The sequence below is a fragment of the Micropterus dolomieu genome, linkage group LG04, assembly GCF_021292245.1.
Source record: "Micropterus dolomieu isolate WLL.071019.BEF.003 ecotype Adirondacks linkage group LG04, ASM2129224v1, whole genome shotgun sequence".
NCBI lineage: Eukaryota > Metazoa > Chordata > Actinopteri > Centrarchiformes > Centrarchidae > Micropterus > Micropterus dolomieu.
The window spans coordinates 21446207-21504786 of record NC_060153.1 but is presented as its reverse complement, the minus strand read 5'-3'; the positions used below and the strand labels follow the sequence as shown (position 1 = coordinate 21504786).

The window sequence follows — 58580 nt, the reverse complement described above, 5'->3', positions numbered from 1 at the left end:
TTTTTTTTTGGGGGGGGGGGGGGGGGGGGACTTTTGTGTCTGTGTGATACCTGTGTTGTCTCCAGAGAGCTGGATGAGGCTGTCAGTGTAGAGCTGTCTCACAGTCAGGCTGAGTGTGCCTTGTCTTGCGGATACCTCTCCCACCACACAGCTCAGAGGGCTTTCTAGTGAACAGCTAGAGCTCTGGAGGGAAAACAGAAAGAAGGCGGTGCAAAAAATACATTTACCATTTATGCACGTTATCTGACATTTTATTTGGTCATGTTGGTTTTGTAATAGACTTCCTTTTCTGCACTGCTTGAAAGTTTGTTCCATTGTACATACTGTACATGTTGCTGTTTGAAAGTACATTATCAAGGTTAGATAAATAAGTACTTGTCAGTGGTCACTCTAATATTGTGTACATAAAATGTGTATATATAATTATATATATATATATAAATTGATAATTGAAGGAATAAATTGTTAATTGAGGGAATGTAAGAATTAAAGGGGTAAGAGTACATAAGTTTTACTTTTTCCTACTCCTTTTCGCACATGTGATAGATAGGTTTTTAGATACTTTTGTATCTATATTTTGGATCTGTTGTTGTTTTTTTCTCCTATTTTTTTAAACATTGTTTTAGTTTTTTATACTTTCTCTTGCATGTTTGAAATAAAGATTTCAATTCAAATTCAATTCAAAAAATTCAAAGGACTTGCAACTGAGTGCTTGAATGGGGCAAGTACAAATGTCCTTATAGCATCTTTAGGCATCATACATTAAGCGCCTTCAATACTTAAGTACTAGTGTTAGCCTACAAAACAATCAACTTTCGAAAGCAGGAAGAGAAGAAGTGCAGAAGTTAAAGACAGGACAGCCTGGTCTCACCACTGATGTCATGTTGAAGGGATTGAATGTGCCTCCCACACCGTCGCACTGCCTGTTGTTGGTGCCAACACGGTTGTTTTTGATGAACAAGGATGCCTGGAGGGGTGAAATACAAGCTCAACTGTGTGTGTGTGTCTTATTTTTCTGTGTCTTTATGTGAATTCTGTATGTTTATGTAGTAATGCCCTCAGATTACATGGATCTCATTACAGACATTGTTCTGAGTTTCAAGAAAACATCAAAAGGCAGCAAAAACGTTTCTTGCCACGTTCCCCATTTATCTGCATTTCACTCCTTGCCACTTCTGAGTATATCTGCATAATAATGCAATCTTGATGTCTATAAACCAACTCAATGTGGATCTGTGTTTGTGTTATGAGTGTTTCTTCCTTCTCAGACACTACGTGCTGGCATCTCTTATTTCCTGATCATCTTTCAAGTACATTTCCATTTTAATATTCTACTCTGTAGCCATTGTACCCTCAGCTGTGCAGGTATCTCACCTGTCACGGAACTTTTCTTTGAAGGTTTGCTTTCCAAGTTTTTCTTTGTGTGCTCAAAGGGTTTAAGGCTGTTGGTGCTACATGGAAATGCATTCAATATTATAGCTGATTGTTAATAACTGATACCTGATGTGGACTTTTGTTCCTCTTTTTTAACTGTGAAAAATGCATTTGTGGATATGTGTACTACAGCAAATGACTGTGTACTTACATTTTGAATGGTTGTTGATTGAAGGGTCACCTCCAGTGTGATTTCACTGCTACTCCCATCAGGAAACATCTGCTGGCGCTGAGGAGAGAAAAAAATCCAATATTAGTGGACAGTTACAGTAGAAAGAATTAAACATGCATATTTATCATACTTATAGAAAATAGTTACTTACTTACTTTGCAGAAATACAGCAGTTAAAATGTACTCCAGTGGGGATTTGTGGATATTGCATACAATTACAGTGTAACTACTTATTAAGGTATTCTCACACTCACTCTGTGACTCTCTGTTCAATCCACCTGAGCAAAACCAGCAGATTTAAGTTCCCCAGACTTCCCCCAGATTTTCTCCTTGATAATTCATATAACCTCTTTGGAGATATTTCAAGCTCTTATCCATAGATGTAGTGCAGAGCTCAGTATGGGGCCTCTGCAAAGCGGCTGACAGAGACAGCTGTTCCCTTGGTGAGCTTCCTAGTTCAGGGGGCCTGTAGGTTCCACTAGCCATAGTGGACGGATGTTAAGCTAAGGTAATGATCTCGTCCCTGCTTCCCATAGCCGCTTGATGCAACCCACCACAAGCTTAATGAATTCACTGTCTGTCCAGCGCAGCAGAAACGTGCTGTCATGTTTTTGTGGCAGCTTGGCTCTTAGTAAGTTAGCCAGAAAACCTTGCATGTGTTCTGTGGCAATCAAAGAAAACCTGATTCTTAAAATTTGCCACTGTGATGTGGAAATCTCGTAAATTCTTTCTGGTGATAGGCTGAGCTCGGTGACTGTCACTAGAATTAATTGCATGATCCTTTATAGAACAATGTCTGCCAGTTTGGATTGAGGAAACAAATTTGTTCATTCAATGTCAATGTCAAAATGTATTGTTGTCAAGTTACAGACAAAGGCAGAATTTCTCTTCGTAATTATGAAGGGTGATATTTTACATGACTGAATGGAATGGAACACTTACCACATGTCCACAAACTCACCGAAAAAGCAAATGAAACCAAGCCTTGTAAGCAGAGACACAAATGTTTTTTTTTTCTCACTTCTATAAAATATGCTTTGACCTTTTGCAATGTGGCAAAGTATTGCAACCTGACCTTGAGCAATTCAAATTGTGCAGCTGGGGGAAGATTACTATAATTGTCAGTGTGAGCAATCTTGAAAGTTGGTGTGGCAATAGCCATTGTTTTTCTTACTGTCAATTCAATTAACTTTATTTATCATACTAGGGGCAATTAGTTAAGAGCAGCATGTTTGCAACAGTATACAACAGTACATAACACAAAACACACACAACATTAACAACATACAAGCAGCCAGTATGTGCACATTTGAAACCCTAAATGACCCAACAGGGAGTTTAAAAGTCTGATCGCTGAAGGAATAAAGATTTGGAGTAGCGGTTCGTCTTGCATACAGGTAGTGCATGACAACGCCCAGAAGGCAACAGAGAGAATTCACCTGCCAGAGCATGTTCTGGTGAGGCTAAAATATATACATATTACTGCATATGTGAAAAAGTTGTATAAAAATATCATTAGTCTGATCAGATAGCCTAAACTCAAAAATAAAAATCTCTTGCAACATAGGAATGTATAATGGATTAATGATTGTTTTGTTTTGCGCTTCATTTGTTAGGAGTCTGGTTTTTGTGTTCATGTCTTTCCTGTTTAAGTCTGTTTTACGTTCTGTGTATTCTTGTTCAGTTAGTTCCTAGTCCTGTACATTAGTTAATATCGTTTGTGTTTGTTTACTCCTGGTCTTGTGTTCCCGGTTTTGTCTTGTGTATCCCCTTGGTCATTTACTGGTTCTGTTTAGCCCGTACTTGTGCATTCTTGGTTATTCACCCATGTCTGCTTGTCTAAGTGTTCTCTCTGTTACCCCCTGTTGTCTCTGCCTGCCTGCATCTCTGTTTTCCTGCTGTCTCTCTGCCTCCCTCGTTAGCCTCATGTCTGTCACCTGTGTTGCTCCCGCCCTGCTCGTTAGTCCCTGTGTATATTTACCTGGTGTTTCTGTCTTGTCCTTGTCGGATCATTGTATGTTGTCACCCTGAGTTGCAGTGTGTGTTTCTTGTGTAGTCAGCCTCACTCGTCGTGTCTCCCTGTTTCCCTGCTCATTTTGGATTTCTGTTGGATACCCTTTGTTTTTGGACTCTGTCATCAGCCACTCAGTTGTAAGTGTGCTCACCTTTTGTTTCAATTAAAACCCTTCACTGAACTGCACCTGCTAGCCTTCGTGTCCTGCGTTTGGGTCCTCCAACCTCCTCCAACCTGCTTCACCACACCACTTACCGTGACATCATTAAAAGTAACAAAACTTGAAGACTAAAGCTAATGATACACAGAGCAACTTTTAGAGCAATCGTGCAGGGCAAAATTGCCGTCAATGGTAATGAGTAAAGAATACTACCGTAATCCCCTTCACCCACCACTCCGCCACCCGCCCCGCCCCGCCGCTATAGTCGGAATTGCCACTAACAAGATTGCCCAGCAACATTGCTCAAAAAGTTGCCCCGTGTATCATCAGCTTTAGTGTGTTATAGTGAACATTCAGTCACTAGAATGGTGACTGAACATGATGTGTGTTGAACATTAGTTTAGATTAGCAAAACTACAATAGAGTACAATAATAATAACCAATAATAATTTAAACTATGTAAATGGATAATGTGTTGGGACTTGTGGAAAAAAACTTTAGCTGTTGTTGGTTTCTTACCAGTCTGATTTCCCCAGTCACTGTGCCATTGAAAACAGCTTTGGCAATAGTCCATTGTCCATCTGTATCTCTGTCAGCTGAGATGTCAGCACACCTCATTCTGAAACACAAATTCACAGAAAGACACAAAAGCACAAACAAGATGAGCAAGTTGTATCCAAATCCAGCAGGTTTAACCTTTAGAATTTTCTCCTTCACAATGTTTTGCTGAGTCATTCTCAATGAATGTAGTAGATTACGCTATCTGTGTGTTATAATACAACACATGAGAAGGCAATGACTCGATGTCTATGACATCCTATGCCTGTATTTGCCCTCAGTAGACTGGTCAGGTCTGTGCCAGAGGGCCATTCGGGGTACAACTTGTGTTCTCATGCTGCAGAGGCATCAGTGGGTACTCAGACTTTATAGCCACTGGAATCTATGCCATTTACAGTATGTTGAATCTGTATCATTTATTATGCATATAAAATGACAAATATGTCTCTTTTTTTGCAACAAACACCATAGCATTCATGTTCCAAGAAAAGAGTCAGTGGGTAGAGTATAGCAGTCACATTGCTCACTAGTTCTTCTTTAGTGATGGGAAACTGTGGTCAACCTATAGTTTGTGAAACGTGTCCACATATTTCCTTTTTCGCTTTCACTCACTCAATCACCCTCTGTTGGTTTCTTTATCTGTAATAAGCACAAACACAATAAACACACACAGGTTCTCACCTTGATCCGTTGGAGTAGTGGACCACCAGTGACCTTCCCACTATACTGTAGGGTCCAATTAATGGCATATCAGGGTCCAGGTATACAGCCTGAGACTGGTTGAGGCCATTCAGCATCCCAAACTTCCCGCTGATGTCCCCAATTTCATACTGGTCCACTGTTCCAGATCCAGGGGCAGGACTGTTTGATACATTCCAGGCTAATGGGTTGAAGTGGCCCAGGATGTTTGTGTTGGAGCAGGGCTCTACGCTGCCAGGGTTGATGGGCAGTATGTGAACGTGGTAACCCCCAGCTAAGGAGTTCAGGTTCATCAGGGACACGTTTATAGATGTGGGGCCTTGTGGGACAGCTTGGGAGAACCGTACCTGGCCGCTGGACATCTGGGGGCCAAACCATCTACCCACGCTAGCTTTGGGGACTCGAATCATTGTGACGTTGCCACAAGCAATCCTTGACCCTCCTCTTTCTGCTTGATGGATGACCACGGAACGACCGGTGATGCCTGAGGTGGGCAACCAGGAAGTGACATCAGTGAAAAAGTTTTTTGCTTCCACTCGGCCCACTCTGGTGTCGAGGTTGATAGTGCTGTGTTTGCTGGAGAGGTCTCCCACCTCGCAAGAAAAGGGCCTGGACGGGCCACAGTGGAGGGCATAGCTGCTGTCTCCTGTGCTAATATTAAAGGGGTTCCAGTGTCCTCCTGTTGTGCTGCAGTGGTTTTCATCATCATCCCTCTCTGAGCTGATGGGGTGAATGTGAACATGCCAGTTGTGGTTTTTAGTTGGTGTCATTGTGGGATTACCATATGACAAATCCATGAAGATGGAGATGTCAGAAAGAGGGTTGTTCTTCATCTGGGTGAACCAGATCTCACCAGCTACAGGGCTCTGAAATCTGGCTCTGGCTACAGTCACTTCACCAGGATAGCTGATACTGGCACAAATATACCTGGCACCATCTGTTTGGTGAATCACAACTGAGCGACCTATGATGCTGTTCTGTCCAAACAGAGGGAGGCTGAAGTCAGTGAACACCATGTCCACTTCGTTTTTACCTGCAAGGGACATATGCTTGGCGCTAAGGTCACCAACCTCATACCTGTCGTGTGTTGAACCTGGTACTTTCGGATATGCTGAGTCATTTGTGTTGACTTTGAATGGATTCCAATGACCACCCACATTATCATTTGAACACAGGCTTGATGGAGGTGACCTGACTGAGGGGACAGGAAAAAGGTGGACATGATAAGGGCCGACTCTGCTCTGTAAGTTAGTCAGGTTCACCCTCAACTCTGTCACATCAAACGGGGAAGCCTGACTGAAACTAAAGTACCCTTTTATCCCTCTCATATTCACAAGAGCGCTCACCTGTTTCTCTGGCACATTATAAATCTGAGCACACTTGTAACTTGACCCCATTGGGATGAGAAGAAAGCCATTGTTGATGTTGAAGCTGGTCAGGTCCAGACGGGATTTCTCAGGCTGGAAAGGAGTTCCAACGTTTACGACACCCAGATTGGTCAAAGTTGTGGGATCTAAGCTTCCTAGAAGAACGTTACAGCTATTGCCGTTGCTTGTAGATCCAAAGAGAGTGATATTGGTTTGTGAGGCATCGACTTGCCCGATTGTAACTAGGTCTGCAAGCAGCCTGGGGTTGGTCTGTCCAGTGTTAAGGCGAATGTAAACATTACCTGCAATTGGGTCGACGAACCTGGCCTGCAAAGTCAAGAGTGTTTGACCGCGACTAACAACCGCACATACTTTAGATCCATTACATGTCTGCAAAATCAACGAGAAATCATCCAGGTTTGAGCTTTGTTCAAAGAGGTGTGACACGTTGACGATAGGGTTTGAAGCTGGATCAGCTGTGAAAGTGAAGACACTGGGGCCAATATTTGCTTGAGAACATGGCTGAGCATAATGACCATACATGACGGGGAACTCGCTGAAGGAAAAGTTAAGTGAACCACAGGATCCAGTTCCAGATACGTTGACAGTGGCCATCTGGGAGGTGGAGTCAAAGTGCACCTGTCCAGTGACTCCTCCCATGTTCAGAGCTGCCAGAAACTGAACACAGGACATGGAATCTGAAAGAATGACAAGGTGGAGGTGATGATAGTAATCTGGACTGCTCCACCTCAAAAAACATAATGCTGATATTGGATGCCCCTGCTTAACACTGACTCCCATTTTTCAATGTTCATTTGCCAATGTTTAAGTAATGTTTCTATAATATCTGTCCATGTAACAATATGGTTTTCAGCAAGGTGCGAATTATACAATGAAAAGGGGGATGGGGGGGAGAATGAAATGCTGATTACGAAACTCTGAAGGCAGGGAAGTTAAAGTCTAATAAAGAAGTTAGATAGCTAACTACTGACATTACCCAACAGTGTCTCAGTTAACAGCTGCGAGTGATGCAGGCAGATAAGATGTTCGACTGACATCAAGGTTAGACAATGGTTCCATTATAGGGGTTTCTGAAAACGTGTTTCAAGGGATATGGGGGGAAAATATTGTAATATTTACAATTACAAGAAAGAACCCCCTGAACTGTTGTTTTTGCCTCTTTTGGGGTGTTCCAGCCTTAATTATATATGTATGTGTATGTATATATATGTGTGTGTGTGTGTATGTATATATATGAATATGACATGTCTTAAGATATAACTGCTTCCTAGTAAAAATGATTCATGTCTCTTATTTCACTGAGAAGTCCATTCTCAGTGTTTGTGAAATGTGAAAATCTAAGATTGTCTGAAATGAGCTTAGCCAACTGAAAAGGTTCTAAGATGGGCAGACGAGTTTGAACTTTTCACCCATTCATTAAATCTGGCAAAAAAAAGTTGGGAAAAGTTTTGACATTAATGTTTGAGGTTTCTGTATAAGGAAATTAGAGCCTTTCAGAAAAATGTTTTGAAGATGAAGCAGAAGAACAATAAAGATGATATTTAAGAGTGTGCATTGCTAAAGTGAGCCCACTAATATCCTGTTTCAACATGTATTTTTTTGCTGGTTCGTTTATGCATGCTTGGGTGCCACATTAGTGGAAGCACACTAATGGGTGAGAAATATCACACAATAAAAGGTAGATAATTTGAAAAACAGTTAACTTTCAAATTATGCCAATTTGCATGAGGCAAATGTGAACATGATGCGGATCTGATGAACATGCCTATGCATTATTCATGTTCAGGTCATCACCATTTAGAGACACATACACATAATCACTAGACTATAAAGTTCAGTTTCCTACAACCTATAATTACCAACTTTGATCAACTCTAGTAGTTTTTGTAAAAGCACTAAATCAGTTAGTTAGTCCATATAGATAAAGTACTGTTTAAATTAGGTTGTGTGTGCACCGGTTAGTTTCTGTTCTCAGTTAAACATTATTAATAGCGGCCACTTTCATTTCTTTAATGTTATTCAGCCTGTATGACATTTGAAGTGATAGTTAAAATAGCCAAAAAGCTTCTTTCACAATGTAACTAACAGTCCTGGTCTAAAATTTTTGTCATTAGCTATATTTTGATTGTCATTTACAATCTATTTAAATAGATTAACAAGAAAATACAATGTATGTCTGCAGTGTTTTGAAAAGCCAACAACTTTACCTTCATCCACGTGAAGGGTAAGCTTGTTGTAAATGTAATAAAACTTGTACATAGACTATGTCAACTTTTCATATTAAAAGAAGTGATTCATAAGCATTAACTGCTGTGTACTATATATACAATAATGTAATGAAGGACTCCTAAGGCAGGACTTTCAGAAGGTTTTACAACAGATCATTTCCCATTTTTAAGAGCAGAGCCTTAAAAACGTAAACCATTGTAATATCGTTAGTTTTTCCACAACACACTGGGATTCATAGAGGGAGGTACAACCTACAAAGCTTCCATCAATAAAACTGAGCTGCTTGTGTATCTATTGCACAGTTGGTTATAAATAAAATTATAAACCGTTTTAACCAAGTCCCTTTTTGGCCACTGAATAACGGAGAGTCTGCAGGTTTTCCTTCCAGCGGAGAAAAAGAGCAGCTAATAAACACGACATCAACCAGAGCAAAGAAACAAATCAGTTAAATGGCCATCTGTTGGACCAAACACTGCATCTGTTCTTCATGGCACACGGTTTAAAAACAATGGCATAAACATTACACGGCAGATACATAAATCATTCATGAAGTCCACGTGGCACTTCAGGCAAAAGTCATAGATTACACATACTCACCAAGTAAAGAAAACAACAGTGCAGCTGTCAGAAGGCACATGTTGGCAGATGTGTGCAAGACACACAGCAAAGAGAAAATGTGTATCAGGAATGACAAAATTAGGTACAATTAGGAAAATTAGGTGAATAAAAACTTCACTGAAGGCAAATCCTCATTGAAGGTAGCTATAGTTAAGTAAAAAAAATCTACTCAGGTACACCATAAGAGGTTCAACAACAGCAAAATGATGGAGTCTGTGTGTGTGTGTGTGTGTGTGTGTGTGTGTGTGTGTGTCTAGGTCTAAGTGTGTTGTGGGTTTTCCCAAATGTTCAGCCGCCTCTGTGCTTCTGTTTTTCAGCTGCAGTCTGTCTGTGTCAGCCTGTGATTGGCCAACAGGGCGACAGCCTGGATGGGTGGAGGTGGCCCGTCCCTGTGTTGACCATGCTCAGCTCGAAGAAAAATACAGGCAGAGGAAATTAGCTGTTGATCATAGTGTTGATATGTTTAAGTGTTCTGTTATTTGTCAGTTCAGAATGCAAAGGAAATATTTAGTGGTTGTTAATGTATATATGTACATGTTCATGAAGCTTTTTCAGGGAAACATTTTCAGGGGATTTAGATAAAATTAAAATTCCTCAGTTGATTGAAAGTGAACTGATCCTTAATGTTTGTTTGTAGGCTTTATGTTTTGTACTATAAGGTTACACTTCATACTTTATACTGTAATAGCAGGGCTTCAAACCCCAGGGCTTCAGATTACCTGCCTGCACCTGAACATTTCTAGTTTTACTTCATCAGCAAGCATTTCAATGATCTTTTTAAATGAACTGCTTCAACTTCAACTTTATTATAACAACAAAAATAAAATAAAATATAATTAAATTAAATTAAATTAAAGCTAGGTTTGGCAACATTTGAGGAGTAGCTAGTAGTAGTAGTAGACTAAGCTAGATTTTCAAAGTATCCTACTGAAGAAATCCCACACGCCCCAGTTCTCCCACTAAAGCCACTCCCCCAAAACACATTTTCATGTGCAGTGAGTGCACAGGCAGTTTGCACACAGGTAGTCAGGTGGCTGGTGGCTGGGTAGCTACGTAGACAGGCAGGTAGGTCCGAATGAAATGATTTGTCATGCTTCTTACAGTCCTGCGACAGCCACAAGTACCAGATTTTTGTGTCAGAGTTCTTGGCGGGAATAAAGCCAAAAAAAGTGCCTACTTGCTTCTGGGCACCTTAATTGTCGTTACGTTTTCTGCTTTTTTAGCTGGTGGCTGAGTGGTGGAATCAGGATCTATTCTATTCTTGCCCCCTTTTAAAACCCTTTCTGCTTCTTCCTCTTTCCTCTCACAGAATATGCCTCAGCTGTCCTTGTGACAGGGTTGAGAGAAAATAGTAACTTGTTCTAAAAATAGCAGCCCGATGGCCTGCCATTGTGGGCTGTAGGCCACACAGCTATTTACACATATTGGAGGGCCTGTGAAGTGGGACAGACCCTTCACTTGGCTTGTTTGGATCAGTGATTGCAGCAGGGGCATGTCTCTGTCCTTGCATGCACAGCACACGCAGGTTTACCATTTGCACACGGACACACACATGCAGAAAATAGGCACAGACAGCAAATGACTGGGGCAATGGAAACAGTGCAGAGACAATGCAGAATTAGAACACTTTTCTTAATTAGCATCACATACAGGATGAACCCATAGGGAAGGTGTGTCTCAACATTTATGGACTACCATTTAGTTTTCTAAAGTGTCTTTGAGAGTATAATGATCCATCAAGAGAACCTGAATTTCCAAAATATCCCCATACAATTGCTAAAATGAAGCTCTACAAGTCAAAGAAGCTGGCAAAGTTTTTTATGCATGAGGAAATGTGATCTTGTTCTGTAAATCACACTGACAAAACATGAAGTTAGTAAAGTAAAAATTAAAAAATATTTTCTTTTTTATATCACACCGAGATTACATTGCAAACAATGGGCTTTAAGAAGGCTTGGGAGCATGGGGGAAACCAATTGACCAAATAGTCTAGGTGTTGAAGGATAATTTTTGTCCTTCGTTGTTTTGTCTGTCCGCATGCTTCCAAGCCTAAAGTCTATTGTTTGTCATGTAATCTCAGTGTGATGTAACCGGAGATGGTGAGAGAAACCACCATCTCCGAGAAACAGATTAACATTAGATTAACAACACAGATTACCATTCTGACCATTCACAAGGTCACAATGCTTATGAATAGTCGGGTGTTAAGTCTCGTAAACACCAGAAATAATGTTAAACGCTGCACTGATTGCTGCGCACATCTGAAACATTCTTTCTTTCTTTTTTCACAGATGGCAGCATTACTGAATACATAATCAAAGAAAAACAGCATTTAACTGTCAAACTTATTACACAAAGACAATGTGCTTTATTATCTAAAAAATTTAAAAAGATTTTTCTGCCAGGGCTTATAAACATAAAAATAATATACATACATGTGCAGCCTTCTTTCTCAAACAACATTACACAGAAACAATGTTTTGTAACGCAGGGCAATTAATCTTGCTTGTAAAATGATCCATCCTTGCTTTATGCAACTCATTAGCCTAGGTGTTAATTTTTATCCTTATATCTCATGCCATTATGATTGGTCTAGTAACATGAGGAAATGAATACTGACAATTTCTATTTAATGGAAAATAAAGTAGAATAATAGAGGTTCTTAAAGTCCATGACCGATGAGACCAGTGGTAGAAGAAGTACAGAACTCAGATCTTTTGATAAAGTGAAAATATCTATTCCCCAATGTAAAAATACTGTATCTGTACTGTACAAATAAAAGTACTGCAATCCTCCCCCCAAAATCCTACTTCAGTAAAAGCACAGAAGTATTACAGGCAAAATGTACTTATGGCATCAAAAGTAAAAGTGGTCACAAGCCAAAAAGGTTGGGAAACACTGGTTTATGCATCGCATTTTACAAACTTATCTAGTCTTAATCTGAAAACAAACCAATAACTTCAGATGTGACATTAATGTAGTAAAAAAGTGATTGTGAAGTATAAATTAGCAAAAAAAATCAAAGTAGCTCTCCAAAGTGTAATGAAGTACAGTGCTTGAGTAAATGTACTTATTTACACACTGTAAATCTGTTGAGGTGCAGATAGTTTCCATAGATCCATCTGTACTTTTACATTTATTCATTGAGCTGACACTTTTATCCAAAGCAACGCAGGATGTGTCACATTGGGGGATTGAACATGGGTCTCTCACACCAAAGGTATGTGTCTTATCCACTGCCCCATCATCTTGGTGCATGGAAGTGCCATCTACAGGTTGTCCACCAGCAGCCTAAGGCCACTAGATGGAGGTACAGCTACATATTCATTTTATCTTTTTATCCACAGATTTTATACAGTCTGTGATACAATCTCATATTTGATATTTACTTGCATTCATTGCACAACGAAATGCATCATTACCCTAAATAATTGTATAGGCACCATTCATTTACAGATGAAAAGGACCTATTTGAGTTCACACTCATTAAGACAAGGTATATTTTCTGAAATACAATGTAGTATACATTGTCCAAAATATATACTTTATTACAGGTTTACACATGTTTAAAGCCTATGTTGTGAAAATGTTCCTAGGTAGTTCTGCTCAAGACATGATGCACATCAACAACAACCCGCCTGAGTCACGTGTGCTCCGTCTCAAGCAAGGGATTTGCGAAAACATGCCTCGTCCGTTTTCGGTGAATGACATTTCACTTCCTGCCATATTGTGAGCGCGTGGTTCCGCTTTAGCCATATAGCCGCCGGCATACTAGATCTACACCGTCATGTGTGCTGCCTGGACAGCCGGCAGGGAGCGGGTTAACACCATTGCATTGATTGCACGTCAGTGAAAGTGCTCGGATGCGTCGTGGTTGAAAGAACCATTGAATTCAAACCGTGAGACAAGGTCGCATGTGTTTCTGCAGGTCGACTGTCAGCTCCTAACCCGAGACCCTGGAGACCCTTTCTGGAGGTATTTGCATGATTTTATTCATATGTTTTGTCATTTAAACAACATTTCTTAAAGGTATGCGTTGCTTTGAAGGTGTATACCTTTGCTTTGCCTGCTTAAAGCTGTTTACTGGTGTTTGAGTGAAAACAAAGCAAGTGTATGAGTCATATGCTGACCAGGAGTACTCGGTGGCATTTAATTGTATTATAACACTGATTACTGTAATAGTATTATTTAATAATATTTTTTTTACTTAGTTATCTGGGACACCCAAACAGCTGCACTGTTGTTTACTTTGAGTAGACTTCCATAACATGCCACAAATAGTCTACTGTGTGAGTTGCTTTGCTCTTTTAATGATGAAAAAGATGAGTTATAAGATGAATTAAACGTGTAGACAGCGAGAGTGCCACTCATAGCTTTTGTTCATTTAGGTGTTGGTTTAAAGTTGGAGGGAAAACAAATCTCTTTCAAACATGCCAGGGTTTTGGCAGTGCTCTTTTTGGAAAAGGTCAAAGGTCAGGGTCAGTTACAGTATAGCACCTCCTGCAGCTGATAAGGAGATGATATATTGATACCACAAGTCATGTACTAATGGAGAAAAGGACAGTGTTTTAGCAGAATATACAGGAGTTCAGTGTGCTTTACTGTGCCGTTTTGCTTTTTTTGTAGTGTTCAAGTGACCAGAAGCAAGCATAGTAGCATACTGTAATTTGTCACATATTACAAAAGGATGTATACTGAAAGGATAAAAATAAGAAGCCTCTTTAAACCCTTTACATGTAGATTTATTTATCCTTGAATAGCACCTTTCACATTATTCCAATGGTATGGTTTTTGTCTTTTTAAAAATTCCTGATGGGGAATAGTGTGTGTTGTCGCTTTTAGCCCGTTCATTTTCCCTTGACTGTTTCCTTTGGTGGGTTGCTGTCAGTAACAGTAGGCTATACTACAAGTCGCCAAAGTAAGAGATCTTCGAGTCTTACGCAAACAGGCTTTAAAAACAAGTGCAATGTTGAACTGCTACAGGTTTTGACCCAAAGGCACTGTAAGTCTTCATGGTGTACATGATGGAGAGTTTTACATTACATTTAGGTTCAGCTACTTCATCTTCAGTCTAATTTACAGTTTCAGATCAGGATGCTGTTATTTTTTCATGGGCAGAACTAAGTCATTTTATGTATTTGTATTGCTGAGTTATTGGCAACTATTCATAAATCCAGAATTAGCCCCAGACTTGTAAGAGTTTTGCTATTCTCTCACAGCCAATATGTTAATGTGTTATTCACTTCTGGTTTATGTCACCAGTGCAAGTTGAGCCTACATATTGACAAAAAACAGTACAGCAAGCAGTGCTTAATATTATTACTCTGTGCGTGCATGCAGCTCCTTCTATCTTCTCGCTTTCTTTCAGTTTCACGCTAGTCATTCCATGTTTTTCTGCCCAGAGTCTTTTTTTTAACTCTTGTCATGCCCCCTGGTTCTGAACCCACACCCACCCCATCCCTCTCTCCCTTCTCTTCCCCCTCAAATCACATGTTCCACGCCAGCACCTCCTCAGCACCTCTGGCTCTTGGATATTGCTCAACCTGTAATGACTCTGAGTATATCCATTTCCACACCAAAGCCTGGCCGTCTGAACTTAAAAAGGGCCCAGACAAATATGATGATTGTCTCTGAAAGGCCTGTAGTCTCACATACTTTTCAGATTTTTTCAGTCCTCTTTTTTTACCCTTCCCTTTATTTTGTTCCACAGAGCTCTCTGAAAAGCAGTGAATGTTCACCATATGGACCTGAAATCTAAAACGGTATTCCCCTAATTCTCTGATGTACTCAGATAGAAGGGGGCCCTCATTCAAAATCCTCCAGGGACCTCCTATAAATGAGATGTTTAACCCAGAGCCAATGATGAAATACATAGAAAATGCAAACAATCTCCATATTTCTATTTCCTTCCCCTCTGCACATCCTCTTTGATGTAAACTCCATTTTCTCGCTTGTTTTGCTCCGAGTGTTTCATAAGGTCCTCATGAATATTGCAGTTGGTTGGGAATCTAGGGAGGCAAGATGGTGAGGTTTCTGTCTCTTGTAGCCAGTTTTAGTTGAGTAAAGAGGAGGAATATTATACTTTTTAAACTTGAAATTAAAGTTGTTTGCAGAGACAGCTGTAATTAGTTTTCAATCTGATCCTAGCCTTTTTTCCAAATGACTGGTGATAATAATGATATTCTTTGCACAGCTTCAACACATTAAAGGTCCATTAGATTACACTAAACAGTTTGTGCAGATTAGTCAAAGTGTCTTGTAGCCATTTAATTAAAGGCCCAAACTCTTCCTTTCTATCTCCACTTTCTCCATAAATGATGATCTAACACCATCCTTTGGCACACTTAATATCCTTTAAAGCCAGCCTCTCAGTCCATACTGACACCTAAATACCTAAATATTGGCAGTTTAGTTGCCCTGCCCACATGGGCTTACTGGACACTGAGTTCTACAAAAATGTGTCACAACTGTTTTTGATGAAGGGGGTGTGCCGAATCTCCAGACACGAACCACTAGCTTGCTGAAGAATGTGTTTGTGACACTAGTGATTAAAATTGACTGTGTTGTTATTTGGACATTTGTATGTATTTAGAACAGCTATGAGTACATCAGAGCCATGCAGCTTTTGCAAAATAATGTACTAGCCAATCAAAATGTAGTATTTTCCACAGCCGTATTGTATTTGTAATGTAATATTGACCTTTACATAGCTTGCAGAATAACATTTAGATAGCGCTAAGCAGAGGAGGGGACTCTTCTGTCTCAACACATCTGCAGCAGTCTCTTTGTCTAAACTGTTCTCTCTTGTTTATTTTCTCTCCCCTAATGAATGGTTTTATAATCACCCAAAGCACAATGAAGCTCAACTAAGATCTTGTGATCCATGCCGAGACACAGGAAGTACATTGAGCACTGTTGGGCGAATGGACTCAGCCTCATAGATTAATAACAGAGTGGCAGTGACCGGTTGAGTGGGTGCAGTCTGCAGGGACTGTTAATGAGGCGTGTCCATAGTAGGACTTGATTGCTTGGGAATGTTTTTGTGGAAACAGGAACTGAAGAGTGAGGATGGAGATATCGAGGGAGAAAATATTTGATTAATGTAGGGGTTTTTTTTTGTGCTTTAGAAGGGAGCTCATTGGGTGTGACAGGTGTGTTGAAGAAGATGATGTGCTCTGGTCTTGATACCTGCAAACTTAAATAAAACGTTTTTTGTTTTTTTTTACAAAAGAGAGCGTGTATCTGTGTTGGTGAGCCTGAAACCAGTGAATTTGAACCTGTCCAGAGGACTGAGATGACTTCATCATTACCTCACTGTGCTCTGCTAGATGACTTATCAAAAACATGTGGCTCCACTCTCCCTGCACGCTGCAGATTGACTGCGTCTTGGATTCCAATGTTTTTCCTTTGTTGGAGGACGTGTGTGTTTGCGCGCGAGTGGGCTTCATTTTATTATCTTGGATGTTCTTGTCTATCTCTGGGTTTTGACTTCATCTGTCGTTCATTTGGCTTGTTTCAGCATGTAGCTCTGGGTTTGGTCAGACCGGGCTGAGGCCTGCTGTGTTGGACAGCATTATACGTTGCTGATTCTGTGAGCCTGTGTGTACGTGTCTGTTACGCCCACTGAAAGCAGATGAAAAAATAACAGGGATAACATTTTATTAACCATATTATTACACAACCACACTAGACAGTGCTTTTAAAGGAATAGTTTAACCTTTATTTGCTTTTTTGCTGAGAGTTAGATGAGAAGATCAGTACGACGCTCATCTGTATAGTTAATCTGAAGCTACCACTAGCATTTTGATTTTGTTGCATTTGGACAGAGCCAGGCTTGCTGTTTCCCCCTGTTCCTCGTTGTTGTGCTAAGCTAAGCTAACCAGCTGCTGCATACAGTATTTACTGTACAGACTGGAGAGTGATACCGGCCTTCTCATCTAACTCTTGCCAAGAAAGTGAATTCTAGAAAAAAGCTTGACATTAAAGTAATTCGGCCGTGATATGGTGGCTATTTTTGTGTGGTTGTTTATTTAGTTGGTAATATATGATCTCTGGTTGGCTACTGATGCCTACTGATAGTAGGTGATCCTGATAACGTTGCATTGAGTAGCATTGCTGATCTGCAACTTTGGTGTTTTATTTTTTATGCTCTGATTCCTCTGAAGGAGTCAGGCGAAGCTGAACGGTTGTTTCATGCTATTGTGCATCCACGATCAGGGTGCTGTTTGATGTGATACATGTGTGGGCTGAGTGTTTAGATTCCAGAGTTGTTTGGTTGCCAGAGCCAGAGGTCCCAGTGGGGCGGGGTTAGAATAACCTTATTATACACTTGTGGGTGGATGAATTACTGAAAGCATCCGGCCGGACGTGGAGTACAGCTGACTTCTGTCCAGCATGGGGAAGTCTCTGCGTCCATATGTGCATACGCATGCTATCACTTTGGATGTGTGTGTGTGTGTTTGCATGTGTGTTAATATGTACATGTGCCTATGTTTTTTGCATTGGTTTCGTAACATGTTTGTGTGTACACAGGCCTTTCTCTGTCTGTGTGTGATGGGGCAGTCCCTGGCAGAGCGTCTGCCCCGGCCAGCAGTGGGTCTTCCCATGCAGTAAGAAGGCGTTTGCATAGATTTTAGAGTGGAGTAACCATGGCAACGGGGTCAGCCTCCGACCATGGGAGAAGGAGAGGTGCCAAGTTTTGGGCCAAATGAGCTTTTGAAGCAGACAGCGGCTCTTTTGATCCCTGCGCCCGTCACCTTATTAAAGTGTCCCTCTGGGGGTCAAACATCATGAGATCATGAAAGTTCTAAGCCGACAAGGATTGGATTTTGAATCATCTGGAGTGTTAATGAATGATGAGACTGAATATGTTGTATCTTATTTGAGAGTACACTTTTATTATCCAGTCATTGAATTTATGAACTTGAGATGTGAGCTGAAAATCAACAATTCTGTCAAGCGGAAATACCAATGATCTGGTCTTTTAACATCAGATTGTTATGATGATATAACCAGAACAATTTATCAATTCTGGCCTTGCAAGGTTAGGTACATGAATCCTTATTCAGTTATCTGTCTTAAAGGTTGATTTTACTGTTGATGACCAATAAAATGCTTCCATTGTGAGCAGGGAATGACACTGACTCGGTATGCTGTTTAGCCTGGGTTGCTTGCCAGTCATGAGGCGGGGGGGGGGTTCCTCCCCGCTACTGTGCCCCGAGGGTCTGCATTAATATGGAGATTAGATTAGAAATCTTCCAGGTCACCTAATCTCCACAATGAATTGACTGTCATTTTGCATATTTACCGGCAAAGGAAAAATACTAGGATGTACAGTGAAGTAAAGCCAATGGGGTTTTTGTTCATTAGCCAGTGTGAAGCCATTCTGCACTGTGTGTTCATGCGAGGTTCATTAACAGCTGTGTGTGTGTGTGTGTGTGCGTGTGTGGCTGGCCACGTGAGGAACTTCTGTGGATGCCTTCGTTAAGGGTGTTGATCCCCTCACCGTGTGGGGATCTGGAAAGGATGCACTGTTTCTGCATGTGACGAAAAGCTCACATTGTGTGCGCGCGCACGCGCGTGTGTGTGTGTGTGTGTGTGTGTGTGTGTGTGTGTGTGTGCGTGCACGGTATCTAAATCCATGAAACTGCCTGGTCTTTTCTTCTCTCTATTAAACCATGTTTCTCTGCCATTTTTATTACCCTGCTATAAAAGTCCTTCAGTGTAACATAACTCGTCCGTACATACACACACATGGAAACACATACAGCTTCAGCCCTGAATCCTTCATTGACATTTAGCTTAGACGGTATGCTTTGTTCATTCTGAGTGACTTTCACTGAGTTTGCCCTTTATTTTGTCATCACTGTATAGAAAGATATATCACTCTGTGACTGACCTTCTGTTTAATGATCATGCGGGTTAGCAACGTGTATTTCTAAAGGGGCACTCACTGGATTTTTAATTCTTACCGACACAACGTTGATGTCAGTACTGTGCTAGTGATAAAAATTAAAAAAATGCAGTAGCACTTGTTGTCGCACTGGTTCCTTTCTCAGCTGGTTGATCACCAGCTGTGTAATTTTGGAATTTCTAAATACAGTATTGGTTTATGTGCTGTTAACCACCATATTTGAATGTGGATGCTTTTATTGGTTGTTTGAGGTGTGAGAATGTGTGGCAGAGAAGGGCTGAAGACCCAAAATCTACATAGAATTGAAACTCTGCGACACTAAGTGTCACAATAATTATTGTTTTATGCATCTGTGTGTATTTCCTTTCTAATGACATCTTTGATATGTTTCTCCTGGTAGATCTCATTTGTTGTTGTAGCTATTGTCACTTAATAGACATTATTTTAACTAGTTTAGTCTACAGTTTGGAGATTAATCATATTGGTAATTCAATAAATTCGATAAATATAGTTTATTGCCCATTTCTTTTTTGGGAAGAACTGGAAAAGCTAAATGGCCCAACATTAAGTTCATTCATAGGGCTGATTAATCTTAAACACCAGAAAGCATTGAAAATTGCCCATCACAATATCCTAGAGCACAAGATGATGTCTTAAAATGTCTTGTTTTGTTTGACCAACACTCAGAAACCCATAAATACTGAATTTACTATAATGTAACACCAAGAAAAGTAGCAAATTCTCACATTTGAAAGCCTGGTGAAAAAGCAAAATCACTTAAGTGATAAATGAATTATCAAAATAGTTGCCAAACTGTTTTCTTTTGATCGACTAATCATCACATATCTACGTTCGTCTGAATTTATTCATTTTCACCTTTAGGAATACAGTGATCCAGTGGAAATTTCAGCTGAATCCAGTAAAGAAAAATATGTGTTTGAGTTTTTGCATATTTGAACTCTGGTTGGCCTCATGTGTCCAGGAAATATGCTTTATTGCCTCTATGACCAAACATCTACATTTACCACATCATCTGCCACTATTTTAGCAGGCACACCCATGCCTTGGTTCCTGTTTGTGAACACACACACTTACGCACACACTGTGGCATTGTCACATCACACACCCAGTGACAAATCACTGTTGGCAGCACTGAGCTTAGCTGGCTGCTGAATCCTGGTGTTGGTGTGGGTATGTACTGTGTGGTCCTCCTCTGTTGTCTCGTCTCTAACTGGGTCAGCTTGTGTACTAAATGATGAATCTCATCCTCGCTGCCACTGAACTAAAACGCTGTGTCACCACTGCCCGCTGTTGTCTTAATGTTGTGTTTTGGCAGTTATTTGTTGTCCTTTAGTCATGGTTTAAATTGATTTAGTGTGCTCTGTTTGGATGTGCAGTGTTGTACGGCGGGACAAGACGTGACAAGAAGCCAAATGTCATCTTACAAAACCGTGTTGTGATGCTTACATGGCAGAAAAACTGGTGGTTACTGTTGTTTTGATTTTGATGACAGCTGAGAATACCACACGCTCAATAGTGTGGTCTTTCTGCGTTTGTGCCTCCCAGAGACCACTTGTCAATCAGTCGTGTGTGTTTTTAGCACATTGACTTAGCTGGCCATGGTGATAGGTTGTATTTAAAGGTACTGTACATCACTTGTGTGGTGGTGCTGGTGGTGGAGCGTGAGCGATGTGTGTGGCGACACTGGATCCGTAGGACCACCGTGGTGCTAATGCATAGTTTGTTTATTTCTTCTCCTGCTGGTTCACAAATAGTCACGTTGCCCTGGTATATGTTTATTCAGTTATATTTGCTAATATGACCTCTCATCCTTGGATACATAGCCAAAAATATCACTCAGGAGACCGTGCATACAAATATACACCATTGGTCATAGTGTGTTTGTTTTGAATATTGTTTCTTAATATCATACCGTATCATTGGATCCATTACAATTGTGTGCCGTGAACAGACACATGTGATGCATATACTTTCAGTAATGTATCTGGTTACATCCTTGGTGTACATTTTTAAAGAGCAACTAACACCGGCTGAAAATCTTGTTTTTGATGACCTACTGCAGACATTGCTGCAGTAAACTAAACGTGTACTCTAGGGTATGTCAGTACACCATTACATCACTGCTGGGTGTGGTCAGAAGTTTGAGTACCTGTAGGCTGACAAGTAGCTGCAGGTTCCCTGACAAAGTGTGAGGCTCAGGCACCAGAGCATTAGGGGATTACTTCCAGTTCTGGGCTGCACCGAATCGTTACCCACAGCTCCCATAAGCACATAATACTACACTATAAGAAGTACATCTGCTGTAATATTTAATATTAAAATATATATATATATATATATATATATATATTAGTAATTAATCTGATCCTTACTGTAGATAAAAACTATATACTGTATTCAACCTCAAAGCCATTTACTGTCTTTCGTCCAATGTGGTTTGAGGTGATAGCTTCGCCTCAGCCTGTGTTCTCACCTCAGTATATATTCAGGTCAGTGATTCTGCAGGACAAGTCACTCTACTGTGCGTACAGGAACAGTTTGTATTCATCTGCCTAAGGGCAGACGCATGTCGTTAGAGATGCATGCTGCATTCTGTTCTGTAGCCCCCTTTGGGCATCACTGAGCAAACTGTGAGTTTGTGGTGTCTGCAGTGTGTGTTTGTTTGTGCACATAGTATACATATTTTTGTGTACTAAACAGGTTGTTTTGTCATTTTTTGGAGTGTTAATATTTTGATGTGCAGCCAAGTGCACTGCAAATGTTTGTCTTGCAGAAGATCTGTTGGTGCTTTTTGTTTGAATAGTAAAACCAAGGTGTGTATAAGTTTTTAGGGCTTAATGTTATGCTATAAAATTATTCCAGAATCTATTGCCAAAAGAATGAAAAGCTCTGATATGAAATACAGCATACAAATGTATGTATCTGTGTGTTGCAGAGCAGGTACAGCACCAAGCCATCTGTCTCTGCTCCCACCGGCTGTCACTCATCCTCTCCCGTTATCTTCTCAGTCATTACAGAGGGAAACCTGTGGCTGAGGCTGAGCAGAAATGAACAAGCTGATCATCTGATAGCAGATCACCTTGTAAGTGTTCCCTGTCTGTTACCAGTTTCAGTTACTCAAGGAGCAATGTTGCATTACATCCTGTACATTCAGATGTCAACACAACCCCTCCTTTAACGGAAAGATCCACCCTAACATAATTAAATACTGTCAGAAAAACAGTTCTTTGCATTTGTCTATCCAGTAGAATGGCTGACAACAGAAATTTTAGATATCTGAAATGTCAGCTTTAAGTGCCAGGTAAACATAGACAAAAATTCCTTGTCCAATTTTCACTGGGATAAAAGGATCAAACCACCATTCATTTTCTGTGATTAACTAAATGATAAATCATGAAAAGACTACCCAGGAACCCCTTCTATTCATCTATCCCACTGTAAAGAAAAAAAAGAAAATCAAAATATGTAATGTGACAGAAACTTGTTTTAAGCTTTATTTTGAGATTGGTTTTGCTTTTTAAGCATTTAAAAACTTTCTCATGACAAATACACTTCCTGTCTTATCAGATGGATCGCTGCCCACATGCTCACAAAGTTTCCATGGAGGATGTATCTGTTCGGAGTCAGAGTTGAGATACCCTGTGTGTGTGGTGTCGTGTCACATGTCTCGGACTCTTGTCGTAGGATAGGAAGTATGGGAAGGCTGTATTTCCTTTACCTCAGCAGAGGAAATCACTAGATAGGACCCATCTTTTGTTTTGTACTTCCAGGACACAACATGTAGCAGAAGGCCATGTGATATCCCTGCATAACATGTTTCTGTGACCTTTATGAGCCTGTCACACAGTGTGGTGTTCCAAGATCGATTGTTAACTTAGACGAGTGACGTCATTCATCGTGTGGACTTGGTGTGTGGGGGTGTGGCCTAAAGATGGTTGAGCCTGATTGTGGTGGTGGTCTTAATTGAAAAATGTGTTTCATGACATTTGGGACATGATGATAAGGGAAAAAGATGAGAAATAGGCTTGTGCGTGTGTGCACATGCGTGTGTGTGCGTGTGGTGTTTGGTTATCTTTAAAGGAATAGTTGGACATTTTGGGAAATACACTGAGAGTTTGATGAGAAGATATTACTTTTATACCTGTCTGTTAAATATGAAAGTGGAGCCAGCCAATTAGGTTAGCTTAGCATAAAGAGTGGAAAGAGTGAGAAAAAGCAAGCCTGGCTTTGTCCAAAGGTAATAAATCCTTCTAACACAGCTAAAGTGTGTCAGCCAACGTTTACAACAACTCCGCACTTGAACAGTCTGTGAAGTTACATTGCCGTGTTTATTTTAAATATAATTCACAACCAATAAAGCATACTTACAGGCTGTGATTGTGAATTTTCGGAGTTGCATCGTCTTTTAGGACTAAACGTTTAACTGTTGCCGGTGTTCTGACGATCTATGCTGCCTTGCCAAAAAATGCTACCATAGCGCAAATCGATAGACTCGACTCTACTCGGCCCTGCTCTGTTTTCCATTGCAGACAGTACCCAGAGATACATAGCTTGACGTCATAGCGACGCCACACACAGCTGCCTCGACGTAATGTTCAATGCGACACACACACCAGCTCTTAACACACAGCTTTCTCTTTTTTAAGTTAAAACGTTTCAACATTCCTCAGAATGTAAAGACGGATAAGCAGTATGAAAACCTACCAGCTGTGTTTTCCTCTGCCTTGTTGCTGCAGCGGTCTGTGTGACGGCGGGAGCAGAGGGCTCTGTGAGCGGGCGGAGCGCCTCAACTCCGAAAATATTCAAGCACATTTTTGTTCCACCATCACTTATCGTAAAACTGTCAATATTCGAAATCTACACAGCTGATTTCTCACCTCAAAAATTCTCAGAAATGGATTTTGTGATGAAATTCTATACGAAAACTGTAAAATATAAAACTTTCTGTTGCTGGCCTCTGTCTGGTGCAGCAATGATGATGCAGTGAATAGTGAATATTCTCTCTGACCAATCAGCAGTCTGTCGTGTTTTCTCGTTACATTTTAGTATCCCTGAGCTCGCTTGGAACCTCGACAGACGTGAGGTGATACGAAAAAAGTACCTGGAAGCAGGTACAACATTTCTACAATGGAAAACCAAACAAAGGCGAGTCGAGCCAAGTCGAGCTGGTACTGTGCAGAGGAAAAGGGGCTTAACTAAAATCAAAGGGCCTCCGCTCAGACTAGCTTGGTTTGAGGGCGTGCCTGACTCCCACTAGCCGCTTGGCAAGCTTTATGACGCGTTTTCATTGTGATGTCACAGTGAAGGAAGGGAAACGGCTGGACTACAAACGAGCTGTTTTCAAGCAGTTCAGAGCAGAGCTTTCTGTGGGAGATGGGAACTCCCTTTGGGCTGGACTTTGGGCTTTTTCACTTTGCAAACCTATTACATGCACAAAAAAGAGATGGAACTCAATAAAGGAGAGGGGAAAAGCGAAAAAGCATAATACCACCTCTTTAAACAAAGTGTTAAAACAACAAGTTGTGGTTTTACTAGGTTATTTGTGCAGCTACTTCTTTGCTGTGTTTTTGTTACCTTTGGACAGAGACAGGCTAGCTGTTTCCCCCTGTTTCCACTCTTTATGCTAAGCAAACTGTCTCCTATTTTCACATGTAGTGTACAGACATGAGAATGGCAGAATGACATCAGTCTTCTTATTGAACGCACATAATAAATAACAAAAAGTATAATAAACATATTTCACAAAATGTAAAGCTATTCCTTTGAGAGGCCATGAACTGAAGGGCCATATTTGATTCTTTTGTGGACAAGGTTCATTCTAGGTTATTTTAAGGTTAGAGGTAAGTTTTAGTTTGAGTTGTGGTGGCGATTGTTAGTTTTAAACTGTTAGTGTTAGTTAAAAATTGTTAGTGGGTTATGTTTGAGTGAACTTTTAGAGATGATGTCAATGTTGGCAAAATACAGTTTGACTTGAAGTGTCAGATATGCCTGGCTATTACAGCCACAGAGGGTAAATTACCATAGCTTGAATCCAGTCCTGTTACATTCTCATGTGGGTTTCAGTCCCATTGATCTTCATTCATAAGATGATTGTACATTTCATTATTCCTGGGACTGGCAGCAGGTTTCCTCTGAGAGGCCAGTTCAAGTTCACAGGATTTGGTAAATGCTGCTTAAACTTGCCAGTTTGTGGGTTGGAGACCAGCGGTCTATGTTTAAAGACGCACTAAGTTGACTAAAACTAACATTGAACTAATTTGGTTGCTTGGATTGTGCAAAAGCCATGTAGCCAGTTATAGCATGACCTTAATTTCTAAAGCAGTTTCTTCAGCTTTGGTAGATGTTCAGTAATGTGGCTGAATGATGGGAACAAACATTTTAACATCACATCATAACTAAGTACCCTTTTTTCTGACGCATCTTAAATTGGTGGCTTTACATGAATGTAAATACTTTTTTACAACCAGTAGTTGCAGTAACAGTTCAAAACTTGTGTCTGAGTAGTAGACTATTGTTCTTTCCAACAATTTCTGGGGGCATGGTGGGCTGTTGCATCCTTACACCACATGGCCCAAGTCACATCGTGCTGAATCCATATCGGCTCTAGAGGCGCTGCAGTGCGGCTTACCTCCCTGAAAAGGAGCGTTTGCCTGCTTGGATTAATAATTGTATCATATTTTCAAGTTGTTATTACTAATAAAACAAATGACAACAAAACTGAGTGTTTAATGGGGCTGTTTCCAGGCTAGTCATGTCATGTACTCTGCCTGAACTCATCCTTCAGCCAGGCTGTCTTCCTGTTAATACAGCTGTCTGGGTGATCTGTTCAGAAAGGCTTTGTGGAGAGTGGCAGGTGGCCAGGACTGAACACAAATCAACCTCAGAGGAGGAGCAAGAGAATGTGTCATCTCGGCAGAGCAATAGACAACGTTTAATCAATTTAATCTGTAATAGGGCTGCACAGTTAATCAAAATAATATCGAAATTACAGTATGGCCAAGTGCAATATCCAAATTGCAGAAGCTTCAGTTTTTTGATGAAGGTAAAAGGTGTGACAGAACAGCATTATAATGTGTAGTGCTGCAGAGATGCCCCGCCCTACAAATCTTCATGTAAGAAAACATGTTTGTTTGGTGCAGACCTCAACAAATGTCACATCCTTATGATTGTAAAGGTTTCTTTAAGTGACGATGAAAATTGTGATGCAAAAATTACTATTCTCACTTATCATATCACAAATCATCATATCTGTAAAATAATGTAATAATGTGATAGCCCTAATCTGTTATGAGTTTCCTTTATCTCACAAATACATTTCAGTGTGTACAGTTTCATATTGAGTATATTTTTCTGATGCTGTCCAGACCCAATGAAATGGATGAAAAAGGTTTATTCAGGGATCCAATTCGTGACCCGTTGGTTACAGCTGGGGTAGGCGATGTTGGAGAACTAACAAGAAACCGCTTGATTTTACAAATATCTAACTGAAAAATTCCCACACACCCCTTTCAAACCTCCCTCCAAAGCCACTCTTCCCGAAAACACATTTTCATGCACAGTGAGTGCCAGTCGTTTTTTCTGTCCGAATGAAATAATAGACAGACACCTTGATTTCCTGATCGATGTCAGGATGTATAGAGAATTTCAACTAATATAACCAAAAATTGCTTCTGATACAAATTGCCTACCACAGCTTTAAAGTATCGTCTTTCTACCCACAATTCTGCAGGACTCAGTGTTTGTCTGCAGCCTGTGTTGTGTTGTTTTTCTCCAGGGAAGTTGTTTCTCTAGGCAATCATCCAAATTGGATTATCATGTAGTTGGACTGGGATGGAGTTGTTCCTGCTGGGCTGGGGTCTGCGTTTGTGAGCATGTACTGATGAATGCGTGTGTCTTATAAAGACCCTGCAATTCTAATGTTACCAGTAGGGTATCCCTACCTACAAAAAAGAATGTGGTTTGATCATTTTCATGGTAATGAGCTGAGGAAACTGAAGGTTTGTTTCTACATTTGCAATATTTACACTTGACCTTTACGTTTACATACATCAATATGGCAGTTTTCACCCACAAGATGAACTCCCCAAGGCAGTTAACTGTTATACAGTAGAAAGATACCTGGGCTGCAGTATTATAAACCGCTTTGTGTTTGTTTAAGGGTGGGGTTCCCCTTGTAAAATTAGATTGTTAGCAGTATGAGGTGAGTCAGTGCTATTTTTTTGTGTTAGGGATTAGAGATGAAGGAAACAATACTGCTGTTGCCTCATATATTACCTCAGTGTTGTGTCACAAATATACTGTTGTGTTTATTGTCTTGAACTGTATTATATTTTACACTTACACCACATGTGTGCCAGAGCTCAAATTTGAAGTTGTAGTAGTAGTAGTACATGTGCACTGTTAAGGCATCTGCATTTGTGGACAGTGCTTCAGACCTGAGCAGCTGTGTTTATCCTCCATTAGTGACCTGCCTGACTTCGTAATGCTGTTGTCTCCAGTGAAATTACTGAAAGACAAGAACCTCATCTCACACCATCAGCTGTGCACGGACTGTAGTAGATTAGATTAGTAGATTTTATAGGCAATACACAATAGCCCATTTTCTGCAGGCACTGAAGCACACGCACACACACGCGCGCACACACACACACACCCCCCAATAAAGCAGAGTCAACAGTAGTCAGATTAGCGGGCTTTTAGAGTGGACAGTACAGACAGAATCACACCATCTGAAAAACTGCTGTTACCAGGTGGAAATTCTGCTCTTCAGCCAGGCACCAAGGTTACATTCAATTCATGTCCACTTTTCAATCTTAAAAAAATGTGCTCCAGGTCTCATCTCTGGAAAAAATAAAGAGTGGATGCAAATTGGGTATAAATAAAAGCAGGCTTGCCATCACCTGTGCGTAGCTGTTTATTAAGCTAACATGGCGGGATGTTGTCACATATCTGCCAATGTTTCCTGCTGAACGAACAGTCCTGACATACTGTCTTATCTGCCATCTGTTCTCCAACTGATGTAAAGATAAATAAATTTTAACAAATGCCTGCTTTTGCTTTAGGCTCAACTAAATAGTTTTGCCTCTCAGTTCAGAATTTGACCTCTGCTCTGATGTTAGCACAGCCTCACTATGTTTGCCTTTCCTCTGGCTGTCTCACTTACCCTCATTAAATGTCCAAGTCACAAGTTACGCAAATCAGCTCAATAGCAGTGAAAGGATACCCTCATACCACTGAATTAACATTGAGTCTCCAACCACCACGCCATCAGAGAGTGACAGAGCTGAACAGACTGGACACTGCACCTCCCACTGCGTCTCTCTAAACCCGTCTGACAGAATCAGATTAATGAGATGTTGGGATTGTTCTGTAACTGTGGCAAAACTAACAAGACAGAAAGCAAAGTTGACTCAGCTCATCCCTGTTTTGTTTTTTTTCTTTTAAAGAAAGTGGTGCCTTTTTAGAGCTCAGGTCAAACCTTAACACACTTGTTAAAGATCTGGAGATGCTTTCAGTCTATCAAAAGTGACCTCATCTCCCCTAATGTGGTTAAAGTAATAATTAGTTAAAAATAACACTTTGTCTGGGTTTTATATAATGAGGCCGAAGGGTGCCATGCTGTGTGGCTGGACAGTCACATCCACCAAATCACTGAGGCCACCACAGCGGTCAGCAGAAAAAGTTGTTATGTAACTGTGCTGGTTTTACTTGTCTCTCTGCATCTTGCCCAAACAAAAAATAATTAGTGTGTCAAGTGCAGTTCCTGGCTTAGTTAATGACTTGAGGCGGAATTTGTTCTGGTTGTTCCAATTGCTCTGGTACAGGGTATTAATGCTGCTGACAGTGGACCCAGTCATAATGTCTAGGTTATAGGTAATGGCCATGCCCTAGCTGTGAGACCATCCATGTTATTTTAAAGTTGTGGTTGACCCCAGGATGTATGGATGGTGGAGGACTTCAAAAAGTTTTATTGCTTATGTTGACTTTTGTTTGCTGGTGGTTCAGCTTTTGACCGAATTGCAATGCAGCTCTTCTCTTCTTTGTGTCAGGCTGATCTGTAGACAAAAATGAACCTAATCTAAATTTCAGACCAACTTCAGAGTACTTTCATTTAAAGGTATCACTTAAAACCCATTCACACACACACACACACACACACACACACACACACACACACACACACACACACACACACACACACACACACACACACACACACACACACACACAATGCAAAGCACTAGCCTAAGCATCAGGGACATTTGGGGTTGAGTGTTTTCCTTAAGGACACTTTGACATGCGGACAGGAGACAAACCGCCAACCCTGCAACCACAGGTGCCTCACAATTGGTAAATCGAGACACATTTGAAATTGAGACTCTGATGCTGATGCCAGGTGTGAACTGCAGTCCATCTCAACTTCATCTAGGCACAGTCTTGATATATTTTGTTACAAGAAAATAAGTCTAATTAGGCTGTGAGTGCTTAGATACCCAAGCTGAAATCTGAGTAGACTGTAGTCCACCTCTGTGTTGACACTGAAATTCACCAATAACCCGGGTGATCTACTGGCTTGTTTTGTGCTTTTTATATGCCTAGATAGATCTGAGCTATGAAATAATGCTGACTTGCTGTCAGCGGGCTTCATGCTTTTAACACTTCTCATTGTCATTCCGCACCTGAGAACTGAAGGAAAATTCATTTTTCCACCTCCACTAACAGTAAAAAATCCCCACCAGATTTAGCAGCAGGTGGTTTCAATTCCCGTTCATTCAGCCAAGCTGGACAGAAGTGTGTTTCCTCAACTGCTGTACCATCTGGGCCTTTTCACATTCGTCTTCCACGTTCTGCCACCTCTTTCACAACTCCCAGAAGCTACCAACACTTCCACTCTTTGTGCCCATAGTTACATCATTTTGACTGCACAAACTCATGCAAGATTCAGCTTTTAGCTGTTCTGCTAAATACAAATGAATGTGAGTCCTGTGAATTCATACAAGTTTAATCACTTTATTATTCATGGTTGCGCAGATTGTTCTCTCAACACATTGTTCCGTAATTCCTTTATACATTGATGTGGAATATTTTTTTATGTGTTATTTTGGACCAATCCCAAAATTCCCAGGAGCCATTTATGATTATAATGGAATACAGGCACAGCACCCGCAGTAATAACACATCTCACATGCTATCAATAGCTCTCGTGTCCTCCTACGGTGAGCTGTGCTCCATGGTGTTGACACAGTTGGTGTTTGTGCAGATGACATAGATAACTATCAAGGGTAGACCGAGTCCCTCAGGCCGCCTGCCGCTCGGTGTAGCTGCCAGTACGGTATGGAGGCACAGCCCACCCTCAACAGTGGAAACTGCTGACTGCCGTGACCGAGAACACACACACATTAAAGCCTATATGCTCACGTGAGAATTCACCAGTACAAACACGCATACATGGACAGTAATTGACCCACATGCAGAGATGGTAGAGGTTTCTGTAGTAAAGAGACTGTAGGGAGAGCATAATGAACACTTGGACGGCATCCATTCATTATTGCAGATGATTTCCTCCTGGAAATAATTCATACTGTAACATTTCCTTTGTAAAAAAGTTAGTTAGTTTGCTGGATCTCAAAATAGTGCAGCTGGTTTGTAAATTGGCGTGTATGCAGAAAAATATATCTAAGGCATGCCGGGGATGTATAAGTAACAAAAGCCCATGTCTGTCACCTAGTGGAAAATAAAGATTACAGGTGTTTGCTAACGTTTAATATCTTCTTTTTGATGTATCTATTTGAGTATGTCAAATATGCTGAATTACAGAGCATACAAAGTTTTCAAGGATAATAAAAAGGTTTCAGGCTGTAGACTATGAAGTAGTCTTTGTTGTGGAGTGCTCCTTTAATTTCATGTTTGTTTTTTTTTTTCACTCATTCCTGGCTAATTTGTGTTTTGCATCCTAGTATTACAGACTTCAAAAACACACATTGAGTAAATAATATTTAAGCAAATGAATGTTTGCGCTTCTAATTGTGACATGTTCCTACACTTCAGACACTTAATATGGCTCACAGTTTTGGTGGATGGCTTTAGCAGCCCTCAGAAGACTTGGATGCAGAAAGTAATGATGTGTTTGTGTCTGTTTTTGTCCTAGTTGGCGAGACGTTGTTAACTCCAGCAGTCCCCTGAGAGGTAAGAATTTCTCTATCAACACGCACCATTTCAACTCCTGCTCAAGCTTTTAAAACACCTGATGATTGCATCAACAGCACAGCACTGTTTTGAGTATCATTTTACACCAACGCTCACAGTTGATGGGAAATAAAACAGAAAGTCTGAAATATAGTGTTGACTGAAGTTTTGGTCTGTTGCCCAAACGCCTCCGCCCTCCTCTCTGGTTTTCTCAAGGACACCAAAGGTAAATGGAGAGTAATGGTAAGCTCTTTTTGGAGAGCTCTGAATAAATGACATGGCTTTGGTCAGTGGTAAGCTTACAAACTCCTTCTGGCCAGACATTTTACTGTGCTGGAAGTTTTCCTGTAAAGGAAATGGTGACAGGGCTCGCGCGCTCTCTCTGTCTCTGTCTCTCTCTCGATATAGATTCACTTTTTGAGAAACTGTTCCTACCTTAAGGCAAATTCCCTTCTCAGATTTAACTGAGACAATATCATTTGCTGCAGCTGTACCTGCTACCTTACTCTGAGGAACATCAGAGGGCTGTTTTATATTTAACATCTCATTCACTTTCTGTGGTTCTGATTTCTTCATTCCTTTCCTCCCTAATGCCCCTCTGTACCTGTCTTGTCTGTCCTGTTTTTCCTTCATTTTCTCTGTCTCTGTAGTGTCAGTATGTTCACTTCCAACTAGTGTTGTAGTTAAGACCGCCCAAACCAAGACCAAGTCAAGACCAAGACCAGAGTTTATCGAGACCGAGACAAGACCAAGACTTTTAGGGGCTGAGACCAGTCGAGACCAAGACCAGTTCTCCACATTACATGACACAAAATAAATTGTGGAATAGGATCATCATCTATTTTCCTTTAAGCTTTGGCAATACTGTTGTATTAACATCCATGCCAATAAAGCAAATTTTGTTTTGACCTGACTTCGTTCCTTTTTTTTTTTTTTTTGTTGTTGTATCCCTTTCAGGGGCAACTCCTTGTGTCGCAGTTGCCCAGCCATTGTAGTGTGGCTGCTTAGAAACCTCCAGCTGCAGGGGTGAGTAACTGATCTGCGGATACTGGGGTTTGTAGCACATGTACCCCCTGCGGCTGGTGGCTGGGCCACTGAGGAGGCCAGAAAGACTGGTAACTGGGCTCCTGGGGCTGGGGGACATGGGGCAGAGAGCTAGGAGGATGGGGCTGCTGGGGCAGCAGCTGGAGCAGATAGCTCAGAGGCAGATAGCTAGGCTGCTGGGGGCGCGGCTGGAGCACATAGCTACAGGGCCAGGGACAGGAGATTGCTGAGCGACAGGCCACGGTGCGGACAGTCAGTGATTGTTCCCTCTGGCTGGATGAAGCACGATCTGCTGGCATTTCCTTGCTTATGGGTCATTCCAGCACACTGTTTCTGTTTCTGCTGGGGTTTCCCAAAGCAGTTTTTCAGGTGTGCTGTCCCAAGTACTTAGTGCAGTCTTAGGCAGGATGGGCAGGTGCATACGATTCCCACATACTCAGGACACACTGAATGAACAAACCAAAGTTTTTACGCAGTGGCTGCTTGACATGCAAAACCCTCATTTAAATACTCCCATCTCCATTGTGTTTGCGCCTGTTGTCATCTACGCAATAATACAGGTACTATAATTACACGTGCAATATTTTAAAATGCACAGGCAATTTAGTAGTCTTTATTCAGGGAGTTGGTAAATCCGGCCCTAAGTCTCACTGTCTCAGTCTTATCTTACCTTCCCACTCTCCCTCTTTCTCTGTCAGATACTTCAAGAGCATCTATCTCACCCCCTCACTCCCATTTTGGCATATCTCCCAGGTCCAGGGCTGGCCAGGTCAGGGGAAAAACACCAATGCAGCTCTGACTGCTGACGTGTCTCATAATGTGTCAAATACCTCTCGTAGTACTGTTGCAGGCTAGGGTAGGGTATCGTTTGAATTTGATAGATTCCGATTCTGCTTTTTGAAGCCCAGTTTCAGTTCTAGTATGGTTTAAAAAAAAAAAAAAAAAAAAGTTTAGATAACAGAAATATCTTTATTCTTTTAAGAAATAAACATTGAAATAAGTAAATTCACAAAGTAAATACATACAATTTGACACTCCTCAGTTTTCTCTTCACTTGTCTTTTCCTTATTGCCAGTGAGAATGGTGCATCAGGGTGAGTTATCCCGGCCTCTAGTGCTGGCTGATGACTCAGGCTCGAACATTCTTTCAGATCGACGGTGTGCTGCCTTAAATATTTGGTAGAATTTAATGCGTAACCTGACTTACAATTAATTAGATTCCCACATGCAGGGCACTTTGACTTGTCAGTGTCTTTAATAAAGTGAAGTCGCACTTTGGAGCGGTTATCAAGGCCTATCTTCACTACTGTTGTGACATTAACCATGCATGCTTGATGCATGCCGTAGACAGGACCTGGCAGATAGCCAAGTCCTTGCAGATAGGTACGAGCTTTTTGGCAATTTGGATTTAGTTCTTATTGGAGCTGGCTTTTGGTTCCCAGCCCCACTGCAGCCCAAGCTAGGCGACAGTTGTCCTCATATCTGCCTACTTTATCCCTGCAGGCAACCATTTGAAGCATTGCCAGGTTTAGCTGCTCAGAGTGTTTGTGTGTTCATAACACTATTAGTGTGTGTCTCTGATTACTGCTGTGGCTAGCAGGTAACTGATAATACTGCGTTTTATTTTTAGATTGGTATGTTGAATGGACACTTTGCATGACACGCATCCACGTGTACATTTCATCAGGATACAGAGTACATTACAGAGATACTGACTACACTCAGTACATACATTTACATTTCAGACTAGAGGCTGAAATGAAGCAAGGCAATATGGCCTGAGAATAAAATATGTTTTTCAAAATTATGGAAAATGTTCAATTAAATACAAGGTCAAAACATCACCTCACACACATCAGGAATTACTGAGGATTGTGAGACTAAACATTTTCATTGGCTCCGTTAAGCTCTTGCCCCCATCGATAGTAATCCACTTGACATCTACTACCTGTACTGATCTGAACCTAAAGACTAAGACAGTTATCGTTGATAACTAATCTTGTTTTAAAAAATATCACAATTCTGTCCAACTAGTTGATTCAGTGTAATTATCAACAAGGACTCTGCCACGGGATTCCCACTGGATCTAACAGCTTTGTGATTTGGACATGTTTGCCATTTAGAGTGCAAACGACAGCTAAGCCATCTGGCTAAGATCCTAATGCTCCATTTATAAATTACAGCACAATAGAAAGTGGATTAACAGCTGTTGATGTAATCCCTTAATGAGTTTCATAGTGCTTTCTGTGATTTGGTTTATCCTGCACTCACAGCAGAGTTCAGATGTAATACACACTATTTAACTGAATTAAGCATGATGACCTTTTGACATGTCTATTACAGTTTTTCTCGATTGCTTTAAACACATTTCTTGAAATTATGCCTCTTTTTCTCGAAACTTTAAACACAAATCCAGAACTTCTCACCCAATTCCACAAATGACCTATTTTCGGGTCAAAATGAAGCTGTCCACTCAAAACCATTCAATCTGAAAAAACAAACTTTGCCCTCAGACATGACACACAAGCCCTCAAAAACACATACACTACAACACAGTCCTACACACTGGTGAGATAAATTCAAAACATACTACAAAAACTGGTTATAAGTAATGTTGCTTGTGGTTCTCCCCCTCAGAAGCCTTTTCACATGATGAACACAACAAAAGAAATAACATAACATTAAACATTTGCACATTTTTTATTTCTTAGTACTATACAGTACAACACACCAAATAACAAATTATTCTGCCTCAACATCCTGTCTTTTGGTTCCAGTTAACAAATCGGAAAACCTCGCTTGGCCAGCCATTGTTTACAACTTGCCACATTAGCTATTGATACGCCGGTTGATTTAAAAAAAGGCATTGTGCTGTTCTTATGCATACTAAACACTGTAGCAACACGACCACAGACAGCAGTTGGACAGCACTTTGTGTACGAAGTGCTGTGCTTAATATATAAGTGCTAATAAACAGTATAAACTACAGCTTTCACTAACTGTTGATAGTCAGAGCAGCCATCTTGGATCACGACCTCGGTAGTGAGGCACTTGGGTGCATTGATATTATTATTACTGTACAAGTTGATGTGGCGAATGTCTTGGCAAACAATTGTGTCTTTACACATTGAACAGACACTTAGCAACGTTACCATTCAATGCAAATTAAGTCCAGTTTTCACTCTCTTGGCTATTTTGGTCTCTACCACCTCCTGAGGGAAAATATCTAGCTCTTTAGCTGCTAACTGCTCCGTTGTGTTCACCAGATAGTGGCTGTTGTTGTGCATCTGCCATTTGGTGTTAAACGGGTATAGTACAATGTTTTGTTTTTGTTGTCCCCCCCCCTGAAAACGACCCCAATGAGAGCTGTGAAACAGTTGTGGGCCATAAAACCAAAAGCATGCTTCATATAGTTGAGGGGAAGTGATAATTATCTGTGGGTATGTCACTACCGGTAATCTCGTTTACATAACACGTAATTTCATCCATTCTAAATATAAAAATATTCATTATAGCAGTAAGTAATATGTCTGAAACATAATTTCTTTCTCTCTTGTTAACCATTCTTGTCAGCCGGTATGACGTGACTGCGAGAGAGGTTGAAATACTTGGCATTGCATAAAGTGGTCAAGGTGTCCATGTAACCAGGTAACAAAGAGGCAGCAAGGGGTAGGAAAAAAAAAAAAGACAGGAACAGGCATTCCTCAGGATTTAGAGTCTGTCTGTACAACAAGGAAAGTTGAAATAACAAGTTGAGGGCCAAGCAAAAAATACCGAGGAGAGAAGAGACCACATGACTGCTAAACCATTTACAGGAGTAGGGAAGCTAAGGTCAAAGTTTGACAGATAAAATTTATTTATCTGTTCCATTTCTCATTTCTGAGTCAGTACTCTTCTATCCTTCTACTTCCAGTACACGCTCCTGTCAGTTTTTCTGTCTGTGGCTGTTTGTCATTTGTTATCCTCCTGCTTCCTTCTCTCTCTCTTCTCTTTTACATCTCCTTCAGTAAGACGAGCTGTCCTCTACTCAGCAGGGCAGTAAAGAGACGTCAGCTTCCCTTTCCCTCCTCGGTTAAAGTCTCCTCATCTTCTGACTTTGTTAAATGCCTCAGCATGCAGCCCAGTCCTGGCTGCCTCGCCCTGTTGATGTTATGCACCTGGTTGGAATGCCATTTGTAGTGAGTTTTTACCGAAATGTCTTGTTGGGATCTGCCTGCCTGCGTTTTGTGAAGCAAAAATTCATAATAAATTGCCTTTTGTTTGGAAGAGGTGATGGTATCAAGAGGGGGCATAAGAAAAAACATCAAATAACAGGCTCTTATTAATACAAAGCATTGCATACTTAAATATAGAAAGAAAAAAGTAGGGCTGGGTGTCATGTACATATGGTAAAAAATGTTATCACAATAAAAAAAAATGTCATATCATTATGTCTTTGAAGTTTAAAGGCTGTTTTTTGCCACTGAGTGAAAGTTGAAGAAACCAGATGGTTAATTGTGGTTTTAAACTATTCTTTATGGTCACAACAAACACTTGATGCCAAACAATGGCTCAGTTCACAAATCTGAGGTAAAACATTCAAAACAATTATGATAAAATATTTTTTCAACAAATATGCATGAGTAAAATTAAGTAAAATCTTTTTTTTCCCTCAGCAAAATAAATATGGAAAAATTGCTAATTGGACAACAGACATCAGACAACTGTATTCCCACTCCTTAATTTCCATTACCCAGATGCCCCAGCTGGTCTGGAGACACAAACATGTTACCCTCCAGTCAAAGTGTAGCTTCAGGCTTCCATCCCCACAGATAACTACTTGGTGGAGTTAGACGCTGGTTTGACTTGGCATTGTTGCTGGCCGCTTGCTGTCTCTTCTCCCATCTGGCTGGCCTCTTATCTCCCGGCTGGTCCAAACTACACAAAACAACCCACATAATTGTCTCTGTGTAAACACACATACATAGTGGAGTTTGGTAAATTCATCAGGGATCAGTGATGATGGAAATTCCTTTGCCAGTTGAAAGTACCTTGATTTTCAGTCACGGGTGCACCAATGTGGTTTGTGAGAAGCTCATATTTTTCCATACAGCGACTGATACCCATATCAATCTGCATTTTAGTAAAAGTCTTACAGGTGATACTTTTCAGATATACATCCCTACAGGATGAGATATTGGCTTAATACTATTATAAAGCCAAGATAAGCTGATAAAGAAAGTATGCCAACATATCAATACACATTTGTAGTTTAGTACATGACAATTAAAAGTAGAGGCATACACACAGACTGATACTTCTGTCTATTTAAAACGTATTCAGTGTTAGACGGAGAGTAGCCAGACCATAACTTGCACTAACTTGAGCCTTTATTAGAGATCAGGTTCTTTTTTCCACTAACAATGCGCTGCAATTTGAAACATAAATTTAGTTTTTTTGAACTGTGTGGTTTAAAACGATTATTTTAAGTGCATACATGATACTTTCTGGTGCGTTTAAAGACTCATCCTGAACTCCTATTATACTCTTAGATAGGTGCAGTTGAGGATCTGTGCACACATACTGTATGTATCTCTTTTTCTCTTTCCCTGATACAAACTGAGTCAGACATGTCTTCGCCTCTCACTCACTCACTTATTAAAGACAAGCCAACACACATGCTAAGCTGGCTTTGGTTTAGAGACTACTGGGCGAATCTGCAGGCCAAAGCGGGTTTTGAGATGAGAGATGGCCAGCTGTTGGTGGATACAGGCTGCGATACAGAAACATAGAAAGACTGTAGGCATCCAAAGTGATGGATTTTTATAGAGGGTGAAACGATAATATAATAATAAGTTGTGCAGTTCTTGGACTTTCAGGGAGAGTCTTTGGTGTAAATCATAAATGGCTGGGCACATCTGACATGGATAATGGTATAATGATGTTCAACCCAGCCCTCCAGCATGAGAGAGGTTGAGCTTATTACAAGTTTGTTCTTGTTCATCTTTTACATTGTGTCAAATTTATTGAGGTATTGAATAAGTGTTTTCAAATGTAAACGAATAAAAGTAATGTCACTATTTAACTTTATATTTTTGTTTTGTGTAATTTATTTCAGTCACTATTAGAAAGATGACAGCACGGTTAGTCAGATGAATGCGGAAAAGGTCATGTTCATGCTCGACCTCTCTCTCTGTAGGACTGGAGGGACGCACACACACACCATGTGCATTGATATTAATCAAAAAGGGTCTTGACACTCACTGATTTGTAGTTATAAACTGTTTTAATTATAATCAGAATGGGTGTTAGTTTAACAGCTGTCTCTTCGGTCACCCTCAGTGTTTTTTTTCTATGCCTTATTGCGCATGTACTGTATTTGCTTTGTGTTTTACAACCGTATTTGATATGATTTGTTGGCCTCTCTTTGGAGTTGTGTTCAAATCTAAGACAGAGTTCTGGTCTTGTTGCAGCGGCCGTATATCTTTAGCTTTATTGGCTGTCTGTCTGCGTGCCATGGTTTGGTGGTTTGGTGGTTCAGTTTGTGTTCTGTGCCATATGATCTTGTCTTGTAATCATTAGGCGCATCCCAGTAAAATGCAGACTGGGTGTATGTGACCACATCTTGACCACACAGACACGCGCATGTACACACACGTAAATAAATATATACATAAAATCTGCAGCTGATTATTTTGCTCATTAACATACATGTGCATGTATTTAGTCAAGCACACATGCACAAGCATATACAACCATATAGACCTACAGTGGAAGGCACACTTACTCACACACATTCATTTTAAGCTCTGGTGGCCTGTGGGGCTTTTGTAGTGCAGAGAGGCTACAAACGACAGCTTTGTGTTCTGGGAGGCTGGGAAAGTTAGATCGCAGTACACACACACACTCTCTCTCTTTCACTCTCACACACACAGACACGCATACACACTTTGGCCGTGTCAAGCCTGTGCACAGTTCTGCCAGGCTCAATAGGCTGATTCATTAAAGTCTCCTCATGACACTAGAGGAAAAAATGGACTTGCAGTAAAGGGAGGACGAGGAGACGGGAGTGTTATAGCTCAGCACTCTGCAGTTGAAGTCTGACATGACCTGACAATGGTCAGGTCACTCTTAAAGAAAAAGTTCTCCCCAAAATACTTGTTGGTGTTTCGTGTGCTGAGTAGTGTGTTGAGCACCAAGCAGGTAATAAACAGCACTACAAATTATTTACTACCTCCTTTGTGGAGAGGCTCTGCTTAGATCATTGACATATATTATAGAGAATTTCATTATAGCTGTCATAAAAGTGCAACATCAAAACATTATTCTGCTTTATTTTACTAGCTGCACATACCAAACGTCCAAAATTTAGAGGGTTCTGACAGCCACCATTACATGTCATTATTCACAATGAAGCCATGCAATGATTCAAAAATATTTACACTCTTCAGTCATTCTGTCTTAATACATTAAAACACTCCAAACCCTTTTCCTTCCAACAACTCATCCCAAATTAATCTCATTTGCTCAGCTGGATATATATAATTTTTTTTTGTTTGTTTGTTTTTTTGTGTATTCAAAGGAGGTTGTTTTTATCTAATATCATCATTACTGAATCTGGCAACCAGCAGTGGAAATGTGCAGTGGAGTGGAGTGGAGTGGGTGTTGTAAGTAACTATGCTTGGCAGCGAGCTGTGTTTGTCTGGATCTTTCCCTCGCTGTCTCCACTGGAGCCAGGCAGACTTAAAGCCCAGGCCTCCTGTCGATGAGCGGCTCTTGCAGCCCAAAACCCCCCTTGGATATTTGTGAGATTTACTTCATGTCTTAACTGCTCCCTCTGGACCGCACTGGGAGAGTAGGTTGAATTCTGTAGTTTTTATGGTCTGTTGTAGGTAGATGACTTTTTTGCTTTTGCTAATCCTGACATCATTATTATTAAGCCACCAACATGAGTATTTTTTTTTTTGCGATTGAGTAATTGTTGTTGTTCCTGCTGTTTAAGAATTGCATTATTAAATTTAAGTTAACCCTGAAAACAAGTTGTAACTGTCACATGATGAAGTTTAAGTCCCTGTCACAGTGTGAATTTTTACCATAATGAGCACCCCCTGACCTTGTGCTGGGCTCATTAGTTGAAACATCATGTTTACCTCTGTCATATAGTGTTACAGTCAACATGGGGAATTAAAGAGAAACCCCCTCCCCATTGCAAATAGGCCAAGAGTCTCCACACCCACACTGTGAGGGGGGTCGCCTCAGGACTCGACCACATTCTGTGAATAAACAAGGACAAATAAATCTGGATGATTAATAAAGTGGAGTGCCTGGGGCCATTTTGTCATGTTTAGTTACTTTAAAGTATGACACATACCCATGAAATACTTATTAAATGTTATATTCTGTCAACAAGTAGAGCTATGAAATAAGAAACCTTATAGACTCCTGAAAGAGGTTAAGATGCGCACACACACAACACTCTACACTGTGGCTGCCACATATCCTTTCTGCATTATCTGTACAATTTGACAACGTATTGCTCATATTTCTTTACAAAAAGGACAGTCCGTCACTGTGTAGGGGGCTGTATAGGTCCTCCTGCATCAGCTTCACTCTGCTCCACATGCATGCTTTATTTCCAATGCTGGACGTAGGCCACTGCAAACTGCTGCAGGTGAATCTTAACACTTCCTCTGGGTTTTTCCGGGGATTTAAGCTTGCGTCAGCAGTTACGTTGCTTTGCTATCCTCTCGTGTTTGCAGGGAGTATAAAGGGTTTATTCACTCTGCACAGTTTGATTCTAGGCAGAGACCTTTTTTACCCACTTGATCAGATTTTTAGGCACATTTTGTACCACTGTTGTATTGTTGTTTTATTCATGCTGGCGCCACAGTTTTGTGGGTATGGCTTTTTCTACTGCTCCGGGCTGTGCACTTAGTTGTCTTTGATTAGGAAAAGCCACATATTTTTCACATGTGGTGGCTCTAGATTCAAGAAATGGCAAATTAAAATTAATACAATGTCAACATGAACATGGCCAAATGCAAAACAAAAGCCCAAATTATTAAAAACTCTGTCTGGAATACGTCTACATCTAAAAACACTGTTGTTGTGTTGATACATTTTCATGCTCAGAGATTAACTCGCTGCAACCAGTCTGTCCTAAGGGGGGACATGGTCTTAAAGCCATAGGTTTCAATTTCTGAAGTCCAATCTGCTCATACACATATATGTGAACACATGCCGCTGCCCAGCTGCTGAGTGGAGCAATATTATGTCATGATCTATTAATGGAAGGATACTAATAGACAAGTACTTAACAATTTGATGATTTATAATGTATGAAGCTTACTCTGTTATGCACAAATCATCTGTACACACATAGCATTACCAACCAGCATAGATTTACAACTTTATACTGACTTAAAGCTCAACCTTCTCTACTTGAACTGTATAATTACCTACCTATGAGTGCTTATTAACGTACAGTATGCACACACCATCTGACATTTGCAAAGTGCACTGCTCCATCTTCCTCCCTCTTCTCCTGAAGGTATTGTAGAAAGTTACAACTAGCAATTCAAGACGTGCTTCCCTTTTTAACCCATGGAGACTGCCGGGCCCCTGAACCTTTGACTTAAATATGTGCTAATGTTAGACCAAGCATCCAGCTCTGGCTATGCTGTGGGAGGCCAGAGGGCGAGGTTTATTCTGGGACAGGTATACGCAGTCTGCCAGAGCTGGAGGGACACTGCAAGAGTGGATGTGGTGCTGGTTATTGTGTTTTAATGTGCTGTTTAGTAAATGCATGTGTGAGATGTTTTTATATGCAGCATCTTACCATCAGTAAGTAAGGCTTATAGCGTCATAAGACAATGCAGGACTATGCATGTTTGAGGTTTTTCTGCAAACATGAGCCATTAGCTGTCAATTACAAATTATTCCCAACAACACTGGGGATGCCGTTTATTTCAGTGCAGCTTCAACACACCACAGCTAAATAGTTTCCAGTGTGGGAGATTCACTGCTTTCAGCCCTGATGAGGGACTGATCCTCTCGTCCTAGACGTAGTTTCACAAATATAAAACCACACTCACCGCACAGACAAGTAGAGTAAGCAGGGAATCCCTGCCACTTAGTGATTGACAGCTGGGTATACAGAAGCTTGGCCTGAGTGTGTCTCCCCGTAATCCCCCTCTCTTAGCTTGAATAATTGATTCCGAATTGATTTAGGCTCAGCTGGCTCACTTGCTTCTTCTGCCGGCTTTGGACAGTAGCATGTATTTTTGCTTCCTATAATTATTGTCTGCCTTGTTTCTGTGACAGTCAGCAATAAAGCTGCGCTTTTACCCTCCAAATGGAAGCGTCTTCGAGGAAGCAGCAATTAAAAATTCATTTGACATTTGTTTGTTGCTCTGACTGACCATAAATTACACACACCCAATAATTTGCCTTTACAGGAGGGAAGTTAAATGTATGTTGAGGTCCATCCTAATTCTTCTGAACAGAGTTCTGAGAAATCTGGCATATTTGAAAATTATTTCTCTCAATTTCAAAATGGGCTTTTTCTAGTCTACATGCTTAATGCAGACATGTTTGTTAGGGGACATGGACGGGTGGAGGGAAGAAATGTGAAGATGTATCCTCAGTTGAACTCTGCATGGGCAGCCTGATCAGTGTGAAGTCACCGTAACCTGACGTGCACCTCTTCAAAAATGTAACTACAGGTTGAGTCGACGCGGACCATAAGCTCTGTGATTGGTCGGCTGGGTAGCCTCGCAATGCCTCAGAGCAGACAGGAAGTACCTGTGCTTTGAAGTAACTTTTACTCGTTTCACTATCAGAATATGATCCACTAGGTCAATAACATTTGAAAAGGCTACACCAGCCGCACGTTTACAATTTTACCCCCATTCACGTTAGCGGAGGGCTAAACCAGAAGTTAGCCTGCTCGGCCGGCTAAGTCAACACAGTGGACACTGTAGCGCTACTGCCGACTAGTGTTTGGGGGGGTAATTGCAGATTGACGGACGCACAAGTATAAATGCCTACGGCGTAGCTACGCACGTAAACCCTAAGCAGGAGTATAAATCAGGCTTAACAGGGGGAAGGCTAACCTGGCTCTGTCCAAAGTTAACGAAACTCACCTCTTTAGCACCTAGCTCACTAATTAACACGTTAAATCTGTGCAAAAGAATTTTAAAACGCAATGCTATAAGAAAGCAGAATCCCTCTTTATGCTAAGCTAAGCTAGCCGCCTGCTGGCTCTCACTTGTGGAGTCTTGATGTTTCTTGCAAATTTCCCAGTTTCTAAATACTAGCCCAGCACCTCCCTCCTTTCTTTGTTTTGGTCAAATTCTCCTCCTCAAACTCTTTTGTGTGGATGGAGATTCCTCACATGAGGAGGTTGTTAAGCTGCTATCAGGGAAAGTTCTGGATGTCTTTTGGAGGAGTAATGGGGAGGGAGGGGCCCTTTTTGGTGGAGGGAAAGTAGGTTCTCTTGTCAAACTTAACTGAAAGGAGCTGTGGCATTTTTTGTGCAAGTATAGGAGAAATTTAAAAGTTTGATCTAAAAAGAAAGGAGTAAGTTTAAGTAAGCTTAAGGAAGCTGAGCCGGAATGGAAGGAGGGAAAGAATTACAGAACAGAGATGGAGGGAATAAATAGTGTTCTTATTCTGAAAACTTTCACTTTTCATTTCCTTGCGTCCTCCCTTTGCCCTCAAGTCTGGGCCAATGAATAAAACATTTTGAAAGAAGGAATGGCAGAAAAAATCTTTGAAGGTCTTTTTCACAAAAGGTCACAGAAGCACCCTGAGGGGAAAAGACCCTGTCATCTAACTCCTGTGTGTGTGTGCATGTGCGTGAATTTAAATCAGCTTTTACCCTCCCCCTTCAACCCTGCAGCACCATCAGCACCCTTTCCCCCTCTCTGCATGCTGGCTAGCCCTCTGCAGCTCATGCAGTGGATAAGTTGTGTTTTCGATCAGTGTTGCCCACTGCACAGAACCAGATACAGCAGACTGGCTCCTGCTTCAGTGGGGAAGGAGGGGGAACAAGGGAGATACTGTAGGAGGAGCATAAAGGAAAAAGGGCAGCCGGCGCAACAGTTTTACACTGCGTTGAGCTACAATGGGAGAGGCGTGTTAGAGAGAGAGCGAGTGAGAGAGAGAGGGAGAGAGCGAGCAGGACAAGCAGAGGACTCGCTGCAGTGCAGGTGGATCCCAACTGTCTGGTGAATAGGAAGCTTCGGAGGCAGCAGTTCTCTCTAATAGGCTATCCAGCAGGTTTGTAGAGCAGTTTCTTTACAATGCTACTTGATTGGTACGGGGTGTGTGTGTGTGTGCGCGTGTGTGTTCTATGACTGATATAATGGATGCTGTGTTCTCCACCATCAGGGCTGCTATCTGACTGCTGTCTACCCTTGTTGCCTCTGTGCAGTTCAGCTGACAGTACAGAGGAAAAGAATATTAATCTGTGAAACCCATGCATGTTTTCAAGCCTGAGGCATGGATTTTTTTTTTGTTGGAGTCTCGTGCACACAAGTTCAGGGTACATGAGAAACTTCTAAGCTGGGAAGAGAATAGGAGACTTTCCGCTTTAGTTGCTTCATGCTAAATGAAACAGCAGAGGCCCCGTTCTCTCCTTTCAGATTGCGGTCTTTACTTGGTCTTTTACTATGGAGAAGAATAGAGCCGGGAGCTGTGAATGGGCCTGAGATGGCTTTCTGTGTGCAGAACAGAGGTGCCGCCCTCTCAAGTGTCAGCATGCTTAGTAGGTTGTTTGCGGGGGGAATGTTCATATGTGGGGCTGGGTTTTATGCATTGAGAAGAGATGGGCTATTACCTGTATTTAGTCCTCCATTTGTTATTTAAGAGTCTTAAATGTTTGTTGATGTTTCTTCCCGTCTTGTGGCGCCTATCCTGTATTTTACGCCTAAGGGAAAGGAGGAGTGATTCGGTGCTTTAGTCGATCTTTTCATAGGTGTCTGTTTACCATTGACTGTGCAGTGATAAGGAGCTGTTAGGAGCTGCTCATTTCTATTTCTGCCTGTTGTTTTCTCAGTGTTCCCATGAAAGACCCCCTTTCATGGTTGGATAACTGACTGACTGATGGGGAAAGTTTGTGGTTTAGTTCCTCCTTGCTCATGTTATTTATTTGCCAGCGCTGAATTTGCTGCTTTCACTCGCTTCACTTTATCCAGTTTTATATCCCTTGAGGTGTTTTGCGTGATCAATGATTTGCATTCCAGGCCTCGGGGTTATGGACCATTTTGTACTTTTTTTATATTTATTTTTATCTGCAGATAAACTATCACAGAAATTTTGTCTGGCAGCGAAATGTAATCATGCTTCAGATTAGAGTGCAGAATGAATCTTGTTTTTGCTGCAATTGGTTTTGGATTGGGGTAAAACGTAAACCTACACCAAATCTTTCTGCTATAAGACCATGGCAGTGTCATGCCCATAGAGAATGAACACATTTACGTTTACAGTTCATAGCCAAAGTGTGTATTTGTTGAGAAACCGCACTTTTTGGGGTTTTCTCACTCCTTGTCATCTAATTGTTCCTCCTGATAAACACCAAATATATTTTCGAAGCCATTGGCAAATAAAGTCTGACTTGCTGTCAAGTTAATCTTCTCAGTGCTGAATTAATGAAGTCTGATGGCTTCACATAAGTTACACCTACGTCCATGGGGCTGCCTCCCGAAGGCAGTGACTTCCTTACACGTTATGCAAACACTGTCCTCCTCTGTTGTTTCATCCCTTTTCCTTTTGTCTTCACCAAGGTACATATTACTTTAAACTAGAGGTCCTCTGAGAACTTTGATTTTAGCAGTCTAATATAGGATTGTATAATGGTAAATCTGAAAAGGAGATTTCAGTCACATTATAGATTGCAGGTGAATTGTGAACTGATTTTCTAGATGTTGTGCTCAAAATGCCTCAAATAGTAATTTCATGTGCAATTTTAGTTGCTAAAAGTCTTGCTTTGCCAATGTTTCACCAAAGTTTAGGATATCCTACCTTGAGATTCAGCTCTGTTGGGGAGACGTATACTCTTCGTGCACATCCTGTCTCCATGGCACTCGATGCCATGGTGATGTCCTCGGCCCTCTAATGAATCCTGAAATCCCTAATCAAATATTTGTCCAGGGTTCTTTTGCAGAGAAGTAATAACAGGGCCCTTGCAACAAGCTTTGTTTGGTCTTCATCTTTTGGCCATTTGCTGAGGTTTTCTCATTGTTTCAGGAATGACTTTGTGTGCCGGGGCCCTTGAAGAAAATATTGCTGCTTCAGGCCGAATGATTTGCACACATGCTGGCCTTGATTTCCTCTCCCGAGGCATTTGTGTATCCATCTGAATTCAACACCACATGCCTGCTCTCGGGTCAAGGTTTTAAAATATATCTTTGTGGTAAATTAAGACAGATTTCTCACTGTTACATGTGACTTATTGCACTTCAACCTTGGACATGTACTTCAATAACATTGTAAAAGTAGCCAAAAGAAGTTACTTCTCCCCCACGCTGAGGCTGAGGAGATGAACACTGAGTGCTGCGATGGTGAAGTATTGTCCCTGCGTCTCAATCAACCTCAGTGACCCCAGCACCTCTCCAGTTCCTCTCCTTATGTTTCCACTTTAGGAGGGATGATAGACCGTGTGTGTGTGTGTGTGTGCGCGCGCATGTGCTTGAATTAGTGTGTGTTTTAGAAAGAGACAGGAAGGGGTTGTATTATCGTCCAAGAAATGGGTGTTACTCTTCTTTCTAACTTGTATTGTAAATCACTGGGGGGGGGGTAAATAGCTTGGCGAGCCCGCCTGTGATTATGTCATACAGCATGGTTTCCAGCTGTCCGAGTCTGCTGCATTTAATTTTGTTTTCAAGAAAGTCATCCCCAAGCAAACTGTGTGTGTGTTGTTCATGTGTCTAAGTTTGTATAAACTGTATATATACGGTATGTATATTTACTAATTTGTGATTAATTATTAACATGAAAGTGCACTCTCGATAAACTCTGTGGAGCGTCACCTGTTGGCCCACCAAGCAAAGAAATCCTTGCTGTTAGTTTTTGGCTGATGAAAGCTCTGAGCTTTTTTTTGTTTCTTTTTGATGATTGTGATTTGGGTCTGATTGAACATTGCCGTCCAGCTCTAAGTTAAACCAAATGTATTTGGGCTGGGTCTGTTTAAGGGGCTTAGATGTGAGCTTTGACAAAGGACTGCACACATTTCAGCGTTAATGCAGGTGCACACGCAGTGGCCCAGACTCATTGTGATCAGGTTTCTTTGCAGAAAGCAAAGCAAGAGCATGTCATCTTTGAACCAGTATTGTCAAAATGGAGGACATTTTTTACAGTCAGGGTAATTTTATTTTGTAAACACTGAAGTCTTCAAAAGTTTGATTTTTCCATGGATATGGCTAACTGATCCTCAATTTCCTACAGACAAATTCATATCTTGTGTTTTGTTGACATAGCCTGAGTGACTCATTGTTCTCTCCCACAGATGGTTTAACTATGTTACTTAATCTGATTCTTGGAAATGCCAAAAGAGAAACAAAACTGTGGTTGTTGTTTGGTCACTGAGTCAAATCAAATCAGGTTTATTGTCACATACATAGTACAGTGCCTAGAATAATTTATTCACATTTAACCCATCCAAAGTACTAGGAGCAGAGGTCAGCCAATGTACTGCGCACAGGGACCAACTCCAATTCTTGACAGGATTTAACCTAACATGTTTTTGATGGTGGGGTAAACTGGAGCACTTGGACAGAGGTTCGAACCCAGAACCACTCTTGCTGTGAGTCCACAGTGCTCTCCACTGGACCACCGTGCTGAGTATCTGTCCTCTTGCTACAGTTAATGTTGGATTTATGTCTGAGAGGGAAATGAGGGACAGAAAGTGATCTCACTATATATATTGAATGTTCTTCTGAATATTAATATCAGCTAAATGTCTGGCACTGTCTTGCTCTACTGCTTGCTAAGCAGTGGTTAGATGGGTCTAACACCAGTCCCAGTTGAAGCTTGTAGGGTGTTGAACTTCTCCCAGCACTTTTTGTAGACTCATCTGGTCAGGTTAGAGTTCATAGGAAAGCTTTGCAGAACCTGTCTTCACCAAGTGGCAGGACCTGCTGACATGTTTCTCTCATGACTTGTCACTAATATTGGATGTCACATTTATTTGTACAAGAAGAAGAAGAGAGAATCTATATTCACCTGTTTCTGTAGAGGTGGCATTAGCTCAGTCTGATAGGACTTGGCTTGGAAACCAGTGGGTTGCCGGATTGAGTCCAGCACGACCCATGCGATGGGTCCCAGGCGATTGATAAAGTTATATCTTATCTTATCTGTAGGTGATCAATAAAGAGTTAATGTAGTTTAGTAGACCTGGTAAATATTACTCTTACAGTCTGGGTCCGATACTGAATATTGCAATACACTATGAGTAAAGGTTTCCACCAAATTAAATATTGGGCATTAATCACCAAAACCACCAGATGACTCAGGCCTTGGGGACACGGTGCAATAGGACATTTATCCCCCGCACTAATGACCAACCTTTAGTTGCTTAAGTTCCTTTTGGGCTCATGTCATTTACTTTCACTGTTTTATCCCCATATATAAAAATCACTCCTTCACTCATTTACTGCACTCGATTGTTAGACCTTAAGTTGTTGTTCAGCGTTGTACCTGTGATATATTTTTTTTTATCTGCAGATGTAGTGTGTTTTTTGCATCTCAAAAGCAGCGTTTCTAGGACAGCTTCCCTCCCTGTCTTGGCAGTGGTAATAGCAGACTAGTGCTGAGTCACAGGGACTATCATGTGTCTTGCACTAATTCAGCTGTTTGAAGGGGGGATTTCAGGGTTTTTGTTTGTATAAAACTGGCATCAGCCTTCATTAGTTAGGAATGCTGATGCAAGCTAGTTGAGTAAGAAACCACAACTCAGCATCAAACTGAAGCCATTCTTGGTTTTTCGGTATTGGTGGTAAGTGGGGGGGAAAGGTAACAAACCATTTGAAAGGTGTTTTATGAGTTTTTTTTATTGTAATGTTTAAGGGCCCATTAACTTTCACTATAATGGCTAATAAATGCAAGGTAATAAGTGCTAATTTATCTATTCCCTGGGATAAAGTCTTCAATAGCAGATCCTTTTGAAATCCTGCTTTCTGCTTTGTAAGGTAAGAAAGAAAGAAAAGCAGCATCCTGACCTGTACTTTGAGCTCTGAGAGGAACGTGAGTATCACAAAGAAAAGGGAGAACTTTTTTGACAAATTGTCAGTTTGTTCCAGATGTGGCATTAGTCTGCAGGGATTTACAGCTGTGTGTATTGTGATGTCTGGCAGGTTGAGGGATTGTAAAAGGAATACTTGAGCACACAGGAAGGAGGATATTGCTTTACTCGTCCTCGCCTTGTCACTTTGGAAATAACTAAGAATCATACCAACCGACCAGCACAAACACATATAAACAATTGCAGTAGACCCCTGGGATACAATGCAAAACAATGACTTCATCATTCAGTGGGAAGTGTTTCTGTCCTGGCAAATATTGACTGTGGTGGTGAGGAGGCTGAGCACACAGCCTCCCAATTTCCCCTTAAATCTCTTTCTCTTCCTTCTTTTTTTCTTACTATCATGTCTTTTGTCCTTCCCTCCCTCCTTCTTAACCAAAACCTGGAAGTAATTTATGAAGTCACGATGGGGTTTCTCCTATCCAGACGTGGACATTTGAGTAGAGCTCAGTGAGGAGGGACTCCAATTTGACGTCCCACACCTCCCATCAAGGGAATTGCATCACAGTAAAGCTGAAGATCTCATTGCTGGAACAAGCTGTGGTTTGATGTTTGCCTATAACCAAACCTAGTTACTAAAGCAGATTGTCTTTTACAACAGCCGTGGCCTTTTTACCAGTCATTCTCCCCCAAATGACCAGGGGCAAACAGGTGCTGGAATGTGTGTCATTGGCATAGAGACATCATGCAAGATAGGCATGTGAGGTGTTATTGGGAAAATACTGGCAGTTTACCACTGCGTTTTACTCTCAGCAGGCTGTATTGCATTGAATTTTCGGTTTCAGTAAAGAAAGTCATCTGAATATAGAAGGTGAAGGTTTAAGCTCTGGATGCCTAGTCGTAGTAAGAAGAAGAATAGGTTTATGACCTTTTTGAAGTTTTCATTTAATGAGTTTATGCAATTAATTTTGCTATGTGTAGGCATGATAGGTCAATGGGCAGCCCTTATTGTCCGTGTTTCATTTCCAACATTTATTTTCTTTCTTTATCTGTGAATGCTGTTAATCTTGAATACATACCTCAGCTGTAAGAAGAAGCTTCCTTTCCTCCTACATTTGTCACACAAACTGGATTACAGCTAGGTGAAGACTAGTTTGTGTTGTCATGATAATTCTATACTCTTTGTGGTTTGTACCTTTTTTGTGCTTCAAAAAAGGGAATGTAAATGGATAAAATGAGAGAAATAGAAGAAATACATCAACTGTCAGTTGATTTATAAAAGAGCTACGAAAGAAGAACTGACGCATCTCTTGATTGTGTTCAGCCATAAACCTCTAACATTACAAGTTTGGGGGAGTTCTGTGGGTCCATTCCCCAAGGCCTGCTAATCACTGTGGGCTTGAAGTTGCAGAACACAGCCCAGATTCCTTGCGCATGAGAGAGGACGGGTCCTAAGAGGGAAAGGAGGGGAGAAACTTAATCTGCAAGTGTGTGAGCTTCCTGGGTTTGTGCAAGATTAAGGGGTGACTTCACAAAACGATTGCGTGGCTTTTGCGGACGCTGAACCTGCACAAATTAGACAACCCTCCAGCGTCTTCGGAGGGTTGGTGCCAACTGAAGCGCATTTATAAGGGTTGTCACACCCAGACTTTACAGTGATCGTGGCAGCAGTGATCGTAGCCAGACCAAGCAATAGTGCATCAAGTGTTGCTTCATTATGTTGTGTGATATGCTACACTTTAAGAACAAATATTACTAGGGCCACTACAGACAACTGCAAATGAACATTTAACAGATACAAAACAAGGCCAATGTGCACTCCACAACGTCTTTTGTGAATCGGAGCTTGAGACAGGGCAGACAGTTGCAAGTGATGCACAATTCATGGGGCTATCAGCTGCCTCAATCCATTCTTTGTAAATTCATCCAGTGACGTGTCAATTTCACGGGTCAAGGGTTGAAACCCTGCAGATTGAGAAGTGGGGTGCGAGGTCAAACATGCCACATGTACAGAAAAAGATCAGTTTGGGATACATGAAGGGAGAAATTAGTGAGCAAGATGGGAGTGTGAGTAGGTGGGCAGAGATGTTATTAATCACTATTGTTTTCCCGTCATATTGTCATTTCCTCCGCAGCTGGTCCCGTGTTGACAGGGAAAGAAAAACACAACTGAGGAGGTCAGAAATCTAAACCATGGTTCTGCCAGTGGGCTGGGTGTTCCCCACCGCTGACACATCTGCAATAAAACACATTGTCTGATTTCGTAATGGCCTGATAATGAAGGTGAAGAGGAGGCCAGGCAGGACAAAACTGCAGAGATGTAATGTAGCCCTTATGTTTGATTTGATCAATGTAGTGAACCAAGGATTCATAAAATTAAAAACTGATATTAATGAACAAAATGGACAATCAATCTACAAATTCATTACAAATCATATTAAAAGTTGGTGAGTAAGGAATTAGATCACCATAGTCTACAATGGACTGCTTACTTCTGAACCTGGTGCTGTATTTCTTAAATTATTTACTGTGAAAAGAGTAATTCTACAGATTTATGGCTCTGCTTTGACCTTCGCCAGAGATCTTCACCAGCTATTTTACTCTCATGTCAGGTCAGTAGAGTTTGACCTGGGTCATTGCCTCATAAAAATACACTCCCAACAAGAGTTTTCCCACCTGAGAGTGAGCCTCTATGGGACCTCTGTCACTGCAGATTTATGAACAATTGTGTGCTCACACTTAGGCTGAATTTTCATATGGTTGGAATATCTGCAACTCAACTGTACTGAGAGCTCCTGTTGCTTTACAATTAAAGCCTTCTACTGATATGCCAGTGGAAACCTTTTAATGAAGATCACAGAGAAGTACTTCTGAAACGTCCCACAATCTGAAAAGCAGACAAACAGAATTCTTGAAGAGAGGTTGGTGAGGCAGCGGGTGCAACCAGTGGAGGATATGCTGGCAGACCTTTTGCCGCCTCAGTCGAGTGTGGCTGTTCTGATCAGATAGAAACGCTTTTACCTTAAGATAAGGTCAGACAACATGTCACACAGATCTGCTTGTTTCAAGCTAACTGAACCCTTTATCAATATATTTACAGCAATTAAGGGTCTGATAGTAGCCTTGGTAAAGAAGTGTGGAACAGAAAGAAGTTTCATGGGAGTGAGGCAAGACTCCAAACCACAGAGGCTATCTTATACAGGACCTACAGAATTACTAAAAGTAGAGCATAGGGAGACTTTTATAAATGTTGCTTTCTCTGCAGTTTCCGCCTGACCACAAATGTTAAGCCAATTACTTTTAGTGCAGTGACACAGCTCAGCTGAGGACAGAGACGGTCATGGTGTGGCTCTGCTTTCAAGTAGGTCCACATTATCATGATTCAGTTCAGTTGTTCCCTGCCGTGAGGCTGCACTGATCACTGCTTGACATTCCACTATGCATGTAATGCGTGCTATATCCAGCCAACACAATGGGGCATTTGAGGTCCCACTCTCCTTGGTGATCTTTGATGTAAATGTATTGTGTGTGTGACAGAAAGAAAGGAAATCTGCACGTTCCAGTTGATTTTGCATAGCGCTACCCACTTTTAAAGCTACTCAGCTTTTCAAAGAAAAGTACTTGGCTCAGGCTCACAAAGCTCGTCATCAGTGCCGCTAAACTGGCTCGTCCAGAGTCCAGTGTTTCTCTCATGCTGCCTGGAGTTTGGCAGGTAAAGAAGCCAGAGTTATGGAAGTCATTAAAATTCCTTGGGAACATGTGGACGGTTGTTTATTTTTCCGCACAGGCAGGGAGAGTGGAGAGCTGCCAGGACGCTGCACTGTCCTTCTCTCAGCAAGGAGGAGAGTGGACGGAGTGTGAGAGAGAAGGAGGGCCTGGTGGAGGACGAAGGAGATGAAAGACATATGTAGGGAGAGGGGAGGAACAAGTGAAGCAGAGGACAGACCGTTGAAGGAACCGAGGCATGGAGGGAGAGCGGAAGTGATTGAAAGAGGGAGAAGGTAGACACCCTCTACTGGATGCCAAACAAAGAGTCGGACAAATGAATGTTGAGGCTTCAATGGGCCGCACAGGAAGAAGATTATAGACGGATGGATTCACACACTGGCTGGAGGAGAGAGGAGTGAGGGAAGAACACAGAGATATAATAGCTACATTTTGTCCAACTGTCAAGTCAAGTTTAGACACTTTTAAAATGTCACAAAAAAAATTAAAGATTGCCATTTGGTATTGGTTGGGTTAAAGCAAATTGTATCCTTTAAAAATGAATTGAGTGGTAAAGGGAGAGAAACATGAGGCAAATTGTTAAAATAATGAAATGTCACATCCCATTTCAAAGATTTTTACTGGACCAATATCAGGGAGAGTTAGTGCGATGTAACAGATGTCTTCACTTTTCTTAGATAGTTTCGGGGGGAGGGAAATAACACCTTAAGAGGATAATGGGGGATCATGTTGTGCCTTCTACTACGGAGATATGGCATGAAAAAACACATAAGGTACATGAGCCCAACTAGCTACTTGATTGATTCCGCTGCTAGCAATCAGTGATGCGCTGAATAATCTAAAAAGCTCAGAGGCTTATTAGTACTTCAACAGTAATAAGGTCAAGAGCCTTTAATTTGAATAGAGGAATCCAAACCTCATCTATCTCAAAGCAGGCAAAGAGCCTCATAGTCCTGCATCACCTCATCACTTGGCTAATGCTGATTAACAACATTTCAGTGTTAAACTCTAAATAAATGGTAAAGAATATTTTCTTTTCTGAATCTTAACTTTAGTTGTTGCATATGCAGTCATGAACACTTAATGTTGTGGAGGAATACTTTGAAATCAAGTTTTGAGGGGCTGTATTAATGACAGAAGCAGCTAATCAGACCATCAGATCATTTCTACTTGCACATCTCGGGCTGGTCATTCTACACCATGGACCTCTGTTAAATCCATCCAGCATTGCCGGCTGTTAATAAGAGACCTCAGATGGCGTCTCATTTTCTGTATGTGTTCTTCCGTATGCAATACAAGGTCATGCTTTACATTTCCCACCAGCTAGCCATAAATCTTCCTTGCCTTCATTTTAAATGTGGAAAGATCCTTTCATGCTCGTCTTTAAACACCAGATCCAAATACGGCCTGCTGCGATGGTGGGCGTTTTTTCCGATTGGTTAAACAGAGGGGCAGGACTTGAAAGGGATATTGGTGCAGAGTGTGACCGTGGGGGATCAGGTACTATAATATACTACTGTGTATGTGTGAGTGTGTGTGGGAGACAAAAAATGAAATGACCAGTCTGTCTGTTCCATCAGACACATTGAAAACTGAGTCAAGTCACTGCCTCAACCTTTAAAGAACTTCATAACTCTCCTTTTTCTTGTCCACCAATGATATTCACTTTACCATCTGATATGACAGTAGCTTGATTGTAGGGAAAACCTCCAGTGAGGCCAACTGATGTGTTGTGCCTCCCATCCATTCATCTTTCCGTCATTTTTAATCTAATAACCAATAATAATGGATGAGGAGATTTTAAGGACACCACAGGGGGAGGGAATGATGGATAAGGATGGTGCTGTCAGAGAAGAAGAGGAAGCGGGAGAGAGAATGAAGGGAGTTGTGGAATTTCTCTGTGCATAGCTGCGGTATCGCCTTGCACAGCTGAAAAATGTATCAAAGCGATCTTTCTTGCTGCTGATACTTCCCTCATCGTGGGCCAGGAGCAGAGAGTTTAGCAACAGACCTTCAGTGAGGTCACTCTCCATCTCTCTTTTTTCCTCTTTTTCTTTATCTCCCTGTATTTCAGATCATGCAAATTGAATCTGACACTGCAATGTGGACCCCTGGGGTGATGCAAGCATTGACCTGCCTCGCCAACAAATTGGTGGCTAATTTGAGACGTAACATGAGAACCTGCATCTCTCTCCCGCCTAAATGTTCCCTTCCAAAAGGCTGTGGCCTTTGACCTAGATCCAAGTGTCAGATTACATGTTTGTGATGCCATTTTAAATCATTACGTGGTATGTCCACAAAGCTGACATGACATCATTACCTTGGGTTATAACAAAGACTTTGAGTACATACAGCGGGATATTTTAAATAAAAGCTATTACTAGAAGACAAATGTCAAGGGTTTGCTGAAGTTGCCCTCGGGTTTCATAAGCATCTTTGACAAAATATGAACCCATTTCCACGCCAAAGGTCTTCTTGGGTTTGTATGCCAAAGATCAGCTTAATCCAAACAGTTCACACTCAGAAATAGAAGTCCTGGTGTGTACCTAAAAGGGTACAAATGCTTGTTGCTGCAGATGTACCCTTTTGAGAGACAATTGTGTAGCCTTTAGTGACAGTACACTCTTGTTTTAGACCACATTGTACCCATTCTGTAAATCAAAAAGTGCACTTCTGGCCAGATCAGCATTGTATCTTTTGTGGGAACATTCTTCAAAAGTGTACCTGTTAGTACAGAACTGTTCTTGTCTTGTACCTACCTTTTGAGTGTATTTGCAACAACATCCCCACATGCTAAAGTTGCTAAATAAATTTTACTTATCACTCAAACAGAATATCAATCAGTCTTGTAAAATCTTATCCAAGAGAAGGGTTTTCACTTGATTTCCAATGATTAATGACTTAAAGCTGATGAAGTCGAAGAAGAAGGTGCCCAGTTTAAATCTATAAAACCCCAGCATGGTTCACTTGTCATTTAACAGCGCAACAATTTTACGGATACTTTGGTCACTGTTTGAATTAAACCCACAAGTTTTGCTTCCTTATCCCCATTTGATTTATCATGTCAAGACTCGAAAGACCTGCCAAACACACCTAATTCTTGGTGATTGATAGGAGAGGTAGAGGGATCCAGCCAGGGCGAAGCTATGAGTTTTTGAAGGCTCAAAGGAATCATTTCTGTTGTCTGTGCATTTTCATACTTGCAACAAGTTAATTGTAATATGTAACCAGAATCACTTTGAATGGCCAGGTATGTGTACAGATGTGAGGAATTTGACTCCGTTCTTACATTGCTCACAATATGAACAGCTACTCAAGCTGTCATTAAGCTTGTCATTGTAATCCACTAGGGATTAGAGTGTGATTTTAACAGGCGTTTATTGTTAAAACTGAAGTTTTGCCCTAAAAATAACCTTTGTTTAAATAAAATGCTTTTGTCACACAAAATGACCCCTGACGTTTCTGAAAATTCTTAGACAAGTAAGCTGAGCCAATTGAAGTTGAAGCTGATGCACAGAGACATGCAGTAGTAACCATTAGACTGCAGGAGGTTTTCTTGAATTAACGTCTGAGTGATCTTTATCCTGGCGGGAAAATGATCAGACATCTAAGCTTGAAGGTTGAAAAAATAATCCCTTGTGCTTTGTGGTCTGCCATCGGTTGTGTAATCCTTCCTTTGCCTGCTTTGCTCTTGTTCTGCCTTTTTAAAGGTCTCACTGTCAACTGCAGCTCAATGTGCTCTACAAAAAAGCCTCAAGGACTGTTAAGGTCCGCCTATAAAATTTTTCCGCCATTTTGAATTTTTTGAAAATCACATTTGACATCTCCTCCTAGACCGTAGCTCCGCAGCATGTCGATATCTCAATTACTTTTCAAGATATGGACCAATGAACTTTGTAAGGGCCGTGGCTCTGGACATAAATGACCACAAATCAGCAACCGTAGGGCCGATCATCACAAAACTCACAGGATATGTTCAGATAGGTGCCCCGGATATAACTGGACAGTTTGATGTACATACGTCCCTAGGGGGGCGCTACAAGCGCAAGAAAGGTGCTTAGCATTACACAAATTACACTATAAATCCCATATTCATTCTCCAATCATCACAAATCTCTCAGGATGTGTCCTCATAAGTAAATGAAACATGCCCTGAAAGTTTCATTCAAATCCTCCTGCCTGAAAATCTGTGCAGACCAGCTGGCCCCCATTTTCACACAGATCTTTGAACAGTTCGCTGGAGCTGTGTGAAGTTCCCTCCTGCTTCAAACGCTCCACAATCATTCCGGTCCCCAAAAACCCTCCATCTCTGGATAAAATGACTACAGGCCTGTCGATCTGTAGTCATGAAGTCCTTTGAAAGACTGGTGTTGGCCCACCTGAAGGACATTACAGGCCCCTTGCTGGACCCCCTGCAGTTTGCCTACAGGGCTAACAGGTCAGTGGATGATGCTGTCAACTTGGGACTGCATTACATCCTGCAACACCTCGACTCTCCAGGGACACATGCAGGGATTCTGTTCGTGGACTTGAGCTCGCCGTTTAACACCATTTATCTCAGAAATCCTCAGCACCAAACTCACCCAGCTCACTGTGCCAGCCTCCACCTGTCAGTGGATCACAAACTTCCTGACTGACAGGAGTCAGCAGATGAGGCTGGAGAACATCACATCCAGCAGCCGGACTATTAGCACTGGTGCTCCCCAGGGGTGTGTGCTCTCCCCACTGCTCTTCTCCCTCTACACCAACGACTGCACCTCAGGAGACCCATCTGTCAAACTCCTGAAGTTCGCTGACGACACAACGATCATTGGCCTCATCCGGGAGGGTGATGAGTCGGCCTACAGACGGGAGGTTGATCAGCTGGCTCTCTGGTGCGGTCAGAACAACCTGGAGCTTAACACGCTCAAAACTGTGGAGATGATTGAGGCCTTCAGGAGGAGCTGTTTCTGATGAGCCACCTGTTTACTGGTTAACAATTATTATTTATTCATCATTCTCTATCTCAGTGCTGGTCACACTGTTCATACTGCTATATTGTCATATTGTATATACTGTTTACCAAACCCACCTACCTCAAGTACATAACACCTGCACATAATACTTATTCATTCCAGCATCCTTTGCACTATGCTCCATCGCACTGTGTACATGTATTCATGTATGTGTACCTGTATATCACATCCACCTCCAACATG

General features: G+C 41.2%; 1 protein-coding gene and 1 long non-coding RNA gene across 3 annotated transcripts in view; one reads left to right on the top strand and one right to left on the bottom strand.

Moving 5' to 3' along the window:
* cusr (Copper-only SOD repeat protein) overlaps window positions 1-5902 on the bottom strand; it is a 9324-nt gene extending 3422 nt beyond the window's left edge. Inside the window, exons 1-5 of the mRNA XM_046047987.1 lie at window positions 5020-5902; window positions 4300-4399; window positions 1586-1663; window positions 872-967; window positions 51-183 (exon numbers count right to left, since the gene is read on the bottom strand). Of these exons, the coding sequence (XP_045903943.1) occupies window positions 51-183; window positions 872-967; window positions 1586-1663; window positions 4300-4399; window positions 5020-5870 (1258 nt within the window). The 5' untranslated portion in view covers window positions 5871-5902. The remainder of the gene's footprint in view (window positions 1-50; window positions 184-871; window positions 968-1585; window positions 1664-4299; window positions 4400-5019) is intronic.
* A 7089-nt stretch (window positions 5903-12991) lies between these two features.
* Window positions 12992-51979, top strand: LOC123969249. Of its 2 annotated transcripts, XR_006824696.1 has the most exons (4): window positions 12992-13247; window positions 22215-22288; window positions 31355-31392; window positions 51792-51979. It is a non-coding gene; the product is annotated as an uncharacterized LOC123969249 (long non-coding RNA). The 2 variants fall into 2 exon arrangements; XR_006824697.1 differs by lacking the exon at window positions 22215-22288.
* Window positions 51980-58580: the final 6601 nt, after the last annotated feature.